Source organism: Lepidochelys kempii, chromosome 4, assembly GCF_965140265.1.
Source record: "Lepidochelys kempii isolate rLepKem1 chromosome 4, rLepKem1.hap2, whole genome shotgun sequence".
Classification (NCBI taxonomy): Eukaryota; Metazoa; Chordata; order Testudines; family Cheloniidae; genus Lepidochelys; species Lepidochelys kempii.
In genome coordinates this window covers 1,960,930-2,033,018 of record NC_133259.1, presented here as the reverse complement: position 1 = coordinate 2,033,018, position 72,089 = coordinate 1,960,930, and the positions used below count along the sequence as shown (strand labels likewise).

Sequence of the window (72,089 nt, the reverse complement as noted above, 5' to 3'; positions counted from 1 at the left end):
TTGACTCTTTCTCTTCAGCATCTGCCTGTGCTTTACAAACTTCTATCCTCACCTCCTTACTAAGATACAGAGAATCACCATTAATAGATACCCCCCTAAGGGACGTCTCTATCCAAACCATCACTCCTCTGCACCTGTTGGCTTTCCCCCAGCCCTTAGTTTAAAAACTCCTCTATGACCTTTTTAATTTTGCATGCCAGCAATCTGGTTCCATTTTGATAGAGGTGAAGCCTATCCTTCCTATATAGGCTTCTCCTTTTCCAAAAGGTTCTCCAGTTCCTAATCAACCTAAACCCCTACTCCCTGCACCATAGTCTCATCCACACATTGAGACCCTGCAGTTCTGCCTGTCTAACTAGCCCTGCACATGGAACTGGGAGCATTTCAGAGAATGCTATCGTGGACTTTGTAGTCTTACATGGCTGCCTGAATTTGGCCTCGAGGACCTCTCTCCTACCTTTCCCTATGTCATTGGTACCTACATGTACCACAACCATTGGTTTTGACCCAGCATCACACATAAGTCTGTAGATATCTCAAGAGATCTGCAACCTTTGCAACTGTCAGGCAATTCACAAGGCGGTTCTCCTGGTCATCACAAACCCAACTATCTATAAAAAGAAAAGGAGTACTTGTGGCACCTTAGAGACTAACCAATTTATTTGAGCATGAGCTTTCGTGAGCTACAGCTCACTTCATCGGATGCATACTGTGGAAACTGCAGAAGATATTATATACACAGAGACCATGAAACAATACCTCCTCCCACCCCACTCTCCTGCTGGTAATAGCTTATCTAAAGTGATCATCAAGTTGGGCCATTTCCAGCACAAATCCAGGTTTTCTCACTCTCCACGCCCCCCCCCCACAAACTCACTCTCCTGCTGGTAATAGCCCATCCAAAGTGACCACTCTCTTTAAAATGTGTATGATAATCAAGGTGGGCCATTTCCAGCACAAATCCAGGTTTTCTTACCTCCACCCGCCTCCAAAAACCACACACACAAACTCACTCTCCTGCTGGTAATAGCTTATCCAAAGTGACCACTCTCCTCACAATGTGTATGAAAATCAAGGTGGGCCATTTCCAGCACAAATACAGGTTTTCTCACCTCCCCCACCCCCTTTTTTTTTTTTTTTTTTTCAAAAAAACACACACACAAAAACTCACTCTCCTGCTGGTAATAGCTTATCCAAAGCGACCACTTTCCCTACAATGTGCATGATAATCAAGGTGGGCCATTTCCAGCACTTCTCACCCGCCCCACCCCCATACACACACAAACTCATTCTCCTGCTGGTAATAGCTCATCCAAAGTGACCACTCTCCCTATAATGTGCATGATAATCAAGGTGGGCCATTTCCAGCACAAATCCAGGTTTTCTCACCCCCCCCACAAACTCACTCTCCTGCTGGCAATAGCTCATCCAAACTGACCACTCTCCTTACAATGTGCATGATAACCAAGGTGGGCCATTTCCAGCATAAATCCAAGTTTCACCAGAACGTCGGGGGGCGGGGGCGGGGGCGGGGGCGGGGGGGGGGTAGAAAAAAACCAACTATCTATATTTCTAACAATCAAATTCCCCATTACTATTGCCTGTCTCTTAATAATTTGGGTCCCCTTCTCCGGAGGGGTGTCCTCAGTACAAGAGGATACCATGACATCACCTGGAAGAGGGTCCCACTATGGGATTATTTCCTGCCACTCCAGTTTGATATTCTCCTTCTCTGAGACTTTCATCCTCCTCAACAGGAGAGAGGCTGCCAGACTGGGGGTGGGACCCACTTTACTGGGTCCCAGAAAGTCTCCTCTGTGCATCTATCTGCCTCCTTTAGCTCCTCCAGTTCAGCTGCTCTGGCCTCAAGAGCCCATAGGCCGTCTCTGAGGGCCAGGAGCTGCTTGCACCAAATACACACATATGCCACCTGCCCACAAGGCAGGTAATCGTACATGCTGCATTCAGTGCAATAAACTGGACAGCCCTCACTCTGCTGCTGGACTTCTGACTGCATTATTTTTACTTATGCAGCTTTTTCTTTCTTTGTTTTCTGGGGAAGTATATATTGGTCTACATTCAGAGAATGTTAGATGTATCTGGTGATCATGCTCCCTGTGATAAATAAAGTGGAGGGATAGCTCCCTTTGATGGACACCAGCCAGCCAGTTAGTTGTAAAATCCCTCTTGGTAGCTGTTCTTTACTTGCTTTACCTCTAAAGGGTTAAAAAGTCCCCCAGGTAAAGAAAAAAAAAGTGGGCACCTGACCAAAAGAGCTAATGGGAAGGCTAGAACTTTTTAAAATGGGGAAAGAAGCTTCCCCTTTGTCTGTTGTTCTCTGGGCTGGAGGGACAGAGCAGCAATGCTGTAAGCAGCTTTAAGCCAGGTATGATCATAAATCATCAGATTGTACCTAGAACTAGTTATCTGAACTCCAAATGTGTAAGTAGATCAGAATGTTTAGCTTGACGCGATTAGGTTTTTCTGTTTATTTTTTAAGGCTTGTGGATCTCCTCTGTGCTAACCCCAGATGCTTTTGTTTGCTTGTAACCTTTAAGCTGAACCCCCAAGAAAGGTATTTTGGGTGCTTAATTTTTGTAATTGTTTCATTTAAGATCTAGCAAAAAGTCTAAGTTCCAGATGTATTTTTTTCCTTTTTTGTTTTTAATAAAATTTACCTTTTTTGAGAACAGGATTGGATTTTTGGTGTCCTAAGAGGTTTGTGCATGTTGTTTGATTAGCTGGTAGCACAGCTAATTTCCTTTGTTTTTTTTCCTCAGCTCTTCCCTGGAGGGGGACATGAAAGGGCTTGAGGGTACCCCACAGGGAGGAATTCCCAAGTGCTCCTTCCTGGGTTCAAAGGGGTCTTTTTGCATGTGGGTGGTGGCAGGGTTTACCAAGCCAAGGTCAGAGAGAAGTTATAACTTTGGGAGTGTAATACAAGCCTGGATTGGCAAGTATTAATTCATAAAATCCTTATGAACCCCCACTTCCTGCACTCAGAGTGACAGAATGGGGATTCAGCCTTGACACTCCCTCTCTGCACTCCCTTGCAAAACTCCCCTGTGTGCTAGGTCGCTTAGGTCTGGAGATGGCTTTTTAAACCCCTGTGCTCCCTGAGTAGCCATGCCGCCTTGTTAAGGGATCCCAAAGGGATCAGGGATCAAAGGATAGCAGGCTAGAGCCTTGCTGCTAGGCTCAGTACACAGGACCCCCCCAAAGAGAACATACTATATAGTTCAGACTCGCAGTCAGCACACAACACACTGACTGACTAACTAACAGACAAGAAACTCACCCCAAGCGTCAGATAGTCAGTCACTCCTCCTTCACCTGGAAAAATCCCTTGCCAAACTCCCCTGCTGGCTGCTCCTGTTCCCTAAGCCAGTTCCCTCTACTTCCCTATGTGCCTCTCTGCCTCTACCAGTTCCCCAGAACACATCTCATCCCTATGTGCAGGGCTGTCCCTAGGCAAATGCAGAATACGCAGCTGCGTAGGGCACCACGAAATTTGGGGCACCAAATTGCCCCAGATTTCATGGTACCCTACACAGCTGCGTGCTTCATATGCAGCAGCGCTGGCAGCCAGCCCCATCCCCTAGCTGGCCTTCCTGTGCGTTCCTAGGGGGGTGAGGGGCCCAGGACAACTTCCTCCGCCGGCGCCCCACCTCTTCCCGCCCCCCACCCCATTTTCCATCCCTTCTCCCAAGCCCCCACCCCCAGCGACGGACGCGGCCCAGAGGATTAGCGAGGGGGCCTGGCAATGGCAGCAGGGGTCAGGCCTACCCCCGCACTCACTGGCACTGGCAGAGCAACCCAGCCCCAGCCCACTCCACTCCGCTGGCTTCCACTGTATCGCTCCACTTCCCTTTCCCGCAAGCCCCTTTCCCCGAGCGACACGGCTGGGGCTGGGTCACTCTGCTGCTGGTGCCAGGCCCCTCAAGCTAGTCCCCCGAGCTGCTCTGGGCCTGTGGGGCCCCCCAAAGCGGCCCCCCACAGCTCCTGCCTCCATGGCCCTGAAGGCCTTGACGCAGCCCAGACCCCCGCGGGGTGGGGGGAACGGGTGCTCGGGCTGCATAGAGCACCATAATTAGTAGGGTTGGCCCTGCCCATGTGGGTGTCTGCTTATTGTTCACCCCCTTGTCTTCAGTGTAACGTTTTAGTTATAACTCAAGCATTGCCCTTCACTTGAGTCCCAGCTACACACAAAATCCTTTAGTGCATGTGTAGTAATGCTCTTAATTGGAGCTGCTGGTCCATCAGGGTTATAGCCTAAAGCTCAAGTCAGCACAACTGGTCAGCCACGTGCATGCTCACTCTATTATGGACTTAGGCTAGCTCTACTCAAGTTCCACTCCAAGTTCTTCAGTGGCTTCCCACAATTCCCCTGTGTGCCTGGGAAGGCCAGACAAGTTTTCCCACAATTCACTGGGAACTAATTCATAGAGTGGCTCATCTTAATGCAGTGCAAAGAAGCATGGGATGTGACTCTGAAAATCTTGTTGCCACCCAGGAGTGAGTGCAGCACCACTGCGGACACAGCAGCTTGAGTGTTATTTCACAGGGTGGCTTCTGTCAGGTGAGAGAAAGAGCTTGAGCATAGATAACCTGAGTTAACTCTGCCATGGAGACACACCTAGAAGAACTACTCCACATTAAGAGTAATAGTATATATGAAAAATGCTTTTAATAGTTAAAAAAATCTGCTAAATAAAGAAACTTCAGATGAATTTAAAAATTGATTATTCTAATTTTTGGCAATTTAGGGAGGAGGAGTTAAAATCAAGTTTATAATGGAAAGCAAGCTTTTAACCTTTACATCTATCAATAATACTATAAAGGCACTGAATTTGCGTTTTAAATGTAACAGGGTTTATATTACTTCACTTTTGGGAAATTTAAGTTCTTTCCCTTATATATATTTCCACAATTGGATTAGATTAGATTTAAGCGTCCTTTCATTCCACACACAGACGATTATTTATTCATTCTGCATTTTCCTCATCTGAATGTTTTAAATGTTCAAATCCTTTAGGCTCCTTTGAAAATTCCAGGCTTAATGTTGTCTTAACAGTTTTTTAATTTGTTTATCCCTTTTACTCAGGTCTTTTTTCCCTTTTTTAGAAACCAGTCTGACCTGATTTCTCAACTTTTGTACATAGTAAGTAGGTCATTTTACCATAACTATCTATGTTAATGGTTTAAAAATGTGTTTTGTTAAAATATTCTAAATAACTTGAATATTAATGTTTCCCTTGCTTTGAAATGATATCTGCAAGTGCTTTGAAGTAAATCAGAAAAGTTGTCTAATTTTACAGTAGCTTTAAGAAACTCTATGTCCTCTGCTGAACTTGTAACAAGTTTCTAATTGAATCACACCGGTTATACATCTACAGCAAAATACTGTTTGGGGACTCTTTCTTCATATATATATACCTAAATATGTGGCTATATTTCCAAAAGAGCTCAGTACCCAACAAGGAGAGCAATTTCTGAGAATCTGGTCCCAAGTTTCTTGTCTGAAGCCATATAGAGCAGTGGTTCTCAACCAGGGGTATGTATACAGTCTTCCGGGGGTACATCAACTCATCTAGATATTTGCCTTGTTTTACAACAGGCTACATAAAATGTACTCGTGAAGTCAGTACAAACTAAAATGTCATGCAGATAATGACTTGTTTATACTGCTCTATATACCATACACTGAAATGTAAGTACAATACAGTATTGATATTCCAATTGATTTATTTTATAATTATACAGTAAAAATCAGCAATTTGTCGTAACAGTGTTCTGTGACACATTTGTATTTTTATATCTGATTTTGTTAGCCAGTAGTTATTAAGTGAGGTGAAACTTGGGGTAGGCAAGACAAATCAGACTCCTGAAAGGGGTGCAGTCGTCTGGAAAGGCTGAGAGCCCCCGGGGCTAGAGAATCAGTGGTCAGAACGGGGAATAGAATTTAAGCAACAACTGACTCCCAGTCCTGTGCTGTAAACACTTGTTAAGTAACCAGTGTAACTATTATAGTTAGGGTGTGATATATATATATTTTACCATAGTAGTTATAGTGGTACAACATGAAGGGGAATAAGCTATACCAGTATACCTGCATACCAATATAATTATATCCGCACAAGGGTGGTGGGGGTGGGGGTAGGGTGGGTTGTAAGGTGTTAACTATACTGGTATAGTTAAGCAGTACAACTTCTGTGTTTGGACAAGGCCTTAGTGAGTTATAAAGTAGTAAACAGTGTTTAACAACAGTTCTATGGATGAGCAGTTGTTGCATTAGCAATAGCCTAGCCCCCATTGTTACTGGCTCTGTCACTGGATAATTGACTGTGACAGGAGTTATGCAAGGAGGAGAGAACACGTAATAGACATCAAAGGAAATTACTGGGCAACAGGGAATACAAGGAAAGAAAGCTATAGTTAGAAGGATTAGCTGTTCTGACTCCATGCCCTGCTGTTGCCTCAGTTTCCCCCCTTTGTTCCCAGTTAGTCAAACTTCACACTTCACGTGTTATTCCCACTTGCAGAAGTCTAGCTTATTAACAGAGTTTAAAACAACACATCTTCCACTCCTAGCTAGCTCACATCCTTGGTGTAGGATAGTACTCTCCTCCCTGCTGTGGCTTTCCTCCTTGCAGGCAACTCTCCTTTCCAGGCTCTGAAAGGCTATTCAGTTTAGGCTGTCTTGCTGGCTTGTTCCTAATTGTTCATTTCACTCTTTAATGGAGTGCTCACTCCCAGGTCTGTTCTTCCTGCAGTCTCTCCCCTGAACTGTCCTGTCCTTATGTCCCCCAGCATAGAATCATAGAATATCAGGGTTGGAAGGGACCTCAGGAGGTCATCTAGTCCAACCCCCTGCTCAAAAGCAGGACCCATCCCCAATTAAATCATCCCAGCCAGGGCTTTGTCAAGCCTGACCTTAAAAACTTCTAAGGAAGGAGATTCCATCACCTTCCTAGGCAACGCATTCCAGTGTTTCACCACCCTCCTAGTGAAAAAGTTTTTCCTAATATCCAACCTAAACCTCCCCCACTGCAACTTGAGACCATTACTCCTTGTCCTGTCCTCTTCCACCACTGAGAATAGTCTAGAACCATCCTCTCTGGAGCCACCTCTCAGGTAGTTGAAAGCAGCTATCAAATCCCCCCTCATTCTTCTCTTCTGCAGACTAAACAATCCCAGTTCCCTCAGCCTCTCCTCATAAGTCATGTGTTCCAGACCCCCAATCATTTTTGTTGCCCTTCGCTGGACTCTTTCCAATTTATCCACATCCTTCTTGTAGTGTGGGGCCCAAAACTGGACACACTACTCCAGATGAGGCCTCACCAATGTCGAATAGAGGGGGACGATCACGTCCCTCGATCTGCTCGCTATGCCCCGACTTATACATCCCAAAATGCCATTGGCCTTTTTGGCAACAAGGGCACACTGCTGACTCATATCCAGCTTCTCGTCCACTGTCACCCCTAGGTCCTTTTCCGCAGAACTGCTGCTTAGCCATTCGGTCCCTAGTCTGTAGCTGTGCATTGGGTTCTTCCGTCCTAAGTGCAGGACCCTGCACTTATCCTTATTGAACCTCATCAGATTTCTTTTGGCCCAATCCTCCAATTTGTCTAGGTCCTTCTGTATCCTATCCCTCCCCTCCAGCGTATCTACCACTCCTCCCAGTTTAGTATCATCCGCAAATTTGCTGAGAGTGCAATCCACACCATCCTCCAGATCATTTATGAAGATATTGAAAAAAACCGGCCCCAGTACCAACCCTTGGGGCACTCCACTTGACACCGGCTGCCAACTAGACATGGAGCCATTGATCACTACCCATTGAGCTGGACAATCTAGCCAACTTTCTACCCACCTTATAGTGCATTCATCCAGCCCATACTTTTTTAACTTGCTGACAAGAATACTGTGGGAGACCGTGTCAAAAGCTTTGCTAAAGTCAAGATACAATACATCCACTGCTTTCTCTTCATCCACAGAACCAGTAATCTCATCATAGAAGGCGATTAGATTAGTCAGGCATGACCTTCCCTTGGTGAATCCATGCTGACTGTTCCTGATCACTTTCCTCTCATGTAAGTGCTTCAGGATTGATTCCTTGAGGACCTGCTCCATGATTTTTCCAGGGACTGAGGTGAGGCTGACTGGCCTGTAGTTCCCAGGATCCTCCTTCTTCCCTTTTTTAAAGATTGGCACTACATTAGCCTTTTTCCAGTCATCCGGGACTTCCCCCGTTCGCCACGAGCATGCCTGGTTCTTAGTCACATGTTCCCCCTCATATGACCCTGCTTTTTCCTCCTTCTCTAAATTGGTGCGGGTGTTAAACCTGCACAGGTAATGCTCAGCTGCAACCTTCTTAAAGGGCCAGCTCACCCTGTGACAACTGGAAAATATTTATTACTGATTTTTAATTCCTGCCAACTTTAGGCCCTCTTTTTTTGATAGTGCTTTGGTGATCAGAAGCTGGAAAATAGTGAGGCTTCTCTAAGGTATAACAGGCTGATTCCTCCCCAGGACTGGATTCAGGGGAAGACAGGATGACATAAAGGTAGCTTGGACACTTTCATCAAAGTGCACTGAGAGCTTCTTCAAAATGCATGAGGATTCAAGCCAAGCAGCCTCACCTGTACCATTAAATCCCTGTGTACTCCAACACAACACATCTACACTGTTCACCGTGCAGCTACATTGGTGCAAAAACCAAAAAACAGTCTAGATAATACTTTAATCATGTCTCCTTTTTCATTTCTTCTCAGCTGAATTTTTAATGAACAGAATTGTTTGAAAATCGGAACTAATCTCTAGGCATGGCATATGGTACACCTGTATCCAGCCTTATATAAGGAATTAGAATCTCCCAATGCTTCCCTCCAATTTTATTGTTTCCTGAAAAACGTAGGACCCTGTCTATACTGGTGTGGCTGCACAGGTGCAAAACAGCATGTAGTCTAGTGTAACAGCGCACTAGTGCAGTTTCTCCCAGTTTGTAATCAGGATGAGCTGCTCTGGTACAAGTCACAAATGTCTCTAATGCAGCATATCTACATGAGGGATTTGCATGATGTAGCTACACTGAAATAGGTATAATGGTGGCACTGGCTAAAACCTCAAAAACCCAACACTTCACTGGAAAAAGTTCTAGTGCTCTGGTTAGGGAAGATAGCCTTTACATTGTAAACTGGTGCCCTGTTCTCTTTCTGAATGGAAAACAATAGCCCTGAGAGATGTGTGAATGTCCCCCTTCATCTTGATCGGCTGTTAACTTTGAAGCCTAGTTATGAATGTTTTCCTCCTCCCTCTTTCCCCCCCTTTCAATGTCCCTTCCCTTCTTTCTGCTTAGCTAATCTCATTCAAACAAAACTCCACCCAAAACTCAGAGAAGAAACAGGAAAAAAAAAACCCTGATATGGCATTAGCAGCCCATCACATTGATCACTTGTCTGGTGTGTTATATGCCTCCCTGCCCAGCCCCTATTCTGCCTTATGGACTGACTGAGAGAGACAAGGTGGGTGAGGTAATATCTTTTATTGGACCAACTTCTGCTGGTGAGAGACAAACTCTGGAGCCAAGAGCACTGTCTCTTGTACTGAGGTGCTGTCCGATTCTTTCCCAGGCAGTGGTGTCAATTGTGGGAGAACGTGTCAGCCCTGGGAGGAATTGTGGGAAGGGAGGCACTCGAGCACTATCAGATTCAGCATTAGATTTAGCCAGGATCTTCACTACAAAGTGGGGGAGGGGAGGTGTGAGAGTGACCCCCATAAGGCTTATGGAAATACGCTTATCAGTGTATAGATATGACACAACTGGAAAATGTTTTATGTTACATATGCCATGGAACATATCTATGTAAAGGTTGTGATCTACTGAATCTATTAATCCTATTTGTATGCATGTATCAGTTTTGTATTCGAAGTTATGGGTATTGGCTGTGTACTGGCTTGATTTTTAAGTAACCTTTGTAAAGCATTTGGTCAGTTTCTTGAGAAAGGAATGTGCAAATTAAGTGCCCAATCAAGAAGCATTTAAGGAACAATGGATCTTGGAATGCTCCAATCCACATAAGAAGTCTACCTGAGGACATTCAAGGTAGCATGTGAACCATGGCTGCTACGTGTAGGTCTGAGTCATGCAGGGACATGTGACTGGCCCATGTGACTCCAAATCTACATCTTGTAGCTGGGATTCTACACAGGGGGAGGGAGGGGTGTCCACCCACAAGAGAGAGGCTATTTAAACCCCAGGGAGACCCCTCCATTTGGTCTTCAGCTGGCTAGGGGGATAGCCTCTCCACCCCCAAGGATACCTGAGAGAAACTGGAACAAAGGACAGTAACTACAGGGGTGCGAGTGATTGCTGGACCCAGACTAGAAGGAGACTAGTCTGTAAAAAGAAAAGGAGTACTTCTGGCACCTTAGAGACTAACCAATTTATTTGAGCATAAGCTTTCGTGAGCTACAGCTCACTTCATCAGAGCTGTAGCTCACGAAAGCTTATGCTCAAATAAATTGGTTAGTCTCTAAGGTGCCACTAATATTATTCCTTTTCTTTTTGCGAATACAGACTAACATGGCTGCTACTCTGAAACTAGTCTGTAAAAGGAAGCTTACTGGGTGAGGTTTTTATCTGTATTCAGTATTCCTGAAGTTATAAGATGGAGGAGATCAACACTGTTTGCCCCAGAAATATTGGGCAAGTGTAGCAACACAACAGGCTTCCTTCAGGACAACAAGCCAGGGGAGGCTAAGAGTTAGGGCTTGTCTACACAGGGAAATTTATTGGCATAACAAAGGCTTGTCTACACAGGAATGCTTTTCTGAAGTGTGTTTTTCTACTACCACTATGGGTGATGGGTGGCTAGGAGTAGAGGGGGCTCAGCCCCTACAGATTTATCTCTGCCTTGCCATCCCACCACCTGCCTGCATGCCCAGCTCAGCATGTGCCCAGATTTATCTCTACCTTGCTACCCCATCACGTGACTGCATACCTAGCTCAGCACGTGAATTCCCGTGTCTGGCAGCACCAGGGCCAGGAAAGCTGACGTGGGATGCAGTGGGAAGAGGGGCCCCACCTGTCCACAGGCTCATGTGTGTCATATGATGCTGTGGCAGGTTTCTTTGAATCAGTGAGAGCCAAGGGGCTGGAGCTGGGAACTGGGCCCTGCCCCATGGGACAGGACCCACTGCTGCTGCGTGAGTGCAGGGCAGGCTCACACTCCAACGCCCCACATCCTGGGCCTCCCCTCCACACTGGGCTAGGATAGAGACAGCGACCCACACACACACACACACACACTGGAGATCAGGGCCTGACACCCTCCCCCGGAGAAGATACTCCTGCATGCACCCAGGGGTGAGGATTCAGCCCCCTCCAAGAATATTTTCACTAGCTGCCTATGACTATAACTAATCTAGTGTAACTTCACCAGCAGAGTGCAGCCACATCGCTTGGTTTATGCCATCTTACGCTAATTCCTGTGTCAATTGTGTCCACACAGCTCTGCAATTTTTCAGAATAAATGTACAAAATTCTGGATGGATATCCCATGGTGCAATGTTCTGAAAAAACCCTCATGTGCTGAACAAGGTTTTATACTGGCATGGCTATATCACTCTAATTATACCACCGTAGTTATACCAGTATAACTCCCTGTATGGACACTCTTATTGGATTTGTTTCTAAAAGCTCTGCTCTGGGAATCATTGTGGGGGCAGTTCTCTGGCCTGTGTTATACAGGGGATCAGACTAGATGATCACAATGGTCCCTTCTACCCTTGGAATCTATGAAAAAGTGTGTTCACATGGGGAGTTATACTGGCATAATTATTTTGGTATAATTAGGCTGGTAAATTTCCTTGTGTAGACTAGCCCTAACATATGCTGCTATAGTGGGCAGACCAAAGAAAGCAAGAACACCCTGAAACCTCGGTTTTCTCAGATCTTGGTAGTTGATGAGCAGACTAAGGCTGTGCCTACACTGAGCACCTTACAACGGCACAGCTGTGCCGCTGCAGCCGCGCCATTGTGAGGTGCGCAGTGTGGCCACTTTTTGTGTCCGGGAGAGAGCTCTCCTGGCAACAAAATAAAACCACCTCCAACGAGCTTCGTCGCCGGGAGCACGTCTCCTGATGCCAAAGCGCTGCCCACACCGGAGCTTTTCATTGTTAAAGCTTTTCTCATTCAGGGGATGGTTTTTTCACACCCCTGAGCGACAAAAGTTTTAACTACAAAAGTGCAGTGTAGACATGGCTTAAGACCCCTCAAAATATGCACCAAAATCTTTGGCAGCCAGGAGCCTGCTGTCCTGCAGGCTGTGGGGTTATTTCAAGATTTGTTCCTTGAATATTTTTCAAATATTGGCAACTCTGGGATTCTGCTTATTAGTAACCTCTCGGTTCCCAGTAAAAGTTGCTATTATCTGACAATTGCCAATAAGCAAATGGCAAGTTTGTGGGGCTGCAACCTAGCTGTGAATTGCCTTCCCGGGATGCAGCCTTTCAAACTCACTTGCAGCCAGGGAAGAGTGGAGAGCAGGATCTGCTCCAAGAGGTAACTATAACAGGACCACTTGGAAATAGTGACCATAATATAATAACATTTAACATTCCTGTGGTGGGAAGAACACCTCAACAGCCCAACACTATGACATTTAATTTCAGAAAGGGGAACTATGCAAAAATGAGGAGGATAGTTAAACAGAAATTAAATGGTACAGTGACTATGCATCCGATGAAGTGAGCTGTAGCTCACGAAAGCTTATGCTCAAATAAATTGGTTAGTCTCTAAGGTGCCACAAGTACTCCTTTTCTTAGTGACTAGAGTGAAATCCCTCAAGTTGCATGGACACTTTTCAAAGACACCATAATAGAGGCTCAACTTAAATGTATACCCCAAATTAAAAAACACAGTAAAAGAACTAAAAAAGAGCCATTGTGGCTTAACAACCATGTAAAAGAAGCGGTGAGAGATAAAAAGGCATCTTTTAAAAAGTGGAAGTCAAATCCTAGTGAGGTAAATAGAAAGGAGCATAAACACTGCCAAATTAAATGTAAAAATGTAATAAGAAAAGCCAAAAAGGAGTGTGAAGAACAGCTAGCCAAAAACTCAAAAGGTAATAGCAAAATGCTTTTAAGTACATCCGAAGCAGGAAGCCTGCTAAACAACTAGTGGGGCCACTGGACAATCGAGATACAAAAGGAGCTTTTAAAGATGATAAAGTCATCGCAGAGAAACTAAATTAATTCTTTGCTTCAGTCTTCACGGCTGAGGATGTTAGGGAGATTCCCAAATCTGAGCCGTCTTTTGTAGGTGACAAATCTGAGGAATTGTCACAGATTGAAGTGTCACTAGAGGAGGTTTTGGAATTAAGTGAGAAATTTAACAATAATAAGTCACCAAGACCAAATGGCATTCACCCAAGAGTTCTGAAAGAACTCAAATGTGAAATTGCGGAACTCTTAACTATGATTTGTAACCTGTCCTTTAAATCAGCTACTGTACCCAATGACTGGAAGATAGCTAATGTAAAGCCAATATTTAAGAAGGGCTCTAGAGGTGATCCTGGCAATTACAGACCGGTATGTCTAATGTCAGTACAGGGAAAATTAGTTGAAACAATAGTAAAGAATACAATTGTCAGACACATAGAAGAACATAAATTGTTGTGCAAAAGTCAACATGGTTTCTCTAAAGGGAGATCATGTCTTACTAATCTATTAGAGTTCTTTGGGGGGGGGTCAACAAACATGTGGACAAGGGGGATCCAGTGGACATAGTGTACTTAGATTTCCAGAAAGCCTCTGACAAGGTCCCTCACCAAAGGCTCTTACGTAAATTAAGTTGTCATGGGATAAGAGGGAAGATCCTTTCATGGACTGAGAACTGGTTAAAAGACAAGGAACAAAGGGTAGGAATAAATGGTAAATTTTCAGAATGGAGAGGGGTAACTAGTGGTGTTCCCCAAGGGTCAGTTCTAGGACCAATCCTATTCAATTTATTCATAAAGGATCTGGAGAAAGGGATAAACAGTGAGGTGGCAAAGTTTGCAGATAATATTAAACTGCTCAAGATAGTTAAGACCAAAGCAGATTGTGAAGAACTTCAAAAAGCTCTCACAAAACTAACTGATTAGGCAACAAAATAGCAAATGAAATTGAATGTGGATAAATGTAAAGTAATGTACATTGGAAAAAATAACCCCAATTATACATACAATATGATGGGGGCTAATTTAGTTACAGCTAATCAGGAGAAAGATCATGGAGACATCTTGGATAGTTCTCTGAAGATGTCCACTCAGTGTGCAGCGGCAGTCAAAAAAGCAAACGGGATGTTAGGAATCATTAAAAAAGGGATAGAGAATAAGACGGAGAATATCTTATTGCCCTTATATAAATCCATGGTACGCCCACATCTTGAATACTGCATACAGATGTGGTCCCCTCATCTCAGAAAAGATATACTGGCGTTTGAAAAGGTTCAAAAAGGGCAACTAAAATGATTAGGGGTTTGGAATGGGTCCCATATGAGGAGAGATTAGAGGCTAGGACTTTTCAGCTTGGAAAAGAGGAGACTAAGGGGGGATATGATGAGTGGTGTGGAGAAAGTGAAGAAGGAAATGTTACTTACTTGTTCCCATAATATAAGAACTAGGGGCCACAAAATGAAATTAATGGGTAGCAGGTTTAAAACAAATAAAAGGAAGTTCTTCTTCACACAGCACACAGTCAACCTGTGGAACTCCTTGCCTGAGGAGGTTGTGAAGGCTAGGACTATAACAGGGTTTAAAAGAGAACTGGATAAATTCATGGAGGCTAAGTCCATTAATGGCTATAAGCCAAGATGGGTAAGGAATGGTGTCCCTAGCCTGTTTGTCAGAGGGTGGAGATGGATGGCAGGAGAGAGATCACTAGATCATTACCAGTTAGGTTCACTATCTCTGGGGCACCTGATATTGGCCAGTGTCTGCAGACTGGATACTGGGCTGGATGGACCTTTGGTCTGACCCAGTCTGGCCGTTCTTATGTTAAGATGTTACTAACCAGCATGCCTGTTGCCAACATCTGAATCCCATTAACACTTATGTCAGTGGGACAGGATCAGTTCTAGGCAAGATGTTGCTATTAAGCTAAAGTTGTTGATATCAGGATTATTATTAAGCGACATCCACTGTACTTCCTTGGGTTCCTGTGGTGGCTTGTACAATCCCAGGTCCCAGCCCTGCAATAGGCAATGTGTAGCTGACTGCTGCATTGAGCCTCACTGACTTCGCTGCAGGAGCATCCGTCCACCTTTGTGTGCCACACAGCCCCCTCTGCCCCCAGCTCTGCTCCAGCCCCGGATTCAGGCCTCTCCTGCGGCTCCCCTGTGATTGGGCGGCCTGTTTCAACCAGCCCTAATCTCATGTGAGTACATGGAGCTGGAGATACCATCAGCTGAGACCGGCGAGGACTTTGATCTGAGCCCCCCAGAGAAGAGTGGGGTTTTTTTTTTTTAGAAAAATAATTTAAGAAAGCGAAGGTTAGAAAAGATTTTTTTAATTATTAAAAAGGGCGAAAACTTTCTTTAAAAATAGTATATTTCTAATATCTTGGTCAAAATTGGCTTGTTTGAGTCCAAGCAGCATGGTTTCTCATTTAGCATTCATATTTGCAATGTTTTCCAACTGTGCATACTTAGTTACATAGAGAATTATTCCCTGATCCCCACCTCCCCATTCCAAATTCTTAGCCCTACTATAGAGGAGAACATGTAAAATTAACCAAGATTGCATTTGCTGGCAAGGGAAGAGAACCACATTGCAAAGTCACCCAGGAATGGCTGCTGTTCTGATGATAACATGGGACTGCCTGCACTAGAAAATGACTCATTGCTGACAAACAATGACACTATTTAACTGTAACTGTAGCCCAGGGCAAATTGGGCTCCATGCTGTTCCAATACACTTTGACCAGATTTGATCCCCAGTTTCTGAACCAGTCCAGAAACACTTGCAGTTAAATAATGTTCAGCACTGATCTAGCTACACCTGTTTCTGATGCCTATTGCCAGCAATGGGTCATTTTTCTAGCATAGACCAGGCTACAGAGAGAGAAATACAAAAGGGGCTTGATTTTACCTCCATTGCATTCATCTGTAGCAATTCTGGGCCTTCCAATATTGCTGAAGTAAGTACTTCAGAAAGCACTGGGGATATTCAGAAAAGCAACAATAAAGCATTCTTTTTGGGTCTGAGCAAATGTTGATAAAACATTTCACCTGGACAAAGGTCAGTCCTGTTTCACAGCCCTTCTTGAGTTTAATATATTCTGTAGCAATGTTTATTGTTCACTCCCCAACCTTGCAAGGAGCTTGTTGGGGCATACCCCTACCCCCATACAGAGGCCTGCTCACTGCAAGATCGGGCCACAGCTGGAAAGAGACCCATTCCAAGAGCCATATAAAGCATTAATTCATGCTGTAGGAAAAGATCAGATACTTTCTAATGCTGACTGAAGTGTTTTGACTTCAAACTATTTCTCCCCCATAAACGATTGCATGGAAATTCTGCTTTTCCTTATCTACTGCCTTATAAAAAACAAAAAGTCTAAACAATATTGTAAGAGGGAAATCTCACTCCATTCCTTGTTGGAGACTTTCCAATCTATTTGCATGTTCCTGTGCATATTGGTATTATTGGCCAACCAAAGTGTTATTTTGTGATGTGGTTTTGTGCTGGAGAGCTTGATCACTTGAGTTAACGCTGAAGTGAAGGTGCACACGAGCAGGCTGAGGCCTTTCCTCCGCTGCTGCTGCCTGGGGCCTCCTCCTGCCTGGAAAGGGGATGGAGGTGAGGCCACTGAGGACCTATACGGTAGTGATGGACCCACATTTTAATGTGCATAGTGTCCTTGATCTCCTTGACTCAGCCTCAGATGTATTTGTCGCCTCCCTTGTGCATCAGATTACAGGCAGTAGGAACATGCACAAGTGCAGTGTGGCCTCCTGATTGCTGCTGCTGAAATTCTACTTCCCCTGCTTAGTGGCCAGGTTTCTTCTCCTGAAGCTGACCCAAAGATCTCTCATATTAGTGTCAGTGGTCTGACAATTGGCTCTTGCCCCTTGTTAGTTGACCTGTTTTCCTACACAACTCCTCAAGCCAACAAGAGAAATGTCAGGTAATCACTGGCAAGCACTTGATTATATGAAACAAAAGGCTCCTGGGGGTACTGGTGGGAAGGAAAGTACTATTCCCATTTTATAGCAGAACTTTTCTCTCAACTTGACAGGGCCCAGCTGTGGGACAAACTCCAAAATGAAAGATAAACAACTTATTCTTGCAGCAACGGGATCTGCTGTAGGATTCCTTCCTTGCATGTAAATATCTCTTCCTATAACTTCAGCTCTGTGCTTATTGCTGCTATAGACAATGGCCAGCAATAAAAGTGAAAGAGACCCAGATTTATGTGGCATACAGTTAATTTGGAGACTAAAATGAGTGATAGCCCTCTGTCATAAATATAAAGGGACGGGTAACCATCTTTCTGTATACAGTGCTATAAAATGCCTCCTGGCCAGAGGCAACATACTGTTACCTGTAAAGGGTTAAGAAGCTCAGCTAACCTGGCTGGCACCTGACCCAAAGGACTAATAAGGGGACAAGATACTTTCAAATCTTCGGGGGGGGGGTAGGGGGGGAAGGCTTTTGTTTGTGATTTTTGTTTATGTGGTTGTTCTCTCTTGGGATTGTGAGAGGCCAGACAGAAATCCATCTTTTCCAACCCATCCTAATCCAAGTCTCCAATATTGCAACCAGTATAGGTAAGCCAGGCAAGGTGGATTAGTTTCTTTTGGTTTTTGTGAATTTTCCCTGTGTTAAGAGGAAGGTTTATTCCTGTTTTCTCTAACTTTAAGGTTTTGCCCAGAGGGGGATCCTCTGTGTTTTGAATCTGAATACCCTGTAAAGTATTTTCCATCCTACTTTTCCAGAGATGATTTTTACCTTTTTTTTTTTTTTTTTAATAAAATCCTTCTTTTAAGAACCTGACTGATTTTTACATTGTTCCAAGATCCAGGGGTTTGGGTCTTTGATGATTTTGGAACCAATTGGTTAGGATGATATTCTCAAGCCTCCCCAGGAAAGGGGGTGTGTAGGGCTTGGGGGGATATTTTGGGGGAAGACGTCTCCAAGTGGTCTCTTTCCCTGTCCTTTGTTTAAAACGCTTGGTGGTGGCAGCATACTGTTCAAGGACAAGGCAAAGTTTGTACCTTGGAGAAGTTTTTAACCAAAGCTGGTAAGAATAAGCTTAGGGGGTCTTTCATGCGGGTCCCTACATCTGTACCCTAGAGTTCAGAGTGGGGAAGGAGCCCTGACACCCTCAGAATGCTAAATAGATTTTTTTTTTTTTTTAAGTTTTGTACTTGTAAATGGTTGTTTTGAGACTACAAGACCATCGGGAGACTGCAGAAAACATCCACAAATTCTGTGGAGTCTTTTATTCCAAGTGTATGGAATTCTGCAAAGAATTACCATGGAAAAATTCTAAAGAGCCATCTATTCAAACTGTTTTGCTCATTTACTTAATTTTGACTGAGCCTGCAAACATTTAATACATGTAACTTTATTATTGGTCTCAGTTTTGCCACACTGAATTGTATCTAATTTCATAAGTGGCCCGTTGACTTCAAAGGAGTAAATATTTGTGAAGTAAGAGCCAGATTCAGAAAGGTAACTTTATCAGAGGGGTAGCCATGTTAGTCTGGATCTGTAAAAGCAGTAACTTGAGACACTTTGCTGCCTATTGAAGTTCTCATCCCCAAGTTAGAGGCCCAGGCATTGCATGGGGAGAGCTAGATGACTAAAAATGGGATTCTTAAACCCAAGATACTATTTCACATCAGTCAGGGTGGCAGAATCAGATTAATAAATGTTAAGGCCAGAAGGGACCACCGTGATCATCTAGTTTGACCTCCTGCACACTGCAGGCCACAGAACCTCACCCACCCACTCCTGTAACAGACCCCTAACCTCTGGCTGAGTTACTTAAGTCATCAAATCTTAATTTAAAAACTTCAAGTTACAGAGAATCCACCATTTACTCTAGTTCAAAGGGAGATGAAAAATGCCATGGTCTCTGCCAATCTGTCCTGGGGGGGAAAGTCCCTCCCGATCCCAAATATGGTGATCAGTTAGACCCTGAGCACATGGGCAAGACCCACCAGCCAGACACCTGGGGAAGAATTATTTGCATTAACTCAGAACCCTCCCCATCTAGTGTCTCATTTCTTACTATTGGAGATATTTGCTAATAGCAGTCAATGATGGGTCATAGGCCACCTTAAGCAATCTCATCATACCATCCCCTCAAACTTATTAAGCTCAGTATTAAAACAAGTTAGGTTTTTTGCCCCCACTACTCCCTTTAGCAGGCTGTTCCAAAACTTCACTCCTCTGAGGGTTAGAATGCTTTGTCTAATTTCATTCCTAAACTTATTGATGGCCAATCCATTTTGTTCTTGTGCCAATATTGGTCCTTAATTTTAATAACGTCTCTCCCTCCATAGTGTTTATCCCTCTGATGTATTGACAGAAAGCATCCTTAATTGTGTTAGGTAAGCAAGCCATGTTCCTTAAGGCTTTCTTGTAAGGTAGGTTCTCCATTCCTCTGATCATCCTAGTAGCTCTTTTCTGCACCTGTTTCAGTTTGAATTCATCTTTCTTAAACATGCAGTAGTCCAGATAAGGTCTCACCAGGGCCTTGTATAATGGTACTAACACTTCCCAATTGCTTCTGGAAGTACCTCACCTGATGCAGTCTAGGATTGCATTAAACTTTTTCACGGCTGCATCACAGTGGCAACTCAGTCATCCTTTGATCAGCTAATACACCATGTCATTCTCCTCCTCTGTTGAGTCCAACTGATACATCTCCAACTTATAGCAAAAATTCTTGTTACTCCCTAAATGCCTGACCTTGCACTTTGCACTATTTTTATAGTTATTTTTCCTCCCATTTCTATTACTTCAGTTTTCAAGGTTATCCAAATCATTTTGTATGATATTCTGATCCTCCTCCATATTGGCAATACCTCCCAACTTTGTGTCAGCCACAAAATTTTATTTGCACACTCCCAGATTAATGAAAATGTGATTCATCCCAAGACCAATCCTTGAGTAATTCCAGTCTGACAGCTCACCTTTCAGCATGACCTGTTGTAGTGTCCCCTTTAACCAGTTCCTTACCTTTTGATTCTCATCTTAAACCCTGTCTTCTCCAATTTAATTAATTTCCCATGTGAAATTGTATCAATACTTTACAGATATCCTGGTAAATCAGATCTACTACATTTCCTTTGTCTAGAAAAATTGGTTATCTTTTCAAAGAAAGTGATCAGGTTGGTCTGGCACAATCTAACTTTTGTAAAACCATGTTATATTTTATCCTTTATGTCCTTAACTACTCTCTCTTTCAAAATTTATTCTAAGACCTCACACAGAATTGAGGTCAAACTAATGGGTCTGTAGTTTTCCAGATCATGTTTTTTCCCCTTTCTTAAATATAGTTGCTTGTGACTGAATACAAACCTGTGTTCACATCCTACATACACTATTGTAATAATCTTTGTACAAGTATGCCTTGGAAGATATCATTTGAAAACTCATAATATGCTGATCAGTATTGTCCTGGTAAAATATGTGTGGCAATATTGTATGTGAAGTTATAAGAGTCCCCTGTATGGTGTTAGTAACACATTTTACAAACTCTACAGCCCTGCTCAAACAGAGGGGCAAACAGGTCTGACCTAAACAAAGGAATGTATGCTCTGTTTAATTTGCGTTTAAGCAGTAAACAGAGTCATCAAGCAGGAAGAGAGGACAAAGGAATTTCAAACAGGTAAATAAAACAGCAAGGAACATTCTTCAGCTGGGGTCGGCAACCTTTCAGAAGTGGTATGCTGAGTCTTCATTTATTCACTCTAACTTAAGGTTTCGCGTGCCAGTCATACATTTTAACATTTTTAGAAGGTCTCTTTCTATAAGTCTATAATATATAACTAAACTATTGTATGTAAAGTAAATAAGGTTTTCAAAATGTTTAAGAAGCTTCATTTAAAATTAAATTAAAATGCAGAGCCCCCCAGACTGGTGGCCAGGACCCGGGCAGTGTGAGTGCCACTGAAAATCAGCTCGTGTGCCACCTTTGGCCCGAGTGCCATAGGTTGCCTACCCCTGTTCTACAGCGTAGACTCTTTGGCTCCTGGTTCTCCGCTGGAAATGTTTTTCAAGAGGGGGGGCTGAAACTATAAAAAGGAAGGACACACATCCCAAGGAACCCCTCTCTCACTCACTCTCCCTGCCCATTGCATTCACTGTACCTGAAGAGACAAAGGATGCAACCGTTGGACTCTGGTGGAGGGGTCCTGACCTCCAGAGTTTGGCTGAAAGCACGTGAGAAATCTCTGCTTTGAATCTAATATAGTTTGTTAATTTAGGCATCAATAGGCCTTTCCTTTTTATTTTTCTTGTAACAATTTCTGATTTTATGCCTCGTTACTTGTACTCACTTAAAATCTCTTTTTGTAGTTGTTAAACTTGTTTTAAGTAATCCAGTGTGTTCAAGTTGAAGTGTCTGGGTAACTCCATTTGGGTGAACCAGTTGTGTACATATTATACCCTGAAAGCAATAATGTACTCAATAGATTTGTACCATCCAGGAGAGGGCTGGGCAGTACAGACGTATGTCTTTGGGGAAAGCTGAAGCTGGGACTGTGTTGTGTTCACCCAGTGGTGGTAATTATTAAGACTGGTAAGAGCCAAGGTATGTTTGGCTGGGTGCAACACACACACGCAGGTGAGAGTGACTTACATGCTGGTTGCTATTTGTGAGCAGCAAGGCATTGTAAAGGGGGCCCCAGGTGACAGGGCAGGAGTGACACAGCTATTCATCAGTCTGCATTGTATCTTGGTATGTCACAATGCTATATTTGCAGTTCTCCAGTCATAGGGTGACCCCCAAGTTGACAGATTTATTAAAAACCTTGCTAGTTGGCTTGCAATTTCATGTGCGAGGTCCTTTAATGTTCTTGGATAGAGATTATCCAGGTCCCCTGATTTATCCCATTAAACTGTTTTGAGTTTGGCTTCCATGTTGAATGTGGTAATTTCTACTTCCATATCCTTGTTCCCATTAGCCACCCTGCCATGACCTCTAAACTCATTACCCTCATAAAAATGGAGGCAAAGTATCTTTAATCTTTACCCCATCTTCACTGCTTAATGGTCCCACTTTTTCTTTCCTTGTTTTCTTTTTATTTATGTGGCTAAAGAGCCTTTTAATATTGGCATTAATTTCCTTTGCAAGGTCCTACTCTGCTTGGCTTTTGGCAGTTCTCACTTTTTATTACACTTTTTGACCTCCAAGAGGTAGCTTTCCTTGGTGATCCCTCCCATCTTCCATTCCTTTTAGGCTTTCTGCTTTCACATAATACCCTGTTTGAGATGTTTGTTCATCTAGCTTGGTCTGCAAAACTCTTCTCTGTGAATTTCCCTCCCCTTGCTTGGGATGCAGGCTTCAGAAAGCTTCTGCAACTTATTCCAAGTCTCTTCCATATTCAGATCTTTAAGTTCTTCAGTCCAGTCCACTTCCCTAGCTAATTCCATTAATTTTTTTTTTAATTTTGCCTTTTGAAATCAAGGACTCTATATGTAGATCTATTGTTGTTTACTCTTCCATTAGTTTAAATAGAATTAACCCTTGATCACTCGGTGATTATTATTTGTATGCAGTAGTGCTGAGAGGCTCTGACCAAGGTCCTAGTGAGACATGGTTCCTGCCTCAATGAGCCTGCAACTTTACTTGGTAGTTTCAATTTACTGTGTGCAGTATCAGTGAAGTCATGGGCCTTCGTGGGAGCAAAGTTATTCACATGCATAGGTTTTCCCAGGATTGTGCTCTAAGCTTGTAGACAAGATACCCAGGGAGAAGCTCAAAAGTAAGAGTAAAGGTGAAATACACAGGTTGACATTTGGTACATTATAGCCGTACAGAGTATATGAAACAATTACACAAGTACTAGAATATAGTTGAGGAAAGAATAAAGTACATAGGAAGTGACTAACATTTGTAGTGAATTTGATTGTAAGTGTTATGCCTTTTGATTTGTCTTTTGCACTTTTAAATATCTATGGGCTCTGCAGAGTTAGAATGCCATTTGGTGTTCATTTCAGTGTCAGCAATCATAGGAGAGAGAGAGACAGACACACACACAGTTCTTTTAATCTATAACAGATTCAAAATTAAAAAGTTTATGGTTGCACCGTGGGGGTGGAATAATATCACTCTCTTTAAAACGAGTCTAATAAAATGCATTGTGTTAAGCAGTCAAGTGATTGCTGTTGTTGTTACTATGTATTCTTTGCATTGTGGTGGTACCTAGAGGCTCTAATAGGGGGTGACCATTGTGCTGGGTATTGTACACACACATAACAAAAAGACAGTTCCTGCCCTTCACAGTTTACAATGATGAAATTTTTGTTTGTTACACTTATGCAGCTACACTGAAATTAATGGAAGATGTACGAATAACTGAGCAGAATTTGCCCAGTGTCTGTTACATGTGTAGCTTTGTTTCTTGCCGGAGAATTTTCACAGGTACAAGGCTGCTTGTGGTGGTGGTAGTCCTCAGTTGCTCCTTGAGTGATTGCAAAACAGAAACAAACACAAACTAAAAGATGAAGATTTAAGAACAATCCCAGTCTTATCAGCCCTGGCAGCATCACAGGAAATTCTTGCTTTAGAAAACCAGTTGACAAAGCTGCTCCTGTAAGTACATGATCTTGCTTCGCTGTAGTCAGTAGTCAAGCTCCCATTGACTTCACTCAGAACAGGATCAAGCCTAAAGTGTGAGGAGAGGGGAGCCAAAATACAGTGTTTGAGAAAAACAATTTTACTCCAGCTGAGTGTCTCATAGATTATAAGGCCAGAAAGGATCATTCTGATGCTCTAGTCTGACCTGCATAACACAAGTCACAGAGCGCTACCCAGTGATTCCTTCAGTGGAAGGGATTATTCTTTCCTGTTGTCTCACAAGTGAGCCCAATAGAAGTTGTATTTGAACTATAGCATCTCTCGGAAAGACAGTCAGTATTGATTTCACGACTCCAGGCTAGATCAAAGGTACTTAGGCACCAAATTCAGCATTTGGGCAGAGCTGCCATTCTCAAAACAACTGTTCAGTTGCCACCTAACCCTGTAAATCCCTCTGTTTTGGCAGTAGGCACATGCAAAGCCACCCAAATCCAGATACTGCCCCCCCGCTAAAGAGCTAGTTGAAGCCCCAGTGGGATTCTTGAACAAGCTGGTCCCCCATTTAGTGCACTAGCAGGTCTGAGTGTGCATGTGCATACATACGCAGTGATTAGGGCATTCAGTTAGGATGTTGAAGACCCAGGTCTGAATCACCACGCTGCCTGAGTTAGAGCAGAGACTTGAATCCAGGTCTCTGACATCCCAGATGAGTGCCTTAACCACTGGGCTATTGGGTATGATGGGGTTGGGGGAATCATCCTCCCTGAGAAAGACCACATGTGACATAGGCACCTAACTCCAGAAGGGTTCATTGTTGAGAATCCTTAGCAAAAGGAGACACCTGTTGCTTGCCTGTCAGTCAAAGTATGTCTACACAGCAATTAAACACCTGCTGTTGGGCCAGGTCAGCTGACTCAAGCTCATAGGGCTCAGGCTGCAGGGCTGTAAAACTGCTGTGTAGATGTGTGGGCTTAGGCTGCAGTCCAAGCTCTGGGACCCCACAAGGGGGGTCAGTTCCAAAGCCCAGCCTCCAGTCCAAGCCTGAACTGCAACTTTTAGCCCTGCAGCTTGAGCTCTGTAAGCCTGAATCAGCTGACCCACGCCAGCCACAACTATGCTGGGGTCTCTTATTCCAGTGTAGTTGTACTCTTTGGCACCTGAGGCCCAGATCAAAGGAAGTTAAGGCCTAGATTCACAAAAGGCACCTAAGACCTATGCCTTTCCTCTGCATTTCACACCAGGCTAGGTTAGGTGGGTCCCTCCTCTGCTTCCTGCTTCTGGGCAACCCTTTCCTAGGTCTGGTCATTACGTGGTTAGGTCAAATTTAGCCATGTTAGGTTGATTTTATAAGCAATGAGGCTACACAACCAACCCCATTCCGCTGACCTAAAGGGCTCCTAAAATCGACTGTTGCTACTCCCCTCGTCAAGGAGGAGTACACTAAAATGGACCTTCCTGGGTCGAATTTGGGGTAGTGCAGATGCAGCCCTGTGCAAATTGATGGTATTGGCCTCCAGGAGCTATCCCAGAGTGCTCCAATGTGACCGCTCTGGACAGAACTTTCAACTCCGATGCACTAGCCAGGTACACAGGAAAAGCCCCAGGAACTTTTGAATTTCGTTTCCTGTTTGGTCAAGTGGGGCGATGTTAGCCGACGGCCAAGGATGTTTGGTGAGGTGCCAGCTATGCCCGTTTATACCATCCGTGACTTTAACCGCTAGGACGCACTGTCCCTTCGCGGCGGGCAGCCCGGGCTAGGCTGACGGATGCCCCAAGGTCCTAACCACCCGTGACTTTAACTGCTAGAGCTCAGAGCTCCTTCGCAGCGGGCAGCCAGGATTGACTGACAGGTGCCCCAAGAGTTTGCCCCGTGGAGGCGGCACAACTCAACGCTAGGCTCTTAGTACTCTCACCTAATGGCCAGGCTTTAGAGCCAAAACGGCTGAGGTTCTTTAATTGTGTTGGCTGCTTTCCAGTAAACCAGAGAAAACAAGTCACGCTTATGCACAAATGGTTACCAAAATTTATTAAACTAGATTCTAATCATGTGGTTACAAAATTGCTAGTGCCTACTTATTTAAATGTAGAGATGTTACACACACAATCAAGTTACAAAACTGAAGCCACAATCCCAAAGAAAGAAAACAAAGTATAGAGCTCTATTTCAAAATATGTGTACACTAAAGGTAGGAGATCAGGTGTGGGTGCTTCTTACCCTCCTTGCGTCTCTCGATTCCAGCGGTGCCAAGCCAGGATCGGTCACTCAGTTCCACGGAAAGATGAATAAGGGACAAGGCGTAGGGAGCCTCTTAGCTGCAGAAGCCTTGGGAGGCTGTCACTTATCTGACCAGCAGATAGATAGTGAAAAGCACTCAAAAATCATGGTGCTGTAGGTCCCCTACTTATACCTCTGTACTCCTTTATTCTCTTTCTCCTTTCTTATGCCAAATTGAGGCTGGTCTGTCGGGGTGACGCCAGCTTTCGCAAGAGTAGTTTACGCTTGCAAGGGAGAGAAACAATAAGTTTCGACTACTGGACATTTAGAATCATAGAATCATAGAATATCAGGGTTGGAAGGGACCCCAGAAGGTCATCTAGTCCAACCCCCTGCTCGAAGCAGGACCAATTCCCAGTTAAATCATCCCAGCCAGGGCTTTGTCAAGCCTGACCTTGAAAACCTCTAAGGAAGGAGATTCTACCACCTCCCTAGGTAACGCATTCCAGTGTTTCACCACCCTCTTAGTGAAAAAGTTTTTCCTAATATCCAATCTAAACCTCCCCCACTACAACTTGAGACCATTACTCCTCGTTCTGTCATCTGCTACCATTGAGAACAGTCTAGAGCCATCCTCTTTGGAACCCCCTTTCAGGTAGTTGAAAGCAGCTATCAAATCCCCCCTCATTCTTCTCTTCTGCAGGCTAAACAATCCCAGCTCCCTCAGCCTCTCCTCATAACTCATGTGTTCCAGTCCCCTAATCATTTTTGTTGCCCTTCGCTGGACTCTCTCCAATTTATCCACATCCTTCTTGAAGTGTGGGGCCCAAAACTGGACACAGTACTCCAGATGAGGCCTCACCAATGTCGAATAGAGGGGAATGATCACGTCCCTCGATCTGCTCGCTATGCCCCTACTTATACATCCCAAAATGCCATTGGCCTTCTTGGCAACAAGGGCACACTGCTGACTCATATCCAGCTTCTCGTCCACTGTCACCCCTAGGTCCTTTTCTGCAGAACTGCTGCCTAGCCATTCGGTCCCTAGTCTGTAGCTGTGCATTGGGTTCTTCCGTCCTAAGTGCAGGACCCTGCACTTATCCTTATTGAACCTCATCAGATTCCTTTTGGCCCAATCTTCCAATTGGTCTAGGTCCTTCTGTGTCCTATCCCTCCCCTCCAGCGTATCTACCACTCCTCCCAGTTTAGTATCATCCGCAAATTTGCTGAGAGTGCAATCCACACCATCCTCCAGATCATTTATGAAGATATTGAATAAAACCGGCCCCAGGACCGACCCTTGGGGCACTCCACTTGATACCGGCTGCCAACTAGACATGGAGCCATTGATCACTACCCGTTGAGCCCGACAATTTAGCCAGCTTTCTACCCACCTTATAGTGCATTCATCCAGCCCATACTTCCTTAACTTGCTGACAAGAATACTATGGGAGACCGTGTCAAAAGCTTTGCTAAAGTCAAGAAACAATACATCCACTGCTTTCCCTTCATCCACAGAACCAGTAATCTCATCATAAAAGGCGATTAGATTAGTCAGGCATGACCTTCCCTTGGTGAATCCATGCTGGCTGTTCCTGATCACTTTCCTCTCATGCAAGTGCTTCAGGATTGATTCTTTGAGGACCTGCTCCATGATTTTTCCAGGGACTGAGGTGAGGCTGACTGGCCTGTAGTTCCCAGGATCTTCCTTCTTCCCTTTTTTAAAGATTGGCACTACATTAGCCTTTTTCCAGTCATCCAGGACTTCCCCGGTTCGCCACGAGTTTTCAAAGATAATGGCCAGTGGCTCTGCAATCACAGCCGCCAATTCCTTCAGCACTCTCGGATGCAACTCGTCCGGCCCCATGGACTTGTGCACGTCCAGCTTTTCTAAATAGTCCCTAACCGCCTCTATCTCCACAGAGGGCTGGCCATCTCTTCCGCATTTTGTGATGCCCAGCGCAGCAGTCTGGGAGCTGACCTTGTTAGTGGAAACAGAGGCAAAAAAAAGCATTGAGTACATTAGCTTTTTCCACATCCTCTGTCACTAGGTTGCCTCCCTCATTCAGTAAGGGGCCCACACATTCCTTGGCTTTCTTCTTGTTGCCAACATACCTGAAGAAACCCTTCTTGTTACTCTTGACATCTCTGGCTAGCTGCAGCTCCAGGTGCGATTTGGCCCTCCTGATAACATTCCTACATGCCCGAGCAATATTTTTATACTCTTCCCTGGTCATATGTCCAACCTTCCACTTCTTGTAAGCTTCTTTTTTATGTTTAAGATCCGCTAGGATTTCACCATTAAGCCAAGCTGGTCGCCTGCCATATTTACTAGTCTTCCGACTCATCGGGATGGTTTGTCCCTGTAACCTCAACAGGGATTCCTTGAAATACAGCCAGCTCTCCTGGACTCCTTTCCCCTTCAAGTTAGTCCCCCAGGGGATCCTGGCCATCCGTTCCCTGAGGGAGTCGAAGTCTGCTTTCCTGAAGTCCAGGGTCCGTATCCTGCTGCTTACCTTTGTTCCCTGCGTCAGGATCCTGAACTCAACCAACTCATGGTCACTGCCTCCCAGATTCCCATCCACTTTTGCTTCCCCCACTAATTCTACCCGGTTTGTGAGCAGCAGGTCAAGAAAAGCACCCCCCCTAGTTGGCTCCTCTAGCACTTGCGCCAGGAAATTGTCCCCTACGCTTTCAAAAAACTTCCTGGATTGTCTATGCACCACTGTATTGCTCTCCCAGCAGATATCAGGAAAATTAAAGTCACCCATGAGAATCAGGGCATGCGATCTAGTAGCTTCCGTGAGCTGCCGGAAGAAAGCCTCATCCACCTCATCCCCCTGGTCCGGTGGTCTATAGCAGACTCCCACCACTACATCACTCTTGTTGCACACACTTCTAAACTTAATCCAGAGACACTCAGGTTTTTCTGCAGTTTCGTACCGGAGCTCTGAGCAGTCATACTGCTCCCTTACATACAGTGCTACTCCCCAACCTTTTCTGCCCTGCCTGTCCTTCCTGAACAGTTTATAACCATCCATGACAGTACTCCAGTCATGTGAGTTATCCCACCAAGTCTCTGTTATTCCGATCACGTCATAGTTCCTTGACATCACCAGGACCTCCAGTTCTCCCTGCTTGTTTCCAAGGCTTTGTGCATTTGTATATAAGCACTTGAGATAACCTGTTGATTGCCCCTCATTGCCAGTATGAGGCAGGAGCCCTCCCCTCACAGACATTCCTGCCTGTGCTTCCTCCCGGTATCCCGCTTTCCCACTTACCTCAGGGCTTTGGTCTCCTTCCCCCGGTGAACCTAGTTTAAAGCCCTCCTCACTAGGTTAGCCAGCCTGCTGGCAAAGATGCTCTTCCCTCTCTTCGTAAGATGGAGCCCGTCTCTGCCCAGCACTCCTCCTTCATGGAACACCATCCCATGGTCAAAGAAACCAAAGCCTTCTCTCCGACACCACCTGCATAGCCATTCATTGACTTCCACGATTCGACGCTCCCTACCTAGGCCTTTTCCTTCCACGGGGAGGATGGACGAGAACACCACTTGCGCCTCCAACTCCTTTATTCTTCTTCCTAGAGCCACATAGTCCGCAGTGATCCGCTCAAGGTCATTCTTGGCAGTATCATTGGTGCCCACGTGGAGAAGCAGGAAGGGGTAGCGATCCGAGGGCTTGATGAGTCTCGGCAGTCTCTCCGTCACATCACGAATCTTAGCCCCTGGCAAGCAGCAGACTTCTCGGTTTTCCCGGTCAGGGCGGCAGATAGATGACTCAGTCCCCCGGAGGAGAGAGTCCCCGACCACCACCACCCGCCTTCTCCTCTTGGGGGTGGTGGTCGTGGAACCCCCAACCTCAGGACAGCGCATCTCATGCCTTCCAACCAGCGGAGTCTCCTTCTGCTTTCTCGCCCCAGACATATCTGGTCCACTCTCCGCAACGATACCTGTGGAGAGAACATGAAAGCGGTTAGTTACCTGTGTCTGTGTTACTGGAACCCGGACATTCCGCTTACCTCTTCTGGAGGTCACATGTTGCCAAGCTTCTTCACTGGCCTCTTGGCTCCTCTGTGCAACCTGCTCTATATCTGTAGAGCTTTGTGCCCCTAGAAGCCTATCCTGAGTTTCGTCCAGGAAATCCTCAGTTTCCCGTATGCAACGCAGGGTTGTTATCTGTTGCTCCAGACCTTCAATCTTCTCTTCCAATATGGAGACCAGCTTGCACTTTGTACACACAAAGTCGCTTCTGTCCTGTGGAAGAAAGACAAACATGGCACATCCAGTGCAGGTCACAACAGCTGAACCCCCCCCTTCCATATCACCTTCCTACTATGAGCTTCCTCAGAGCAGTTTGCAAGACGTAAGCCTCACTGGGCTCCCTCCAGACAAACTCCCAGGCAAACTCCTGCTGTGTGCTGCTCTGCTGTCCCCGCTGCTCAGCTGGTTCTCCCCCGCTCAGCTGGTTCGCGAAGCTCTGGCTATTTTTAAACAGCCAGGCTTCCCTGTCGCAAACAAACAGACACCCTACTGCCCGCCCCCTGCAGGCTAGCAGCCAATCAGACACTCACTCAGGCTCTCACACTGCCCCCCCAGCAAACACACGCTCGGATACTTCCTCAGCAAGCAAACAAACACAGACTCGGATACTTACCAGTCCCAGGCAAACTCCTGCTGTGTGCTGCTCTGCTGTCCCCGCTGCTCAGCTGGTTCTCCGCCGCTCAGCTGGTTCGCGAAGCTCTTTTATCAGGGTAAATATTTTCCCACCTAGGATGTTGGTGTGTGTGCATTACGCTATTTAGTAGGGGCTAAGAGCCATGTCTGTCACAGGGCCTCTGCCTGCTGTGAGCTTAATCCTCGTATCTGCTCCCAGAGGCACATTGTAGCAGCACACCTGTGCTTTCACAGCTTCAAAGGCTGGGCTGGAATATATGTTAACTGCCCTGTTCCTGCTTCCTCCTGTGTTTCCAGCAATGCTGGTCTGAGGGGGGGGGGGGCTGGCTGGCTGGCTGGCTGGCTACAGGCGAGCTCAGCAGCAGTGACCATGCAGTCCCAGATGAGTGAGCAATGTACAGTGAATTTCCCAGCTCGTTGTGTGAATAAGGAAGGTTCTATTCTATATGCTTAGGTTTAAAAATAACTATTGAAATTAAATATTTGAAAGCAGCTGTTCCATTTACCGACTGGCTCTGGAGTCCGAGGTTCTGTGTTCCCCGTACAAGCCTTGGGGACATTGGACCCCCATAGCCCAGTGGCGTAGCCAGGTGGAGAAAACAGGGGGAGTGGAGACCAAAAAAGGCGCCACTCGCTCCGGTCTTCAGGGGCACTGAAGGACCAAGCCCCTCCCCCCGCCCCCGCCACGCTGCCGAAGGCCAGAGCGAGCGAAGGACCCGCCCAAGTGCTGCTGAAGACCCGGAGCGCTGCCTGGCCCGCCGCCCAGGGCCCGGAGCCGAAGAATTAAAAAGCCGCCACTCCTGGTCGGTGGGGGAGCTCGGCGCGGCCCCGCCCCTCCCCAGCTACGCTGCTGCAACAGCACGCCGGGAGCTGACCTGCGCCCGGGTTATCGCGCTGCAGGTGGGAAGGAGAAACCTGAATGCAAAACTTAGAGGAAAGCGCGACTACTTTTTTTCAAAAGACTGATGGTTACTAATTTGGGGTGTTCAAAATAGTTTTGCTTTATATTTTAAATAAGGTAACTTTGATTCAAATGTAACAGAGAATATTCCAAGCTGCCTTATTTCATCCTCCAGGGTAGGACACTTTACCACGCCAAGCCAGTAGTACGTAGTCTGGAATCCGTTGCAGCTCAAAGCATGGCAGCGAATGGTCCTGGGGTTTGGTCGCATTCATGCAGCATTCGGTCTTTATTTTTCTGTGTCAGCCTCAGGAGAGTGACATCATTCATGGTCACCTGGTTGAAATAGGGGAAGTTTCGTAAGGGAACAGTGATCCCCTCTGTTCGGTGATCCCCGGCACATTAGACCCCGGCCATGCTGGGCTGTTTGCACTTTGCTAAAATGGATCATCCTGGAGAATAGCCACGCATGGCAGGAGGGGTATGCTGCACATCCACCCGGAAACCACAGCCCTCCTTTTAAACAGCAACTGCAGCCCCTCCATTTAAGTGGCAAAACCACCCAGCATTGGTTGCTATGGGAAAGGAGGGTGCTGTAGTTTGAAACCATTCCCGCGTTATGAATGTGGAAGAAGCCAGCCCCACATACCCTTTGGCTTATCCTTCCTGCCTGCAAACCGAATTCTGTTGCCCAGCCATGTGTGATGTGTCACCATACTGGCAGGCACTCAATATAAAAGGCAAAATGTGACCTTGTACCTAAAGCACATGCTGTCTGCTGTGAATTCCTTGATTCACTGTGAAAGAGTCTCCCTTTTATTCTCAAAAATGTATCTTCTTAAACTGTACTCTCCCTTTTTTCCCCCCTGTAGTTGCAAATGTTTCTGTGCTTCCCGTATCAACTCCATCCCTGAGGTTATCGCAGATTAGAAGGTGGAAAAAATGCATCTCGATGACGTGTTTTCAGAGCTCACTGGGAATCATCCCATTACCTGCAATGCTATGCGGTCCCACCAGTCTGTGCTTGTTTGCCAGAATCGGCGTTCCACGGCACGAACCTGCACCAGTGCTGCCATGATATCCCAATTGCCACATCCCATACTTTCAGGAACATCTGTGTCCATGTCCTCCACACAATCATCCTCATGCTGGCAGTTCCTAGCCAGGCTCTGCACATACTGCAGGCAGAGATGCCGACTTCTGGTGCCAGTGGGTGCTCGACCCCCTCTGCCCCTGGCCCCACCCCAACTCCACCCATGCCCTGCCCTCTCCTGCCCCCATTCCAACCCCTTCCCCAAAGTCCCAGCCCCAACTCCGCCCCCTCCCTGGCCCTATTTGACTCCTTCCCCAAATTCCCACCCCAGCCCTGCCTCTTCCCCACCTCCTCCCCTGAGCATGCCATGTTCCCGCTCCTCCCCACTCCCTCCCAGAGCCTGCTACAGCTGTTTGGCCACAAGCGGTGAGAGGGAGGACCGGAGACGCTGCGTGCTGGGAGGAGGCAGAGGCAGAGGAGGAGGTGAGGCCGGGAGGGGAGGTGGGCTACTGGTGGGTGCAGAGCACCCACTAATTTTTTCGTGTGGGTGATCCAGCCCTGGAGCACCCACAGAGTCGGCACCTATGACTGCAGGATAATGCGTGAAGTGTTTACAATGCTCACAAAAGCAGTGTGCAGCTGAGTGGGCTCCATGCTTGCTGCACTATGGCATCTGCACAGCTAACCCAGGAAAAAAGGCACAAAATGATTGTCTGCCGTTGCTTTCAGGGAGGGAGGGGAAACTGACAACATGTACCCAAAACCACCCATGACAATGTTTTTGCCCCATCAGGCATTGGGAGCTTAACCCAGAATTCCAATGGGCAGTGGGGACCGTGGAATAGCTACCCACAGTGCACCACTCCATGAGTTGATGCTAGCCACGGTATTGAGGATTCACTCCGCCGACTTAATGCGCTTAGTGGGGACATACATGATTGACTGTATAAAATCGGTTACTAAAGATTGACGTTTATAAAATTGACCTAATTTTGTAGTGTAGACATGCCTGTAGGTGCTTAACCGCCCCCCTACTGAGCCTAACTTGGAGCTGAGAATTCCATGAGGCAAAAAGATCCCTAGGAGTTAAGCATTGCAACACCTAAGTACCTTTGTGAATCTGACCCTCCAACTCCTGGTTTACACACAGTTTTTGTACCCATTTAATTATATTGGTTTAGAAATGTATAAACTATGCAACCACAAGGGTGGATACAGTTACATCAGTATAAAGGAATTTATGATGTAAACCGTAGCAATATAACTGCACTATAATTAAATTGATACAGAAACTGTGTAGATGTGACACAGAGTTTACTCTATCCCTTAGGAAGCTGTGTAATCCCTCGCCCTGTTAAATAGCTGTATTGATTTCTATTCAGATTTTTCCTTTCTTCAACTTCTAACCAGTGGATCTTGCGGGCTAGATAGAAGGCCTCCTAACAGCAGGTATTTTCTCTCTGTGTAGGTCCTTATTAGGCCATGACCAAGTTGTCTATTCACCTTTCTTTCCTTATATTGCCACGCTTGATAAGTTTGGCATTTAAATAGGCCCAACCAGCAGTTAAAATTAACACGTCAGGCCAGACGGTGGAGTTATCATAACTAAGCACCAGCTACATTGTGAAACCTTTCTCAGTGCAAGAGAAGACTAAACTCCTAACCGACAGAGCTAGGCCAGCACACGTCCTGCTGTAGATGATTTATATCCGCAAAAGGAAAAGGAGTACTTGTGGCACCTTAGAGACAATTTATTTGAGCATAAGCTTTCGTGAGCTACAGCTCACTTCATCAGATGCATATGCCTAAGCTGCTGCCTGAGCTAGGAGGATTCAGTGGAATCGTGACCCTGGCAAACTCTGTCTAGTGTACGCCAGGCTTTATATTTTGCAGAAAGTAGCTACACTTATGGAAATATCTTAAAATCACAGAATCTGTTATTCTTTTGCAGCCTTGATGTCACACATACGCAGTGCAGAGTGATGCCCTAATGGAAAGTGAAGCTGTCGGTTTTGATGCTAGGTGGCGCTGCAGTCAATTATAGCTCTGGGTACTCAGGTACTCTTCCAGCTTTTCTGTGCTGCTGGGGCCTTCTCTTGCCCCTTAGGCCCTTGTGCACTACGACCCAGACATGTTTAACCACAGTTGTGAATGGGCTTTTTTCTGTCTGTTCAGAAAAAGCAATGGGGAAAAAAATTAAACAAAAATTTAAACATAGCTGTGGCCAAAGCATGTTACAATGCAATTAATTTTGTAGCTTAAATAGTGCTCAGCCCCAGCTGAGCTACATCAATTGCCAACATCTGTTGTGAGCAATAGGTAGTTTGGTTTCTTTTAGTATGAATGGACTGCAGAATACTGGGCAGACAAACAACTGCTTCTCCTAGAGTGGGATTTGCATTTATCAGTCACCACTTTTTACAGCTGGTTATACATTTCCTAAAGATTCATTAGTCAATATCCTTTTTATCTGAAATTCACTAATACTAGAGCACTTTTAAACATACCCAAAAATAGGTTTAGCATAATGCATGGAGGGAAAAAAATTATTGCAACTCAACAGGAATCCTCTCCATACATAGAACTACTTCTCGAAGCACTCTAGATCAAGTATTCTTTTATCAGATTTGATGTAGTGATCTATTACCGACCACCTGACCAGGATGGTGATAGTGACTGTGAAATGCTCAGGGAGATTAGAGAGGCTATTAAAATAAAAAACTCAGTAATAATGGGGGATTTCAACTATCCCCATATTGACTGGGTACATATCACCTCAGGACGGGATGCAGAGATAAAGTTTCTTGACACCTTAAATCACTGCTTCTTGGAAAAGCTAGTCCTGGAACCCACAAGAGGAGAGGCAATTCTTGATTTAGCCCTAAGCGGAGCACAGGATCAGGCCCAAGAGGTGAATATAGCTGGACTGCGTGGTAATAGTAACTGTAATATAATGAAATTTAACATCCCTGTGGCGGGGAAAACACCACAGTGGCCCAACACAGTAGTATTTAATTTCTGAAAGGGGAACTACACAAAAATGAGGCAGTTAGTTAAACAGAAATTAAAAGTTACAATGCCAAAAGTGAAATCCCTGCAAGCTACGTGGAAACTTTTTAAAGACACCACAATAGAGGCTCAACTTAAATGTATACCCCAAATTAAAAAAAACCTAGTAAGAGAACCAAAAAAGAGCCACTGTGGCTAAACAACAAAGTAAAAGAAGCAGTGAGAGGCAAAAAGTCATAGTTTAAAAAGTGGAAGTTAAATCCTAGTGAGGAAAATAGAAAAGAGCTTAAACTCTGGCAAATGAAGTGTAAAAACATAATTAGGAAGGCCAAAAAAGAATTTGAAGAACAGCTAGCCAAAGACTCAAAAAGTAATAGCAAAATTTTTTTTTTTTTTAAGTACATCAGAAGCAGGAAGCTGATAAACAACCAGTGGGGCCACTGGACGATCGAGACGTTAAAGGAGCACTTGAGGATGATAAGGCCATTGCGGAATTGATGAATAAATGAATGAATAAATGAGGAATAAATGAATTCTTTGCATCAATCTTCAAGGCTGAGGATGTGAGGGATATTCCCAAACCTGAGCCATTCTTTTTAGGTGACAAATCTGAGGAATTGTCCCAGATTGAGGTGTCATTAGAGGAGGTTTTAGAACAAATTGATAAACTGAACAGTAATAAATCACCAGGACCAGATGGGATTCACCCAAGAGTTCTGAAGGAACTCAAATGTGAAATTGCAGAACTACTAACTGACAATTTTTAAAAAGGGCTCCGGAGCTGATTCCGGCAATTACAGGCCAGTAAGCCTGACTGCAGTACCTGGCAAACTGGTTGAAACTATAGTAAAGAACAGGATTTCAGGCACATAGATGAACATAATTTGTTGGGGAAGAGGCAACATGGTTTTTGTAAAGGGAAATCATGCCTCTCCAATCTACTGGAATTGTTTGAGGAGGTCAACAAACATGTGGACAAGGGGGATCCAGTGGATATAGTGTACTTAGATTTTTAGAAAGCCTGTGACAAGGTCCCTCACCAAAGGCTCTTAAAAAAAGTAAGCTGTCGTGGGATAAGAGGGAAGGTCCTCTCATAGATCAGTAACTGGTTAAAAGATCGGAAACAAAGGGTAGGAATAAATGATCAGTTTTCAGAATGGAGAGAGGTAAATAGTGGGATCCCCAGGGATCTGTACTGGGTGTTAGGATATAGATATTCAGGCCTGTCTGTAAAGGCCTATACTCTAAGAATTTAGGTGTATTCTTATCACTTGGCTAGTGATAGAGGTATAAAAGAAAGAATCAAAACCACTGTCTGCCAGTGTAAGGGCCTTCTCTTACTGTGACAGTTTGTGGCCCTGTGCTTAGGCTCAGGCCTTTGGCTAGGCAGCAGAGGCAGCCATAAGCTGGGAAGCGAACGGTCACATCCTCACATTCCAAACTAGTCACATTGAAATAAGGTGCTATTGGGCTGTTAGGCACTATCAGGACAGGATTGTATTCCTATCACCTCCAGAGAAAGGGAAGTGCCTAGAAAATGTAAAAGGAAACTTAGTTTGATAGCATCCTGTCTGGCAAGAACTCACTTATCAATAGCTGGGATGTGAAATCCTCACTTCTGTATTGTTTTGTCATTATAGTTCCCACTTTGCTGTTGTTTGTCTGTATAATCTCTGTCTGGTTCTGTGATTGTTCCTGTCTGCTGTATAATTAATTTTGCTGGGTGTAAACTAATTGAGGTGGTGGGATATAATTGGTTACATAATCATGTTACAATATGTTAGGATTGGTTAGTTAAATTTCAGGAGAATGATTGGTTAAGGTATAGCTAAGCAGAACTCAAGTTTTACTATATAATCTGTAGTCAATGAGGAAGTGACTGGGTGTGGGTGTGGGTGGGGGTGGGCATGTGAGATGGGAACAGGGAATGGGGGTAAGAAAATTGGAATCATGTTTTGCTAAAGGGGGAGATGGGAACAGGGAATGGGGGTAAGAAAATTGGAATCAGGTTTTGCTAAAGGGGGAAATGGGAATAGGGAATGGGAGTAAGGAAGTTGGAATCATGTTTGGCTAAGGGCAGGAATGGGAACAGGGACACAGGTGTAAGGCTCTGTGGTGTCAGAGCTGGGAAGGAGGATACTAAGGAAGGAAACTGGAATCATGCTTGCTGGAAGTTCACCCCAATAAACATCGAATTGTTTGCACCTTTGGACTTCGGGTATTGTTGCTCTCTGTTCATGCGAGAAGGACCAGGGAAGTAAGTGGGTGAAGGAATAAGCCCCCTAACATCTTGGTGCCGGTGACTCGGATGCATCGCATTGGATAGGTGAGTGGCAGCCTGTAAGTCCCCCTCCCCAACAGTCCGCGCAGCTGCTTGGAGGGGGTATCGCGAACTCTCGTGATGGTAGTTGCGGGTTCTGGCAAGCCAGGGTAAAGGATTTTTTGGATAAATGGATAAGGGAGGACCAGGGCCCATACCAGGTACAGGGGTCAACCCGGGATAAGATTAAAAAGGAAATGGAGGAAGTGTTAGGGGACCCAGAGGTATGGGGGGTGGCTGAGGAGCCCACCCTCCTTGGCGTATGGGTAGGGGAAGAAGGTCCCTGCCCATCGGGACTGAATGCCTCCCAGGGAAAAGAGGCACTTCAGTCTGCTTGAGAGGTTTGAAGTAAGGGCAGCATTATGGGAAGCTGCCAGAAATCTTTCAAGTTTGGTGCTGCTTCAGCAAGGGCTGCTGAAGGGTTGTAAATTAGTTAGGGGTAGTGAAAGATGATTTGGCACAAAAGGGTTTAAGGTCAAAAGCAGAGTTAACAGACCACCTTTAGAGACTGGATCTGAGACTTGGTCCTGGGGGAGTGGAGGAAAAAAAAAATAAAAATAAAAGTTTCAAAGTGCAACCTGCCTTTCCACACTCTTTTGTTTTTCTGAAGTTTTAATGGAGGGTACTTTGGATACTTATGTGAGATGTCAAGAAGGAAGTTTTTGTTTAATGATAAAACCCAGTTATATACATGTAACTGTATGTGCAACTCTGTGCAGTTACATTGGATGGAAGCTTGGTAATTAAATTATCCAAGGGGGTCAGGTAGAGTGGCTACTACCACCACTACGCTTCTGTCCCCAGAAGCCTTTATAGCTATTCTGAGGGAAAATGGGCCCTTTTCCCACAGAAATGGTCTATAAGGGACTGCTGCAGGCAGCAGGCAGAGAGAGAATCCGAGCAAAATTATTTGACTATTGGGTAATGTAATCAAAATCACTAAAGGATGGAAGAGGTTTCTTTTGGAACTTAACTTGGCTGCCCCTAGTTGTGTCTAGTTGTACAAGATGGAAGTGTAATCGGGGTACAGTTGTGTAAAAAAGAGTAATCACAGTGCAAGGGATGTTAGGCAAAACAGAATTTTGTGTGTGTGCGCACAGGTAAAAGAAAAGGAAAAGGGGAGGAATGGTGGGAACACTGAGCCTTGGGATGGCTCTGGGGGATCAGATTGTTGCTTTGGTGGGTTCTGCATGAAAACTCTGTAGGCATGGGGGAGGCTGTTATACCTTGTGTAAAATTAATTTGGCTAATATGATGTTATGGAGGTTAAACTATATGGAAGGAATTTGCATTTTCCCAGGACATGTGCAGTGTATATTGGAAAAGGAGTAAAAGAAATGCAAATAAAACATGGTACTTCATTAAAATCCTAATAGGGCTCCAAAAGGAGCCACAATAGGTTGTGCTTTCTTTTTCAGATCGCTGTGTTTTGGAGCAGGAGATGAAAGTGGAAAGTGATCAGAACTCTGGTGGAAGTAAAATGCTTCCCTTTTAAGACAGTGTCTGAGCTGCTAACAGCTTTGGATCCAAAAGCAAGCTAGTAAGCCTCTGTGTGTAAATGCAAATTACCTAGCTGATGGGCACAAAGGAGCTGCAAATAACTGAATACATCTGGTCAGCAAACAAGCTACTAGAAGACTCAGATTATGGCCCTTCAGGAAAGGGAGGTGAAAAAAAAACAAGTCAAGCCTGAAAATAAGGGGGACAGGTTAACCTTAAGGGGTGTGTGTGTGTGTGTGTGTGTACAGTGCTAAAATCTGAAGCTGTGTCTCAGCTATTACCTGAGAATAAACTTAAAGCTTGGTACAGCAGAGAAACTATTGCAAACTTGGTCTGTTGTACAAGAGGGGAAACTGAGGTACACCATCTCATGAATTTCATAAATGACCAGTGAGTGAGGTAATTCACTAGCCTGACTATAGAACAAAATAAGGACAGTCTGGAGGTAATTCTTCTGTTTTTCCTGCAAGTAGCAAGGACATTTGTAAAAGAAAGTGGTATTATTATTAAGCAATAATCTGTCCCCACCATGGGGAAGGAAATTGTTTCTTTTGTTTTTCAGACACTCTACAAGCAAGCTGGCACCAGCGGAAAAATAACCCAGAATACCATGGATCTATGTTTTGTGTTGTTTGTCTGTGGTGTTTGTCTTGTTGCTAGCATTGTTGTGTTTTAATGAACAGAAAACCTCATGATGTGGGTGGGGGATGGCTTCCAACGGCTGGCCTTGGGGGGGAAGATGTGTATGGGAATGCAAAATGCTCAACTAGGAGGCCAGCACCTGTGTAATAGCTACCGTGGTACCTGGAAATGGAATGGCAACTAAGGTGGCCCCCACAAGCCCTATGGAAATAATGGAAAGGGGAGGAGCTCACTGGGAATTAATGGAGGTGTGTGTAAAATAGTGTAAATCAATAGAAGATGGTTGGATGTGCCCCTCTCCTATGACTATAGAGGAGCAGGATCAATGGCCTATGCAAGGGGTGGACAATTGGGTGTACTGTGTATAAGGTGTTTTGCTGGGAATGTACATATTACTGGGGACACAATTACACCAGCCCATAACCAAACTACACCCATCTACATGCTGCTATATGGACTTTGGTGCACAAATGGATCTGTGAATCTTATTGCTGTGAATAAGCCAGGGCTTACTGCCTGATTCCATACCAAGTGGTCAAGCTGGTTTGGACAATATCCCATTTCTCTGTGAACATTCAATGGACTTGTGATATAGACAAAAGCATACAAAACTTGAAGGAGCAGCTTGTTGCAAGTGCCAGCAACTGGGCACAAGATCGTGACCCCGTCGAAGGAGGAGAGGAAGTGTTCTGGGGGTGTCTTGGATCTTGGACCATACTGCAGTGGTCAGGACTCGGTGTTGCTGTGGATTTTGTATTGTTAACTGTACTTGTGTTACGTTGCATAGGGAGATAACCGATTAGGAATGTAATAAGCTCTCCAAACCCTGCAGTGTACTAGACAACCTGGACCCAACCTTCTCAGGCCCACTCTAATGGGAAGTCTGGAACACTAATTGGAATAGGTGTGGTATGCCCGTATGAGAGAAGGTGCAGGGCACAATACTACACAAGGGGCAGTGGGACAAATGGAATATCGACACCTTCCACCTTGATGCCTGGCCCTATCAGGAAATGTGTCGCCATATGTCCTATGCTTTTCCAGGGATACCTGGGCAGGAGGATCCCAAAAGAAAAGGGGAAAAAAAAGGGGTGGAGTGTTAGGATATAGATATTCAGGCCTGTCTGTAAAGGCCTATACTCTAAGAATTTAGGTGTATTCTTATCACTTGGCTAGTGATAGAGGTATAAAAGAAAGAATCAAAACCACTGTCTGCCAGTGTAAGGGCCTTCTCTTACTGTGACAGTTTGTGGCCCTGTGCTTAGGCTCAGGCCTTTGGCTAAGCAGCAGAGGCAGCCATAAGCTGGGAAGCGAACGGTCACATCCTCACATTCCAAACTAGTCACATTGAAATAAGGTGCTATTGGGCTGTTAGGCACTATCAGGACAGGATTGTATTCCTATCACCTCCAGAGAAAGGGAAGTGCCTAGAAAATGTAAAAGGAAACTTAGTTTGATAGCATCCTGTCTGGCAAGAACTCACTTATCAATAGCTGGGATGTGAAATCCTCACTTCTGTATTGTTTTGTCATTATAGTTCCCACTTTGCTGTTGTTTGTCTGTATAATCTCTGTCTGGTTCTGTGATTGTTCCTGTCTGCTGTATAATTAATTTTGCTGGGTGTAAACTAATTGAGGTGGTGGGATATAATTGGTTACATAATCATGTTACAATATGTTAGGATTGGTTAGTTAAATTTCAGGAGAATGATTGGTTAAGGTATAGCTAAGCAGAACTCAAGTTTTACTATATAATCTGTAGTCAATGAGGAAGTGACTGGGTGTGGGTGGGGGTGGGCATGGGCATGGGCATGTGGGTGTGTGAGATGGGAACAGGGAATGGGGGTAAGAAAATTGGAATCATGTTTTGCTAAAGGGGGAAATGGGAATAGGGAATGGGAGTAAGGAAGTTGGAATCATGTTTGGCTAAGGGCAGGAATGGGAACAGGGACACAGGTGTAAGGCTCTGTGGTGTCAGAGCTGGGAAGGAGGATACTAAGGAAGGAAACTGGAATCATGCTTGCTGGAAGTTCACCCCAATAAACATCGAATTGTTTGCACCTTTGGACTTCGGGTATTGTTGCTCTCTGTTCATGCGAGAAGGACCAGGGAAGTAAGTGGGTGAAGGAATAAGCCCCCTAACACTGGGCCCAGTCCTATTGAACATATTCATAAATGATCTGGAAAAAGGGGTAAACAGTGAGGTGGCAAAATTTGCAGATGACACAAAACTACAAGATAATTAGGTCCAAAGCAGACTGCGAAGAGCTACAAAAGGATCTCACAAAACTGGGTGACTGGGCAACAAAATGGCAGATGAAATTCAGTGTTGATAAATACAAAGTAATGTACATTGAAAAGCATAATCCCAACTATACATATAAAATGATGGGGTCTAAATGAGCAGTTACCACTCAAGAAAGAGATCTTGGAGTCATTGTGGATAGTTCTCTAAGAACATCCACTCAGTGTGCAGCGACAGCCAAAAAAGCAACAAAATGTTTGGAATCTTTAAGAAAGAGATAGATATGAAGACAGAAAATATATTGCCTCTATATAAATCAATGGTACGCCCACATCTTCAATACTGTGTGCAGATGTGGTCGCCCCATTTCAAAAAAAGATACTGGAATTGGAAAAGGTTCAGAAAAGTGCAACCAAAATTATTAGGGGTATGGAACAGCTTCCATTTTAGAAGAGATTAATAAGATTGTCATCTTTTCCAAGCTGAAAAGTCCCAAACGTGGGATATGATAGAGGTCTATAAAATCATGACGGGTGTAGAGAAAGTAAATAAGGAAGTGTGATTTACTCCTGATACCACAAGAACTAGGGGTCACCCAATGAAATTAATAGGCAGCAGATTTAAAACAAACAAAAAGGAAGTATTTCTTCACACAAAGCACAATTAACGTGTGGAACTCTTTGCCAGAGGATGTTGTGAAGGTCAAGACTATAACAGGGTTCAACAAGAACTAGATAAATTCATGGAGGATAGGTCCATCAGTGGCTATTAGCAGGATGGGCAGGGATGGTGTCCCTAGCCTCTGGTTGCCAGAAGCTAGTAACTGGCGACAGGGGATGGATCACTTGATTACCTGTTCTGTTCATTTCCTCTGGGGTACCTGGCAGTGGCCACTGTTGGAAGACAAGATACTGGTCTAGATGCACTTATAGGCTGACCCAGTATGGCCATTCTTATGTTGGAATTAGCTTGTTTTGCTAGATTTTGTCTGCAAGACTGACAAAAATAAATTCTCTCATCTGCACTAGTAATTTCCCCCTTTAAAACAAAATATGGCATACACCAGCATTGCAGCTGGATGTGCAGGCTAATAATCCAGAGGCGCAGTGGTATCACAGGTCCTCTGTAAAATAGCATCATGGTATACTGTAAACAACATAAAAAGAAGAGGAGGAATTGTGGCACCTTAGAGACTAACCAATTTATTTGAGCATGAGCTTTCGTGAGCTACAGCTCACTTCATCGGATGCATACCGTGGAAACTGCAGCAGACTTTATATACACACAGAGACTGTCATAAATATAAAGGGAAGGGTAAACCCCTTTGAAATCCCTCCTGGCCAGGGGAAAGCTCCTCTCACCTGTAAAGGGTTAAGAAGCTAAAGGTAACCTCGCTGGCACCTGACCAAAATGACCAATGAGGAGACAAGATACTTTCAAAAGCTGGGAGGAGGGAGAGAAACAAAGGGTCTGTGTCTGTCTGTAGTCGTCTTGGCCAGGGACAGAACAGGAATGGAGTCTTAGAACTTTTAGTAAGTAATCTAGCTAGGTATGTGTTAGATTATGATTTCTTTAAATGGCTGAGAAAAAGATTGTGCTGAATAGAATAACTATTTCTGTCTGTGTATCTTTTTTGTAACTTAAGGTTTTGCCTAGAGGGGTTCTCTATGTTTTTGAATCTAATTACCCTGTAAGATATCTACCATCCTGATTTTACAGGGGGGATTTCTTTATTTCTATTTACTTCTATTTTTTATTAAAAGTCTTCTTGTAAAACACTGAATGCTTTTTCATTGTTCTCAGATCCAAGGGTTTGGGTCTGTGGTCACCTATGCAAATTGGTGAGGCTTTTTATCCAACATTTCCCAGGAAAGGGGGGGTGCAAGTGTTGGGAGGATTGTTCATTGTTCTTAAGATCCAAGGGTCTGGGTCTGTAGTCACCTAGGCAAATTGGTGAGGCTTTTTCCCAAAACCCATCCCACCGCTGCCACCATGTCACGGTTCCTCCCCCACTCTGAACTCTAGGGTACAGATGTGGGGACCTGCATGAAAAACCTCCTAACCTCTTGTGTAGGGTTATCGGCTGCTGCCAGTTCAGGTTCGGTGGGGCCCTCTGGTGTTGAGGTTGCAAGTACTGGATTCAGTGCTGGCACGGGGTCTGGTGTTGGTTGTTTGGCTGGTTCCGGTTCTGGGACTGGTTCCGTCTAGGTCTCTGGGACTGGATCCACTACTGCTGTTGCAGACATTGGCCTGGGGTCCGGGTCCATCACCTCTGACCGGGCCCTGATAGAAGTTTCCGGAACAGAGCTAGGCCCCACGGCTTGTTTAGCCTGGCTGCGGGTGACCGTTCCCACCCTCTTGGCCTGCTTCACGTGATTGGCCAAGTCTTCCCCCAACAGCATGGGGATGGGATAATCATCATAGACTGCAAAAGTCCACATTCCTGACCAGCCCTTGTACTGGACAGGCAACTTGGCTGTAGGCAAATTGAAAGAGTTGGACTTGAAGGGTTGAATCGTCACTTGGATCTCTGGGTTGATTAAATTGGGGTCCACTAAGGAAGCATGGATAGCTGACACTTGTGCTCTGGTGTCCCTCCACGCGGTGACCTTCTTCCCGCCCACACTCACAGTTTCCCTCCGCTCCAAGGGTATCTGGGAGGTATCTGGGCCTGTGGACCTCTGGTGTGATTCTGGTACAATGAACTGTAATCTGTTGGGGTTCTTGGGGCAGTTGGCCTTTACATGCCCCAGCTCGTTACATTTAAAACATCGTCCAGCTGACGGGTCACCGGGGCGAGGTGGGTTGCTGGAGAACGGGGTGGTGGGACGATAAGGGGTCTGGAGGGTTCTTTGGGAGGTAGGTGGGGCTTTGGGCGGCCCCCGGTAATAGGGTGTGGTCTGGGGTGGTCCCTTCTGGTCTCCGCTCCAACTGCGACCAGTTTTCTTCTTCTCTGCCACCTCCACCCATCTGGCTCCAATCTCTCCTGCCTCGATTACAGTTTTGGGTTTCCCATCTAGGATGTATCTTTCTATTTCCTCAGGAACACCCTCTAAGAATTGTTCCATTTGCATTAGGAAGGGCAAATTTACTGGAGATTCAACACTTGCTCCTGATATCCAGGCATCCCAATGTTTCACAATGTGGTAGGCATGTCGGGTAAATGACATGTCTGGTTTCCACCTTAGGGCTCGGAACCTCCGACGAGACTGCTCGGGTGTTATCCCCATTCTGACTCTCGCCTTGGATTTAAACAGTTCATACTTGTTCATATGTTCTTTAGGCATTTCAGCTGCCACCTCAGCTAAGGGTCCACTGAGCTGCGGCCTCAGCTCTACCATGTATTGGTCAGTAGAGATGTTGTACCCAAGGCAGGCCCTTTCGAAGTTTTCTAAGAAGGCCTCAGTATCATCACCTGCCTTGTAGGTGGGGAACTTTCTGGGATGGGAAGTGGTACCTGGAGAAGGATTGCTAGGGTTTGTTGGTATATTCTGCTGGGCCTTTATCCTCTTCATCTCCTCCACATGCTTCCTTGCCTCCATTTCCCTCTTGTGGGCAGCCTCCTGTACCTCCTTCTCCAGCCGCATGAGTTCTATCTGTCTTTCATGTTCCCTTTGTTTTTCCTCAGCCTGAAATTTGGCTAATTCCAGCTGTAGTCGAGCCGAGGATTTGGCCATTCTAACCTCTCTGTTTTTAACTAACTTTACACCCGAGGTTTAGAAATAAACAAACAAAACTTGGCTGTAAAATTTTGCTGTGCTGGAATAGAATACCTATTCTCTGATAGTGATTGTCAGCCTACAGAAAAAGACAATTCCCTTGTCTCTGCTCTGGGCCCAAATTAAAGCAAAAAACCTCCAACTACTTGGAAACCTGCTTACCCAGCCCAAAGAAAAAAAAATCTCTTTTCAAACCTGTGCTCCTTGTAAAACAAAAAAAAAAATCAAAATCCTAAAAAAAACCCTGCCACTTTTGTCTCCAGGCAAATGGGTAGAGCACACACCCCCTATTTACTTTTAGGAAGAAAAGAAAAAAAAAACCTCTGGGTTGGAAGACTGTGAATTTCCCTGCAGGAGTTAAGTACCCTGCCTCCAGGCAAAGAAAACCTGCAATTCACAAGATAATCCCCTTTTGTCTCTGCTTGGCCACAAAGCAGAGAGAAACCAAGCTGCTTTCAGTTTCAAAGCTGCTTTCTGGACTTCCTAAAAATTCCTTTTTAAAATCTGTATTTCTAGTTCACAAAATCTCAACTGGATCTCAAAATGATTTCAGGTTAATCCCACCACTGTGCCACCATGTCACGGTTCCTCCCCCACTCTGAACTCTAGGGTACAGATGTGGGGACCTGCATGAAAAACCTCCTAAGCTTATCTTTACCAGCTTAGGTCAAAACTTCCCCAAGGTACAAAATATTACCCCCGTTATCCTTGGACTGGCCGCTACCACCACCAAACTAATACTGGTTACTGGGGAAGAGCTGTTTGGACGCGTCCTTCCCCCCAAAATACTTCCCAAAACCTTGCACCCCACTTCCTGGACAAGGTTTGGTAAAAAGCCTCACCAATTTGCCTAGGTGACTACAGACCCAGACCCTTGGATCTTAAGAACAATGAACAATCCTCCCAACACTTGCACCCCCCTTTCCTGGGAAATGTTGGATAAAAAGCCTCACCAATTTGCATAGGTGACCACAGACCCAAACCCTTGGATCTGAGAACAATGAAAAAGCATTCAGTGTTTTACAAGAAGACTTTTAATAAAAAATAGAAGTAAATAGAAATAAAGAAATCCCCCCTGTAAAATCAGGATGGTAGATATCTTACAGGGTAATTAGATTCAAAAACATAGAGAACCCCTCTAGGCAAAACCTTAAGTTACAAAAAAGATACACAGACAGAAATAGTTATTCTATTCAGCACAATCTTTTTCTCAGCCATTTAAAGAAATCATAATCTAACACATACCTAGCTAGATTACTTACTAAAAGTTCTAAGACTCCATTCCTGTTCTGTCCCTGGCCAAGACGACTACAGACAGACACAGACCCTTTGTTTCTCTCCCTCCTCCCAGCTTTTGAAAGTATCTTGTCTCCTCATTGGTCATTTTGGTCAGGTGCCAGCGAGGTTACCTTTAGCTTCTTAACCCTTTACAGGTGAGAGGAGCTTTCCCCTGGCCAGGAGGGATTTCAAAGGGGTTTACCCTTCCCTTTATATTTATGACAGAGACCATGAAACAATACCCCCTCCCACCCCACTGTCCTGCTGGTAATAGCTTATCTAAAGTGATCATCAAGTTGGGCCATTTCTGTGGGGCGGGGGGGGTGGAGGGTGAGAAAACCTGGATTTGTGCTGGAAATGGCCCAACTTGATGATCACTTTAGATAAGCTATTACCAGCAGGACAGTGGGGTGGGAGGGGGTATTGTTTCATGGTCTCTGTGTGTATATAAAGTCTACTGCAGTTTCCACGGTATGCATCCGATGAAGTGAGCTGTAGCTCACGAAAGCTCATGCTCAAATAAATTGGTTAGTCTCTAAGGTGCCACAAGTCCTCCTCTTCTTTTTGCGAATACAGACTAACACGGCTGTTACTCTGAAACCTGTAAACAACATGGCAATGAGAAGAGTCATCTAGACCAGAGGTTCTCAAACTGTGGTTTGCAGACCACCAGTGGTCCACGGATAGTTCCCTTTAAGTGCACACTTGGGCAGCTGCACACAAGAGAATGAAGGGCCACGCACCTAATTAGTGGAGCCACGCAGGTGTGGCTCCACTAATTAGGTGCCTGGACCTTGGAGAAGACTCACATGTAAGATAAGGTGGTGGCCTTGGTGGTCACAAGGGGGTAGGTGGGAGGGGCCAGTGGGGTGAGAAGAGGGGGTGGGGAGAATTTGGGACATGCAGGCTCCAGCGGCCAGAGAAAGAGGCAACTTTCCCCAACTCCAGGGCTGCGGCTGCCAGAGAGAGATGGCCCTCCTTCCCAGCCTCAGCTCTGTGGCGGGGGAGAGACCCCCCCAGCTTCTTCCAAGCCCCAGCTCGGGGGCTGCTGCAGTGTGGGAGAGACCTCCCGCCTTCCCAGCCCCAGCTTGGGGGCTGCCGTTGCAGGGGAGAGAGGGCACATCCATCGCATTAGAAAGGTAAGACTACGGATATTAAAATATGAGTTGTGTGCTTTTATTTGCAGAACAAAAAAAGTTAATAATTAAGTTTTTTTTATATAGCGCTTTTATCCAAAGTGCTTTACAATAGTTAGCTAATGGTACAAAACATTTGGAAAGATCATTAAGTAGTCTGCCAAGACCCTCAGCGATTTTCAAGTGGTCCACGAAAAAAATCGTTTGAGAACCACTGATCTAGGGTTTAGATACAGTGTACGTACTTGGTTTTGAAACAGTACATCCCCCCAGTAATTGTTTGCTTTTGCCCTGCCACTTTGTTGATTTAATAAAAATAAGTCAATGGATAGGTTGGTAGGGCTGTAGAAACATCAGGGTCATCAAGGTTACACATCAGAACAAATACACAAGAAATATTCAAAATACAAATCAAAGCATTATCTGAAGCATGTTATATACAACATTATGTATTTCTAAGCCAGGCACAGAATTCAAACTCCTCCCAGACAGTTCTATGATAATGGATATTTATCTTGCATAGCAAGGAAACAAAGTGCTAAAAGAGCTAAACTATACATTACATTTTAATGAGAAAATAATTACAAATTAAATGGCATGATACACAGATAAAAAAATATCAAGAAGGTGAAGTAAAAATAAGCTACTTCACTCTACTTGGCCAACAAAACCAAAAGCCCCACCAAAAAAAGCTATCAACCCTTGCTACCATTTACTACTCCTCACACTACCTTAGAGCTAAGATAATTACACAGGCATTCTAGCAAGACAACAGTAAGACTAATTCTCTCTCCCTATTTTAAAGTTTATTCTGTTCTCTAGACAGAGAGAAAATGAACCTGCTCAATTCCTCTCCCCCAGCAACCATGTGGTCCTCGGGTAGCTCTAAACAGCAAAACTCCCATACCTGTACCTGCCCACCCGGCCAGATCAGTTATGTCTTTCTGGCTGTATACAGGTGAGTGTCTCACACCCAGACAGTTAAGAGTTTTTTTTTTTTTTTTTTTTTAAACAGTGTTCCTTCTTTGGCTGTCAGGATCAGTAATGAACAAGCCAAAGCCTGAATGTGATGTTCCTGCAGTAGTCTTGGTCCCCACTAGTCCAGCCGAAAGCAGATCCAGATCTCTCAGATGGTGAAGAAGTCCCAAATTTGTAGTAATGTTCTATCTTTTAGTGTCAGTTCCACATTCTGAATAGTTTCTTGGTTAATAGGATTCTTATAAATTTAGTCTTCTTGCATGAAACAAGCCCCAAACTCAGGCAAAATAATCTTAAACAATTGCATTTGTGCTTAATAATAGTTGTGGTTATATTTTTCTTTTTGCGCTTAGTAGCCCTGAAGCCATGTCTACACTAGGGCTTTTGCTGGTATAGAAATGTCACTAAAAAAAATTACCATTCGAACTGCCATTACTATACCATCAAGAGTTTCTAGTGTATATCTGGCCTCAGTGTCATATTATTCTCTTCATTCTTCCAGGGGTCCTTAGAGGATCCTACTTCTTTGCTTTTTAAAGCAGCTTCTCTTCCCTTCCCAGATCCAACCCATGATGTGAGGAGGCTAGGGGAAGCTCCCACAGGGCCCATCATTGGTAGTTCCAAAATAGCATCAGAAAGCAATGCCGAAGGGCCACAGAGTCCATGCTACAGAAAAAGGCTACAACATTTTTAAAAACAAAATCTGCAAAACCAGCTCAGACACAGCTCTGTAGGGGTATGTCTAAACTGCAGTTTGAAGGTGTGATTTTAGCGCTCAAGCTGGTGCACTAAAAAATATCTATATGGCTATTAGAGCATTGGCTGGTTGCTCTAGTCCAAGCCCCCCTGACCCCTGGGTCTGAGCCTGAGCTACCACCTGCGCTGTAGCATCCACACTGCTATTTTTAGTGTGCTAGACCTCTCACTAATTTGGCTCAAGCAAGTAGGTACTTGTGCTATGAATCACACCACCAAGCCTCGATGTAGACATATCCTAGGAGACCTGATTCACGTTCTGGGCTCAGTCTCAAGGTCTGCTGTGCTTTGGAGGACGACATTTTAGTTTTTGAATAGGGGCAGCAATGCTCTTTGTCAAATTATAGTGGTCACTCCCAACCAGTTGAGTCCTGGCCAGTTCTCTCTAAAGGAAGGATGGTGGCTGAGGCATAAGCTTTGTCTGCACCAAGGATTTTTCTGCTAAGAACTTTCCACCATAGCTAACAGCCATGGTTGAAACATCTGGAGCCCTACTATAGACAAGACAGCTGTGGCCATAAGCATTTAACACCACATCAATCTGCTCTGACAAGATTTGGAATTAAAGGCAATGGCCAGTAGCTCCTTATCTAGGCTAAGACACCCAGTGTTAGATGAACCTGTGGATATATACTTAAAAAACAAAATACCTAATAATGCACATAAGTCACGTCATTTCAAGGATGAATCATAAAGCAAGTAAGCGTTCAAATATGCAACCTTCAGGCCTCAACGTTGATGCCAAGATCCCCATTACATGTGGGACAAAGGCAGAAAGAGTCCTGAACATAAGAACACTATTTTTTTTTGCACTCCTACAATTATGGACAATGCCTGCATATACGATTAACTGAATTCACTGTTACTGTAACACACATCAATTCTATAAGTGAAAGAGAGCCCAAATGGATCTTCAGAAAACAGCACTGAAGTGAACAATTCCTTACATGCCAGGCTTCATTATGCACTGAGGTCCAGATCCTCAAAGATATTTAGGCTCCTTTCTCTTCCACTGATTTCAATAATATCTTCTGAGAAGATGAGCTGGAACGTTTATTACCAAGTTTGCTAGCGTCCCATGGAATTGTCTAACATTGGCTTGCAGATGCTGAAGCACAAACACTGAGAAACCCTGGTTGAAAAGAATTGGCTCCTAGGGCATGGTTAAGCTAGTTATTTTGGAAGACTGGAACAGGTACCATTGCCAGATCACTAAAATACTAAAGATTGGAAAGATATCCCTTTGTGTTTTTATTATAGGAAAATAGAATATGTTTTGATACCTGCTAAATCTCTAAACGAGGATAGTATCCAACCTCTCTGTTAGGGCTATGAAAAAGTTATTGCATATATTTATTCATTCATTCCTCTCCCACGCAGTCATATAGACTTTAGTCTGAACACATAAAAAAAACAAAAACAAAAAAACACAACCAACCAAAAAAACCACTTTTCTCACCACCAAGAGCAGTATCTGCTCACTGATACTATCTCCATTTTTTTTTCAAAATGGATCTCCAAAGCACAACATCTACAACATCCAAATCCAAGGAGCATCTTATTAAAATAAACTCTAAGCTATGGAGATATTTCTAACTCAACACCCAGCCCATATGTTCTATGAAGAAGGATTTCAATAATTTTTAAAACTGAAGCTCCATATTTAACTGTATTTAACATATTTAACTGTATTTAACTGCAACTGTGCCAGGGAACTAAGATCATCATCTCCTTTTTGTGCCTCCAAAGCCTGCAAAGGAAAAAGACAATCATGAGATCTAAGGGCTTGTCTCTGTGGCCCCACATGGCGTGCTGTGGGGGTGTGAATTGCAGATTGCACTGGCGGGCTGCACTGTAAGTCCCCTGTGTGGATGCTGCAGGCGTGAGCTGGAAGGTACCTAGCTCACATTAACTTATTTGGTCAAAGGGGACTTCATTGGTGGGAAGTGAGTACCTTTTGGTTCATGCCCCACAGCAGCCACGTGGCAGAGTTACAGAGCAGCTTGCCAGTGTGCGCTTATAGCTCTAACTGCAGGGCAGCGTAGGCGTAGCCTGTGGCAGTAATACATATAGACCCCATGCAACACAAACTGTACAACTATTTGAACAAGTTAAAAATTAATAAACTGATGATCAGTTTTCCTTGGCTTAGCAGGTAGACTAAGGAATAGAGACTGGCTCCCATCCAAACACCCGCTGGACACTGGGCAGGCTCAGATCCAAGTCTGAGCTGTGTGACTCAGGCCTGCTTCAGTAGAAACTTACCAAAAAGATGTTCTGCCATGTTCCTGCTCCTTTCCATGGGGGGTGGGGGAGGGTGTGTGTGTGTGTGTGTGAGAGATATGTATAATAAATACACACACACACACACACACACACACACACACACCCCTTCTCTTCACAGCAACCCTTGTGTCAGACTCTGGACATGTTTCTAGTCTCATTTGGAAAGGGAAAAGGTACCGAGTCTAATGTAACCTTTGGCAGGTAAGCAGAGAAACTAGGGATGAGCTGGCTACAAGTTGTCCAAATGCTGTCAGGCATCCACCTAAAATATATGCTAGACCGTATATATATTATATTACCCATACTTCATGGATGCCTTCAGCCTTCACAGTGGCCACTGAAATGAAAGGCCAGTTATAGATCTCCAGAGACAGACAGTTATTCTCGTAGGAGGGCCAGGGTGTGCTATTTTAAGTCCTGGAGCAGTTACAAAATAGCAGTGTGACATCTGGGGCTAGGGACCGTTTTAATCCTGGGTATCTCAGAACTGTCAGGGCTATATCTGACTCTGGCATTGGCAAGCTAAGAACTCCACTTTTTCATATGGTTTTGAGCATCTGGCATTAGCCATGGGGATTTGTGAGATATAGGGTAGTTGGTGGTTCGTTTAATCAACAGACGATGAATCCGTGGAACTCATTGGTGCATGTTACTGAGGCAAATAGCTTAGTACATGAAAAGAAAGGGATTAGATGTTTATATGAATACAGAGAGCCTTCTGAATTGGACTTACAAGGACAAAAATACAAGAGCTATCCATTTTTCTCTTTCAGGGCATAAGCTGAACAGGAAACTTTACTTCATAGTATATCACATCACATAACTATGTATATTACAGGGTTTTTAGCCTCCCTCTGATGGTGCCATTAGTCCTTGGGATGAACAGGATACTGGTCTGGGTGAATTATTGTCTGTTCCGGGTGGCCGTTCCCATGCTAATGCATGTGTGTGTGGGAGAGAATTGCTTGCTGTGCAAGGAGCGATGGCCCCGCTTCTTTCTAAACATCTGCAAACCACTGGCTACTTAGGTATTGCAGGCCCTAGGCTGCCTTCTTTACCCCCATTAACTTTACACCACAAAGGATTTGAAGGAGAATGATTCTGCCAGTGATGGCATTCAGTTCAGCATCCCAGGACTGATGATCTGGAGAATGGTATGGATTGCACCCTCAGCAAGTTTGCAGGTGACACTAAACTGGGAGGAGTGGTAGATACACTGGAGGGTAGGGATAGGATACAGAGGGCCCTAGACAAATTAGATGATTGGGCCAAAAGAAATCTGATGAGGTTCAACAAGGACAAGTGCAGAGTCCTGCACTTAGGATGGAAGAATCCAATGCATCGCTACAGACTAGGGACCGAATGGCTCGGCAGCAGTTCTGCAGAAAAGTTATAGTGGACGAGAAGCTGGACATCAGTCAACAGTGTGCCCTTGTTGCCAAGAAGGCCAATGGCATTTTGGGCTGTATAAGTAGGGGCATTGCCAGCAGATCGAGGGATGTGATCGTTCCCCTCTATTCGACACTGGTGAAGCCTCATCTGGAGTATTGTGTCCAGTTTTGGGCCCCACACTACAAGAAGGATGTGGAAAAATTGGAAAGAGTCCAGCGGAGGACAACAAAAATGATTAGGGGACTGGAACACATGACTTATGAGGAGAGGCTGAGGGAACTGGGGATGTTTAGTCCACCGAAGAGAAGAATGAGGGGGGATCTGATAGCTGCTTTCAACTACCTGAAAGGGGGTTCCAAAGAGGATGGCTCTAGACTGTTCTCAATGGTAGCAGATGACGGAACAAAGAGTAATGGTCTCAAGTTGCAGTGGGGGAGGTTTAGGTTGGATATTAGGAAAAACTTTTTCACTAGGAAGGTGGTGAAACACTGGAATGTGTTACCTAGGGAGGGGTGGAATCTCTTTCCATAGAAGTTTTTAAGGTCAGGCTTGACAAAGGCCTGGCTGGGATGATTTAATTGGGGGTTGGTCCTGCTTTGAGCAGGGGGTTGGACTAGATGACCTCCTGAGGTCCCTTCCAACCCTGATATTCTATGATTCTATGATTTAATCAAGTCAACTACTGTAGTCTAGAGAAGGCTGAGGGGGGACACAATAAAGCCTTCATATATGTAATAGATTGTTATAAGGATGATGGGGATTAATTGTTCTCCATGTCCACCAAGAAGTACTTAGTTTGGTTTGCAGCAAGGTAGATTCAAGTTAGATATTAGGAAAAACTTTCTGACTACAAGGATAGTTAAGCACTGAAATAGGCTTCCAAGGGAGGTTGTAGGATCCCAGTCATTGGAGGTTTATAAGAACAGGTTGGACAAATACCTGTCAGATGTTCTAGGAATACTAATCTTGCCTCAGTGTGGGCAGGATGGACTAGGTGACTTCTTGAGATCCCTTCCAGCCCAGCACTTCTATGATTCTACGTACAAAGTTTGAATTCCTGAACATGGTCATTAAAGAGCTGGAGGTGGCAGTCTTGGAAGGTCATTTGGCACTTCATGCATGTAGATGTGTCAGTCTCAGGAAAAGATATTACCTCTCCCACCTTGTCTCTCTAATTTGGCATTTCGGTTATTTAACGAATAATACTTTGGGAAAGAAGCTATGTACAGTAGGAAGTTCACACACATTCAAGGAACTTTATGGAGAACATCTCAGCAATATGTTTGGATCCACTCCTCCTGGGCAAAATAAAACCTAAGCCCACTAAAATCCATGGTAGTCCGTTTATTCATTTCAATGTGCTTTGGATCAGCCCCAAAATCTCTTGAGGAGCCACAGGATGATAAAACAGTTTTTGCCTTACCAGAAGCAGTTCTTGTCCCTGAGGTATGAGGCCCCGTAGAGCCACCTGAATTTCCGCCTGGAGGAGGAGAAGCAGTGGGACCAGCGTATGGATTGGCATACGGAAAATATGAGGAACGTGGTTGTGCCCTGAGAAAAGAAAAGAATTAAAGAAAGGTCACTATTTAAGAAGGTATTAGCATCCAAAGCAAAGCATCTTTTTTAAAAAGGCAGATATGAGTAGAAAAATACAATTGCACCCATTTTACTTATTTTTAGGCCTAAAACATAGCAAGATGCAAAGAGGAATTGGATATATACATGAACAACAAGGTTTTTCAGAGCTAACAAGTTTTGGAAGAGATATTAAACCGCATGCTTCAGGATTTAACCAGTATCTAATTCCTAGGGATTACGAGGTTTCTTGCACCTTCCTAAGAATCTGATGCTGAGTATTGTCAGAAACTGGACTAGATTTTTGATCCAGTCTGGCAATTCCTTTGTTCTTCTATTACATTCATGTAATGTTAACAAAAAAAAAAAAAGTACTTTCAAGTATCTCTAGGACATTTTACTAGAGAAGATATGAGCAACTGCAATACAGGTGTGAAGAGAGAGACGGAGTAAAATTCATGATCTTTGACTCATCGCACTTCAGTTTATTCTCAACCTCTAGAGACAGGAGATTCCGACTTTTTGAAAATCTAACGTCTGCTCCTTCACTCTAAGTTTGGATCACAATTTCTTCTTATTCTTGTCAGAACATGGGGAAAGAAGAGTTTTTTAATGGAACAAAGCTACTATGGTACTTGGGGACAGTGGTATGTGCTTTCACAAGTTTGAAAATGTTGGCTTAAAATCTGTTGTAAGACAGGAAGCTAAAGTTAGGCTCTTAAATACTTATTTAGGCCACTAAATAAGTGACTCAAATTTCCAGCATTCTGAGCACCCAAGAGCTCCAACTGAAGTCAAAAAGCACTTCTTTTCTATATACAAATTTCCTGGTGTTTAGACCAGTATAAAGTTTAAAAAAAAAGGGCAAGCAGATATTTAAAACATCCTAGGAGCCCTAAAGGGGTGACTTCAGTTACTTCAACAAGCCATTCTCCTCTGAAGAGTGACACTGTAAACATTTCTGTTTCTTCCTGCTGAAGAAATCTTCATCCTGTGTGTATTCAGTCATGTCTGCTAGCTTTGCTGCTTTTACTTCTATTAGCCCTTCAGAGCTAAGAGTGTCAGCTGGATTCTGTTGCTCCTTGTACATCAGAATTGGTCTCTGCTCCCAAACTGTTTTTTCTGCAGAGCTGCCAGTTTGTCTCCTCCAGCTCCCTCCCAATCACTTTTCAAAGTAGATTGAAACTTCAGTGCATTCCAGCATGTTTCGTATTAGAGTCATGAAGTTTTTATCAGTTTGTATCCCAATTTTTGTTCCTTAAAGAGTAGGTAAATACACACAGCCCCATATATTACTATATTCCAATAAATGGTGAGTTGGCATATCTGTAGGTAGCCCAGTCACTTGATAAACAAAACACTCCCGTGCAAGATCAGTTTGAGCTCTGCAGAGTCCCTGAAGACCTATAAAATCCCACTAAAATGGTAACTGTTGCTAATCCTACTAGGCTGTTTGGTAGAGTTTACAAAAATGTTTTGATTTTTAAATAAACATTTCAAATGTGAATGGCAGATGAGGGCTCAGCTCTTTAAATTACTTTATTATTGTAAAACAGATTTTTGCCTGTTACTTTGTACAAAGTAATATTTAAGTAAAAGTCCTTTGTAGAATCATGCCACTTGGATTTCTATTCATGGTATATGAGATGGAGAGACTAGTCCATGTACTGGAACCCCTTGGAATTTGGCTTCCCATAATGTCTCAGAATGGTGCATCCTGGATGTCACAGCAGAGCAGGAACCAGCCCAAAGTGACTTCAGGGGAGATAAAATTAAGAATAAAGGCTAATTTATAGGGCTGTCATGTGATTAAAAAAATTAATTGCGATCATGCAATTAATTGCGCTGTTAAACAATAGAATACTATTTATTTAAAGATTTTGGATGTTTTTTACATTTTCAAATAAATTGATTTCAATTACAACACAGAATACTTTATTTTTGATTACAAATATTTGCACTGTAAAAACCAAAAGAAATAGTATTTTTCAATTCACCTAATACAAGTACTGTAGTGAAATCTCTTTATCGTGAAAGTTGAACTTAAATGTAGAATTAGGTACAAAAACCCCGCATTCAAAAATAAAACAATGTAAAACTTCAGAGCCTATACGTCCATTCAGTCCTACTTCTTGTTTAGCCAATCGCTCAAACAAGTATGTTTACATTTTCAGGAGATAATGCTCCTGCTCCCTGTTTACAATGTCTCCTGAAAGTGAGAACAGGCGTTCGCAAGGCACTGTTGTAGCTGGCATCACAAGATATTTATGTGCCAGATGCACTAAAGATTCGTGTCCCTTCATGCTTTTACCACCATTCCAGGGGACATGCGTCCATGCTGATGATGGATTTTGCTTGATAACTATCCAAAGCAGTGCGGATCGATGCATGTTTTGAGCAGGGGGTTGGATTAGATGACCTCCTGTGGTCCCTTCCAACCCTGATATTATATGATTCTATGATTAAAACGAGCCGGAGAGAGACAATTCTGCCCCAAGGAGTTCAGTCAAATTTAATTAATGCATTATATTTTTAACAAGTGTCATCAGCATGGAAGCATGTCCTCTGGAACGGTGGCTGAAGCATGAAGGAGCATACGCATGTTTAGCATATCTGGCACGTAAATACCTTGCAATGCCAGCTACAAAAGTGCCATGCGAATGCCTGTTCCCACTTTCAGGTGACACTGTAAATAAGCGGGCAGCATTATCTCCCGTAAATGTAAACAAACTTGTTTGTCTGAGTGATTGGGTGAACAAGAAGTAGGACTGAGTGGACTTATAGCCTCTCAAGTTTTAATATTGTTTTGAGTGCAGTTATGTAACAAAAAAAAAAAAATCTACATTTGTAAGTTGCACTCTCACGATTAAGAGATCACATTACAGTACTTCTGAAGTGAATTGAAAAATACTATTATTTTACAGTGCGAATATTTAATAAAAAATAATATAAAGTGAGCACTCTACGGTTTGTATTCTGTGCTGTAATTGAAATAAATACATTTGAAAATGTAGAAAAACATCAAAAAATATTTAATAAATTTCAATTGATATTCTATTGTTTAACAGTGCAATTAAAACTGCGATTAATTTGAGTTAATCGCATGAGTTAACAGCAATTAATCAACTGCCCTACTAATTTACAATTGCTTCTATTCTTAATGCTTTTAGCTATGACAGTGGAGATATTCCATACAACTTGTTTATACAATTTTTTTAATTTGCAGTTCATCGAAACAAGCTACAGTGGTAGGCAATACAAAATACAAAACCAGTATTAAAGAACCCTTTTAAAATGCCCCATCTGCTGAAGCTTCAGCTTCCAACTGGGAACTGCTACCGTGGCAGAATTTTGCAGCTTGGATGATGCAGGATGCTGCAAGCTCAAATCCAGAAGCAATGTGAATATTTTGTAGCTAGGTAAAGCGTACACCACGAGGAGGACAGACTACTGGGAACAGGGAAGGAGAGAGCGAGCGTAGTGCTTACCTTTGACTACCAGCCAAGTATCCTAGTAGGCCTCCTGTTCCAAGTCCAGTCCAAAACCCTGGTCCTGAACTGGCCTCAGAACTGGAACCGCCACCAAAACCACCAGCTCCTTAATTCAAATTGCAAATGAAAAACAAAAAAAAAAAACAATCATCAACTTTGAGTCAATGGCAAATTTACCATCATGCCATCCTTAGAGTCATACAAAAGAATTATTTGAACAAAGAACTAACTGTGAGACTGACTTCAATGGACTTTAATCCTTCAGTGGCTCAATCCCCATTTGAAGAGCTTCAGGGAGCAGTTCTGCTCTGGAAAGTGATTACATTAAAAAATGGCACCTTCTGTTTAATAATTGTATTACAGTAATGCTTAGTGCCCCCATCCAAGATCAGGGTCTCTTTGTTACTAGACATTGCACAAGAACACATTAAGAGATAGTCCCTGCCCCAAAGAACTTATACTCTAAACAGGCAAGACAGATAAAGTATGGAAGGTGAAACAAGGGTGAAGCAACATGTTCAAGATCACATAGCAGGTCAGTGGCAAAGCTGGGAACAAAACCTTGCTCAGTGCCTTATATATTAGGCCACACTGCCTCCCAGTCTTCTCACTCAACAGATTTGCTGCCATTTTGAGTAACTGCGTATGTTGAGTAGTATGTTCTCAATCTAATGACTAAAACAACAATACCACATTTTTCTCCTGGTAGTTCTGTCTCAAGTGCATGTTAACAGAACTGTTAACCAAGATCAGATTGCAAAATCTTCATTATTGGTGATGCATGAGTCAGGGGAAACCCAGCTCGACTTAAATCTCTGGTTGAACATGCAGAATCATCAGTTAGAAAAAGGCATATTTTTAATTGTTAGCAGAAGCCTTTTAACCTGGAATCAGAGGCAACGTGGAATTTCACTATGTCATTTACAGTCACTTTTTAGAATAGAACTGCACTCTAAACTAACTCCAGAGATAAACATATTCATAATCACTAAAAATAAACAATAAAAAGGGAAGTAATCAGAGAAGGCAGTCTAAACTCCCCCTGAACTCCAATCTAAACCAATCTGCCAGAAACTTCACAGGCATGTTATGACATAGTAGTCCAAGGGGTGGGGGGGGGAGGGGTGGGGATCAATAAAGTATTTGAGATAAGAGTTAAAGAAAATTTTTTTACAACAGGGAAAATTTCCTAACATGTCTGAAATCTATTGGCCCTGGCAAGGACAGGGACCTTGGCTAAACCTGGATGATAAGGAATAGGATGGAAGAAGAAAATGACTTTTTGCTCTGTGCTTGACAACACCTAGCACAGTAGGGTCCTGGTCACGGCTGGATTTTGTAGGTGCTTCACAATACAAATACATAATAATGATAACAATAGCCATTGGTGTGCAGTAGGAACTCACCAGGGTACTAATGGGCACACGGCACAGACACATGGTTTAGAAATTCCAGAATAAGCAAATGGGAACAGATTTTGCAAAAAGCTCTTATGGAATTTAAGAGCACAAGTTCCATTAACATACATATAAAAGCGCTCACCACCACACTATTTCACAGCACTAAATTTTCAAGGTTCCACTTGATTTATCCTTACCCTACTTCTCATTCAGTATTGAAAGATTGACTCCCACTTCCGATTAGCCAATGATGCCGGCCTCCGTTGCCCACTACTTAGATTTTCAAACAAGCACTGTCATGCTTTCTCCACACACTTGGGAGGCACTCCCTGTAAACATCCGCACAACTACAGTGCAACCTCTGAATTATGAGCACCTCAGAAATGGAGGTTGTTTCTAACTCTGAACAAAAATGTTATGGCTGTTCTTTCAAAAGTTTACAACTGAACATTGACTTAATACAGCTTTGAAATTTTACTATGCAGAAAAACAATGCTTCTTTCCCTTTTTTTTTTAAAAAAAAAGTAGTTTACATTTAACACTCTACTGTATTTGCCTTTTTTTTTTTTAGGTCTCTGCTGCTGCCCAACTCTGTACTTCCGGTTCCAAATGAGGTGTGTGGTTGACTGGTCAGTTCATAATTCTGGTGTTTGTAACTCTGAGGTTCTACTGTAACTCATTATCCACCTTCAACTCCCTCCTCAAAACCTCCCTTTGCCATGAAGCCTTCAAAAAACTTGACAATGGCTGGGCTGCTGATCTGCTGAGACCACTGCCTATCATGTTGTCCAATGTTATCGCATTGTTTCCTTGTGTTCCCCTGTGGGTCTGTCTGTATCCATCTGGTATCTCTTTCCTTATATTTAAGTTTATAAACTTTGGAGCACTGGACTATCTTTTTTCTGTATTTAAACACCTAGCACAATGGCATCCCACATAAAAAATAATTTTACTCAAAATGTTTGATTCCTTTCAAGTTGTGACCAACCCCCTTCTCCTACTCTGACCAAATAAATATGAAGTTTCATACTAAAAGGACTGCTTTGAAAAAAGTTAAGTTTGTTAAAAATAACGCGAGAGTTTCAAAGACAAAGGGCAGCCAGTCATCCAATTCTCTTTGAGGGTCAGTGGGAGTTGGGCACCTAACATCCATTTGCGCCTTTGAAAGTCTCCTCTAAAGAGTATAGTAGAAAGCTAGTTGCAACTTTAATAATGAAATCATGACTGTGGGCCCCATAACTGGTGTCAAGTATCAGGGGGTAGCCATGTTAGTCTGTATCCACAAAAAACAACAAGGAGTCCAGTGGCACCTTAAAGCCCAAATAAATCTGTTAGTCTTTAAGGTGCTACTGGGCTCCTTGTTGTTTTTGTGGCCCCATAACTGACATTCACACTCAGCAATGCATGAAGACTTTTTTTTTGTTTTTTAAACTATTTCCGCCCACATTTGCTGAAGCCAGAGCAATACCACATTGCTTTTTATTTCTAACACTACAACAAGCTTAGAACCATACCTGTGAAGCTGGATTTAAAACCAGGAGGAGGTGGTGTCTGACTATTCTGCCAAGATGTCCTAGAGTATCCATCACCGTTAGAGAAATCCTGTTGAGGCAGCTGATTACTGAGGAATAGCTTGTAACATCCATAAGCAAGGAACAGAAGTACTATTATGACAATCACTCCAGCAGCAGAATCAGAGGAATCCTGAGAATTCACTTTACTTGACTGGTAATAGTTGGAGCTAAAGCTTCCACCAAAGTTCTGAGCTTTTCTTTGGCCTTCCTCGGTTAACTCTAACCCATACTGCAAACCACAAGATCCCCTTAAGATGTAAGGGTCATCTGGATAATCATAGCCTTCACAGCTCACTTCGATTCTTCCAAAGCGATAGGAGTTGTCCAAGTCTGCCTTACACTCCCACTGAAATTGGTAAACAAAATTCAAAGTAGTAACCATTTCCTGGTTGGTGAGAGTAGACTTTTGTTTACTTTCCTATATATGTAGTGAAATATAGTAATAATTAATCAAATCATTTAAAAACAGTAATTAGGAGAGCTTCTGGACATTTGTATTTTAAGTTAGCTATCAAGATTCATGAACCTTTAACTTAGAGAAACGGAACATTCAAAAAGTAAAGCAATTGTAACTTTAAAAGACAAAGGTTCAGTAGTTCACGTCAGGTTTTTCTAAGCATTCATCTTTATAGAATACTGCAGAGTATCATGTAATAAAAAAAGCAATAGCCTTTAAAATGTTTTAGATAAGTGTCCCCCACAAGAAAACTGGGTGGTAGTTACAATGAAATACTAATCAAGGCTCCAATCCTGCAATCTGATCCATGTCAACAGACTGTTGTATCCAGGTGGCGCTCCATTGACGTAAGTGAGACAGAAGGGTTGCCCACATAGATTAAATTGCTGGATCAGAAACCATGATGTAATGAAAGCATTCTGTAAAGAAAGTCATAAATGCAACTCCTAAAGAAGTGCCTATCTCATCAAACAAAAAAATGGCCTTAGCCATAGGGCACATATAGTTTTAGCAAGATTTAAATAGTTAATTCCTGAAGAAACAATTCAGAATGACACGTGCAATTATAAATCCATGTTCGACCGAATTTACAAAGTAATACCAAGATCTTTCAGTGTTTCTATTGCCAAGACTCCCATTTCAGCTTTTCTTCCGCAGAAACCTATTTTGCTATTACCCAAACTTTCGACAATTGGATAACATATTAAAATTTCAAGCAAAAATGTGGTTTAAAGATCTGACTTTCAGATATTTCTATGAGCCTGTCTACAAGGGAAAGTTGCAGCAGTTTACCTTAAATTGGTTTTAAAAATCAGTTTAGCTAAGATGGTACAAACCTCTGTGTTTGGTTACAGAATGCCTTGTTTCAGGTTTAGCATAAATTGATTGGCAAATTGTTTTAGCAAAGCCAAAATAAGGGTGTCCATAAATGGTCTTGCACTATTTTAATTAACTCAGTTTAAAAATAATTAAGTTAAACTGCTGCAACTTTCTCATGTAGACAAGATCTTATTTTTACACTAAAGAAAGAGATGGGTAATATGGAGACTTTTGTATTGGTCTTTGATTTTAGGAAGTGTATTTTAAGAAACCCAACATTTGGCTCAAATTTGACTGGACAAGTGTTCTTTAAAACAAAATTTAAGTTTGGGGTGTAAACTAACAGACAATGTCCCTTTAAAACTGTGCTTTTAAACCAGGGGCCTCAAAGTCCCGGTCCACAGGCGTCTGCAGCCCGAGAACCTCCCCACTGCGGCTGTGGAAGAGAGACCCATGCAGCTGGCTCTGTCTATTGCAGGCGCTGCCCCCCGCAGCTCCCACTGGCTGGGGGAGAGGGACAGAGATACCATCACTAATCACTGGGCAGAGTCAGGCACTGTCACTTCCCCTCCCCCCACAATGAATATAAACAAGTCAAAATACCCAGCACAACTATCTGATGCACACCTTATTGTAATCCTGAAGGTTTCAGTCACTGAGACCTAATATCAACAACCTGACAGAACTGAAGTGTTGCCAGGTGTCTGGGAAACACTAAAAACTCTCTGGCAGGCGAAGAATTGTATAAAGTTGTATGATAGTTTTATTATTTCTACAAAATTCAAAATAAAAAATACAATATAAAAGTTTTCTTTTCTCTGACATTATTAGCCGCTGGAATGATTTGAGGACTGCCACTGGCCCTAAGGTAAAATGTTTAAAACAGGGGTCTCAAACTCAGTCATTAAAGGAATAATCTGCACTATAATTTAGAAATGTTCTTGTGATTCTTTTTAGTTTATGGTTGCTGAAAATTTCATTCAGTCGGTGCAAAGAGATTCTTATTTAATATTTAGCATTTCATTTACAAGCACTTTGAAGTGAAGCTACCTGTATGTCAAAGCCATCCCATCCTTTGTTATAACACTGAACAATCGCGGGGACGTATGCACATCCAGCTGTGCCTCCAGTACATTGTAACTGGGGGACTGGAGATGTCCGCCGAGAAGTAGTATATCCATCTCTGTAGAGAGTGAGAGTTTGGATCTCCCGCAACAAAACCCTCCCTGAAACAGGAAGTACACAAATTAACAGAACTAGCATGCATGAAGAACTTGTTTCAGAACAAGAGTAAATGTGATAGTTAACACAAGCAGCCTGCCACGGTGCTTTCAGAACAGGGAGCACTTTAAAAACCACTTGAGACTCCCAGCAACAATGTGATTGTGGTTGAAAGTCTATGACACTGACAGGCCCTGCTAATAGGACCCAGCTCTGTTCTACTCCTTTCAAAGAGATGTTACTGTGTATGTCACAGCCCAGCTGGCACCTCACCAAAAACATACAGGCTTATGCAAGAACCTTTGGTTACAATGCAATAGTTTCTCTGTGAAAAGCAAATCCCTGATTGTGTATTTACCATAGAGATGCTCATGAACAAATTTGTTTAAAAAAAGAGAAAAAAATAGTCTGCTTCATAGACTCCATAAAAATTCTCATGACTGAACCTGAAATTAGTACAAAATGGAAGTGGAGGAAAAACCTATGACTTTAGTCAATCCATGTCCCAGTCCCTCAAATTCAAGACAGCAATATACAAACTGAAGACGTCAAGAAAGAAAGACGAGTAAAACAGTTTAATTTCAGACTAGCTCTCTTCAATTTATACATACCAACTCTACAGGAACAATCCCCAAGTCAAGAATCCCCAAATGACACAAAAATTAAATGCTTGCTGTATCATGATGACTAAGCATACTATCACCTACTAATGAGGATCACCAAGTATCTTACACCTTCTAGAAATTTACCACAATACATGAACCATGCAGGTCAAACAAGCAAACAAACGCTCACAATCATAGTTTTTCAAGGGGACAAAAAATGAAATCAAACAAAACAGTAAAATCCTCTTAGAGACTTGAAGACAGACCCTAAATAATGCATACACAAGAACAGCAACACTGGGTCAGTCCAAAAAGAAAAGGAGTACTTGTGGCACCTTAGAGACTAACCAATTTATTTGAGCATAAGCTTTTGTGAGCTACAGCTCACTTCATTGGATGCATTCAGTGGAAAATACAGTGAGGAGATTTATATACACACAGAACATGAACAAATGGGTGTTATCATACACACTGTAAGGAGAGGTTTCAGAGTAGCTGCCGCGTTAGTCTGTATTCACAAAAAGAAAAGGAATACTTGTGGCACCTTAGAGACTAACCAATTTATTTGAGCATAAGCGTCCGATGAAGTGAGCTGTAGCTCACGAAAGCTTATGCTCAATAAATTGGTTAGTCTTTAAGGTGCCACAAGTACTCCTTTTCTTACTGTAAGGAGAGTGATCACTTAAGATGAGCTATTACCAGCAGGAGAGTGGGGGAGTGTGGGGGGGAGGGAGAAGAAAACCTTTTGTAGTGATAATCAAGGTGGGCCATTTCCAGCAGTTAATAAAAACGTCTGAGGAACAGTTGGGGCGGGGGGGGGGGAGAGAGAATAAACATCGGGAAATAGTTTTACTTTGTGTAATGATTCATCCACTCCCAGTCTCTATTCAAGCCTGAGTTAATTGTATCCAGTTTGCAAAACAATTCCAATTCAGCAGTCTCTCCTTGGAGTCTGTGTTTGAAGTCTTTTTGTTGTAATATTGCGACTTTTAGGTCAGAGATCGAGTGACCAGAGAGATTGAAGTGTTCTCCAACTGGTTTATGAATGTCATAATTCTTGACATCTGATTTGTGTCCATTTATTCTTTTACGTAGAGACTGTCCAGTTTGACCAATGTACATGGCAGAGGGGCATTGCTGGCACATGATGGCATATATCACATTGGTAGATGTGCAGGTGAATGAGCGCTGATAGTGTGGCTGATGTGATTAGGCCCTATGATGGTGTCCCCTGAATAGATATGTGGACACAGTTGGCAACGGGCTTTGTTGCAAGGATAGGTTCCTGGGTTAGTGGTTCTGTGGTGTGGTGTGCGGTCACTGGTGAGTATTTGCTTCAGGTTGTGGGGCTGTCTGTAGGCAAGGACAGGCCTGTCTCCCTAGGTCTGTGAGAGCGATGGGTCATCCTTCAGGATAGGTTGTAGATCCTTGATGATGTGTTGCAGAGGTTTTAGTTGGGGGCTGAAGGTGATGGCTAGTGGCATTCTGTTATTTTCTTTGTTGGGCCTGTCCTGTAGTAGGTGACTTCTGGGTACTCTTCTGGCTCTGTCAATCTGTTTCTTCACTTCAGCAGGTGGGTATTGTAGTTGTAAGAATGCTTGATAGTGATCTTGTAGGTGTTTGTCTCTGTCTGAAGGGTTGGAGCAAATGCGGTTGTGTCTTAGAGCTTGGCTGTAGACAATGGATCGTGTGGTGTGGCCTGGGTGAAAGCTGGAGGCATGTAGGTGGGAATAGCGGTCAGTAAGTTTCCGGTATAGGGTGGCGTTTATGTGACCATCGCTTATTAGCACTGTAGTGTCCAGGAAGTGGATCTCTTGTGTGGACTGGTCCAGGCTGAGGTTGATGGTGGGATGGAAATTGTTGAAATCATGGTGGAATTCCTCAAGGGCTTCTTTTCCATGGGTCCAGATGATGATGATGAAGATGTCATCAATATAGCACAAGTAGACTAGGGGCATTAGGGGACGAGAGGTGAGGAAGCATTGTTCTAAGTCAGCCATAAAAATGTTGGCATACTGTGGGGCCATGCGGGTACCCATAGCAGTGCCGCTGATTTGAAGGTATACATTCTCTCCAAATGTGAAATAGTTACGGGTGAGGACAAAGTCACGAAGTTCAGCCACCAGGTTTGCCGTGACATTACCGGGGATACTGTTCCTGATGGCTTGTAGTCCATCTTTGTGTGGAATGTTGGTGTAGAGGGCTTCTACATCCATAGTGGCCAGGATAGTGTTTTCAGGAAGATCACCGATGGCTTGTAGTTTCCTCAGGAAGTCAGCGGTGTCTCGAAGATAGCTGGGAGTGCTGGTAGCGTAGGGCCTGAGGAGGGAGTCTACATAGCCAGACAATCCTGCTGTCAGGGTGCCAATGCCTGAGATGATGGGGCGTCCAGGATTTCGAGGTTTATGGATCTCGGGTAGCCGATAGAATACCCCAGGTCGGGGTTCCAGGGGTGTGTCTGTGCCGATTTGTTCTTGTGCTTTTGAATGGGTCAGTCCAGTGGTCCATCTAGCCCAGTATTCTGTCTAATGAGATTAGGGCAGTGATTCTCAACCTATTTACCATTGTGGGCCACAATGTGTTACGGGGGCCACATCCAATACTACCTGTATGGCCTTGAGGCTGTCACATGGGCCGCAGCTCTGTGCTGATCGGGCTGCAAGCGGCCTGTGGGCCATAGCTTGAGAACCACTGGGTGAGGGGAAGTTTATAAAAAGAAGGCCTGTGACTAACAGAGGTGACTGGAGATGGTTTTTAACCACACCAGCCACACCATCAGGGCTCATTCACCTGCACATCTGCCAATGTGATATAGGCCATCATGTGCCAGCAACGTCCCTCTGCCATGTACATTGGCCGGACAGTCTCTAAGCAAAAGAATAAATGGACACAGATCTGACATCAGGAATTATAACATTCAAAAACCAGTAGGAGAACACTTCAATCTCCCTGGATACTCAATAACAGACTTAAAAGTGGCCATTCTTCAACAAAAAATCTGCAAAAACAGACTCCAACAAGAAACTGTTGCGGGGGAGGGATAGTTCAGTGGTTTGACCATTGGCCTGCTAAATCCAGGGTTGTGAGTTCAATCCTTGAGGGGGCCATTTAGGGATCTGGGGCAAAAAAAAATTGGGGATTGGTCCTACTTTGAGCAGGGGGTTGGACTAGATGACCTCCTGAGGTCCCTTCCAACCCTGATATTCTATGATTCTATGAACTGCAGAACTGGAATTAATTTGCAAACTGGACACCATCAAATTAGGCCTGAATAAAGACTGGGAGTGGATGCGTCACTACAAAAACTAACTTCCCCCTGCTGATACTCACCTTCTTGTTAACTGTTTGAACTGGGCCACCTTGTTTACATTTACATTGGCCTCATTAGCACTACAAAAGTGATTTCCACCCCTTCTTGTCCACTGCTGAGAATAGCCCACTTCCACCTTAACTGAATTGGCTCATTAGCACTGAACTTGGTAAGGCAACTCCCATCTTTTCATATGCTATGTATTTATACCTCCCTATTGTATGTTCCACTCCAAGCACCTGATGAAGTGGGTTTTAGCCCACAAAAGCTTATGCCCAAATAAATTTGTTGTTTAATTTCTCTAAGGTGCTACAAGGATTCCTTGTTGTTTTTGCTGATACAGACTAACATGGCAACCACTCTAAAACATGTCTTAAAAGGAGCAAACATAAACCTTCCCACCCCACCAGCGTTATCTTAAAAGTGAAGCCCATGTGAACGCAGGTGGAATGGAAAACCTGTTGATCAACAGGAAGGAGGGGAGGAAAGGCCTTGGGGAGAAAGGAGGTTGTAAAACTCATCTGGATTGAGACTAGAACTAAGGGTGACAGTGTCCCAGTGTTTTTAGCTGGGGCCAGTACCTGGCAACGACATCACTGGTTTGCTGAGGGGTATAAAGAGCTGGGAATTTGAGGGCGCTTGGTAAACCTACCTGACTACGCGGGAGCATGCCAGGAGGAGATGGTTTTCCCCAGGTCTGGCCTGTTTTCCCCTGCACTGAGCACCTGCTTCTGCCGGCTCTGGTACCCTGCGGGGCCTGCGCCTGCTTAGCGGCGGGCTGCGAGGCAGCGTCAGCGCAAGGCTCCCAACCCCGCGTGCCCTCTGCTCTCCCAGGTTAACAAGGGCTCGTGCGGTGGCTCGGCCCGCAGGAGGGCTGGGCGTGGGCACGGAGGGCTCCCGCCCTCTCGGGGCGCTGAGACCGGGGCAGGCGGACCGGCCACCCGCCAAGGCCCAGGAGAGACCCACGCAGCCCGGCTCCCGCGCCCCCCGCGGGGAGGGGTCGCGTCCTTACCCGGCTGGTCCCAGCCCCGCGCAAGCCCCGGCCCGCTCAGGAGCAGCAGCAGGGATATGAGCAGGAGCCGCCCGCCGGCCGCCATGACGGTGCCAGGGCGCATCCAGCGGCTACAGCCCGCCGTCACCCGGCCCCGACAGCTCGCGTTACTGCGCACGCGCCCGCAAGCCGCGCCCTCTAATTGGCTCGTGATTGTTGAGCGGTTGACTTGCTCGCGCACCCTGCTGCGTTCTGCCCACAGCGCAGAATATGGGCGGAGTCCGGCCAATCCTGGCTCCGCCCCCGTCCTGATGCCTCCCCTCTGCCGGCAGAGCCCAGGGGCGGAGAGGAGGCTGTGAGCCTGGCTGGGCAAAGTTTAAGGCTGCCATTTAGTCAGGGGTATTTTTAGTAAAAGTCTCCAACGGGTCATAGCAATAAACAAAAAGTCACTGCTCCGACCTGTCCATGACTTGTCCGATATACGCCAACTAAAACTTAGGCGCTCTTGGGGGTGCGGGGGGGCTCCAGCAGATGCTGCTGCTCCAGGGCAGCAGGGGCTGGTGCAGCTGGCCACAGCGTCTGGGCTCAGCTGCACCGGCTGCTGCAGAAGTCCTGGCAGTCCCGGGAAGCCACGGAATCCGTGACCTCCATGAAAGACTCTCAGCCTTAGCAATGTCTAATAGGTGCACATGTGATTTCTGTACTGCAGCTGTTTCCCATATTCCCCCGCTGTTCAGCACCACCCCAGTGCCTCCCAGGCTGGGCCTCTGCCCTGCTGCAGTGCTGGAGCTGCAGGATGGCACAGGCAGAGTTAAGGGTGCCTGGAGGCGATTTTGTGTCCTCAGGTTGTTTTGTTAGCAAAGAGCAACGTTGGGTGCAGGTGGGGCTGAAGGAGTGGAAGGTTATTACACCCCATGGAGGGCACCTTTCCTGGGGTTGAGCGAATCCCCACAGCTCCTGGGGCCCCCTCAGACCAGGGGGCCCCTCCACAGCACACAGGCCTCTAATTCCAGCCCTGCTGGTCAAAACACATGCTTCCTCCTGGGCATACGTTTTAATGTAAGGGCTGCAGTGCCCAGAGCCCACGCTGTGTCTTTTCAGCCAGGCCTCCTAAGTGGAGTCTTGGCTTAGTCACAGTCTCAGCTGGTTACACGGTGTGGGTTAAAACCTGGGTTACTTACAACAGCAGGAAGACAAGGGCTAGCACTCAAGGCCAAACCTGCCACACAGCCTGGGTTGAACATGAGCTGCTAACCCAAGTTAAATTCCGAATAGTTGAGTCTTCTCTGCTGTTTTAACCCAATTTAGCGATCCTGAGTTAAGAACATGCTTTGTTTGGAGCCTAGACATACCTAAAGAGTGATGCTCTTGTTCAATCAAAAGTTATTGGGCTTGCTAAAGGACACATTAGTTAAAATTTTGTGGCTTGTGTTATTCACTAGATAAGAGGTCAGTTTAATCCCTTCTGGTCTTAACAACTGAATCTATAGACCCAATTTATGCACTATAGCTCTCATTTGTGTTAATAAACTTTTTCAATATTGTAAACTTTCTGTGGGTCATATAGTGCCTAATGCAGTAAGCCAGAGGTTCTCCACCTTTTTCTTTCTGAGCCCCCTTCTTCCCCCAGCATGCTATAAAAACTCCCTGGCCCACCTGTGCCACAAAAACAGTTTTTCTGCATAGAAAAGTCCAGGCTGGCATTAGGGGGCAGCAAGCAGCCAAGCAGGGCAATTGACCACGGCCCCACACCACAGGGTACCCTGTAAAGCTAAGTTGCTCGGGCTTTGGCTTCATCCCCCCATGGCGGGGCTCAGGTTTGGGCTTTCTGCGCTGGGCCCCATAGAGTCCAATGCCAGCCCTGCTTGCCAGACCCACTGAAACCTTCTTGCAGCCCTCCATGGGGCTCTGGACCCCCAGTTGAGAACTGCTGCATTAAACTTAAATGTAGACCATACCCAATCCTCCTCTTGAAGGACTGAGCCTTAAATGTTTTTGGCAAAACGTAGTAAATTGGTTTTGCTTATTGAGGACTTGAGCTAGACACAGATTTGGAATATACACATGTTCAAAAAGCATGTTGGTCATGGAGGGCCTTTTTTGCTTTGTACCAGCTGTTCCTTCTGTTGGGAACACTGGGGCATGGCCACTAGGTAACTCGAGGGGATGGAAGACCACAAGTGTCGATGAAGCCCCCTTGCACTAGGCCCCTGTGTCCTTGCCCCCCCCCCCCCTGCCTGGAGGCACTCGCAGCAGCTCTGTGTGCTAGGCCCAAGTGTCCTTGGCCCCCCCCCGCCTGGAGGCACACACAGCAGTTATGCTGAGAATCTGCAACAGTATGTTGCAGAGTCAGACTGCCTGAAACTAAGCAAGGCCAAACAGGGGAGATATGGACGAACAATGCTGAATAAAGCAGCTTTATGTATAGTTTAACAAATGATACAGAGAATCAGGGAACTAGCTGGGAACTGGATTGGCTGGCTATATGGATACTTGGAGCAGCTTGCTATTGGATAAGTATGCTGGAAAAAAGGATGTATAAAAGCCTGTGTAACTTCCTGCTCTGTTGTGCAGGATTTGAGATTTTATTCTCCCTGTACCTTTTTGCAGCTGCAAATAAACTTTTCTGCTTCTCCACCCCGTTGTGATTATTGGGTGTAGCACACCGGGTAACGAACCACTCAAGCTGTTGTTCAGCCTCTCGGCACTGGGTGCCGGCAACACTTCCAAGTTCTTTTGCTCTGCATTCAGTGTGCAATT

At 44.3% G+C, this 72,089-nt stretch overlaps 1 protein-coding gene and 1 long non-coding RNA gene across 2 annotated transcripts; one reads left to right on the top strand and one right to left on the bottom strand.

Moving 5' to 3' along the window:
- Positions 1-32,532: 32,532 nt before the first annotated feature.
- LOC140910074 (uncharacterized) lies at positions 32,533-38,891 on the top strand. The gene is made up of 3 exons (XR_012158416.1): positions 32,533-33,109; positions 34,578-34,684; positions 36,035-38,891. It is a non-coding gene; the product is annotated as an uncharacterized lncRNA (long non-coding RNA).
- A 10,136-nt stretch (positions 38,892-49,027) lies between these two features.
- SARAF (store-operated calcium entry associated regulatory factor) lies at positions 49,028-69,520 on the bottom strand. The gene is made up of 6 exons (XM_073340191.1): positions 69,351-69,520; positions 64,253-64,428; positions 61,867-62,272; positions 58,950-59,058; positions 55,310-55,437; positions 49,028-51,958 (listed from the first exon to the last, which is right to left on the bottom strand). Exons 1-6 carry the CDS (start codon positions 69,451-69,453, stop codon positions 51,933-51,935), a joined length of 948 nt encoding a protein of 315 aa, XP_073196292.1. The 5' UTR covers positions 69,454-69,520; the 3' UTR covers positions 49,028-51,932.
- Positions 69,521-72,089: the final 2,569 nt, after the last annotated feature.

Coding starts and splice junctions, on each gene's coding strand:
- SARAF (XM_073340191.1), bottom strand. CDS start 69,453: ATGCGCCCTGGCACCGTCATGGCGGCCGGCGGGCGGCTCCTGCTCATA. Junction 62,273..64,252: donor GGGATGGCTTTGACATACAG/GTAGCTTCACTT, acceptor TACCAATTTCAG/TGGGAGTGTAAGGCAGACTT. Junction 51,959..55,309: donor AGGGACAAGAACTGCTTCTG/GTAAGGCAAAAA, acceptor TTTCCTTTGCAG/GCTTTGGAGGCACAAAAAGG.